The sequence below is a fragment of the Balaenoptera borealis genome (genome assembly GCF_965194805.1).
Source record: "Balaenoptera borealis genome assembly, contig: HAP1_SCAFFOLD_2219, whole genome shotgun sequence".
Taxonomy (NCBI): Eukaryota; Metazoa; Chordata; class Mammalia; order Artiodactyla; family Balaenopteridae; genus Balaenoptera; species Balaenoptera borealis.
This window is the reverse complement of record NW_028122064.1, coordinates 1-50703: the sequence shown is the minus strand read 5'-3', so window position 1 is coordinate 50703 and position 50703 is coordinate 1. Positions and strand designations below refer to the sequence as shown.

Sequence of the window (50703 nt, the reverse complement as noted above, 5' to 3'; positions counted from 1 at the left end):
CTTAGATTAATTTCTCAAAAAAAATTTTCAGAAAAATAAGGCTAAAAATGTTATCAATTAATGGCCTAAGGGAACAATGGAGCCAAGTTACAGAGTAGAACAGAGGTTGAAGTGTCAGCACAGCAGAGCTACAGAGACAATTTTAAGCAGGTGATAAGCCTACATGTTCTACAGGTAAGGGGTAAACAGAGCTCCTCAGAGGGCCAGACTGATTCACAAATACCTTAATGCTCTACTTTCTTCTTTCCCAGAAAATACGTGACACGCATATAAAATTAATATACATGCAAAATTATTGTTGATTCTAGTACCACTTAGAGTCTTATGTATTGCAATTCAGTTTGTAACTAAAAAGAAAGAAAAAATGAAATTGGGAGAGAGCAGGGGGAGGGAGGGAGGGAAGAAGGAGAAGGAAGAGAGAAAGGAGGGAGAGAGGGAGGAAGGAAAAAAGGAAAAAGAGAAGAAAATTGAGATTAAGATTCGAGTTGTCTTCTAATTTGAGTCTCCCTCCCAGGAGACTTCACCATTGGCTTTGGTTCAACGATGATTTTACATTGTAAATTCCTATAAAATGTATTTTGTCAATTTAAAAAAATGTATAATACTGTTATTTTAGCTTGCAGGATTCTAGTGGGTTGGGTTATAGTAATAGATTTAAAGAACTATAGATGGGACATAATGAGAACTGGAATTAAGCCATGGAAAGTAAAAACCCAAAAGGCAGCTCTGTGAAATAGGACTCCGCTGAACAGGTTTGCGAAATAACTGGGTGACACAACCCTTGCTGGGAAGAATTATTTAATTCTTAGCTTCTTACAATTCTGATAGGACTATAGAAGCTCTTTCAGGATCAAATGTAGACACTAAATATTAAAAGAAAAAAGTAAGAGTCTAAGTACACTTAGATATAACTGTCAGTTAGGTATACCACAATCTACCAGATTGTGAAGTTTCCTATTAAAGGAAATCCAAAAATCTGGAAACCAGATTCCAATATCCATCAAGGAGCACAGAAGGGGTTAATGAAGCAGAATAAAGCTGTCTGACCCAGGAAAAAACTAATTATGCGTACTAAAATTGCTATCCACTGGTCCTTTGGAATTGAAGCAGTAGAAATCTAAAGGTTTGACATCAGGCTTGAGCCTCTCAGAATTTAAATTCTTAACCAAAATCTGTATATTTTTCTTAAAGAGTAAGATTCTTACTTTATGTAGTGGGTCAAAATCTTTGGATACATTATTTATAAAAACTTATTTTAAAAATTCTAAAAAAATAAAAATAATTGTCAGTAGGTATAGGTTTGAGATATAATAAAGCACTAACGTTCCATCAGATATCATGAGAGAGTCAAGCTCACCTCAGCTTTGTACCCAAATCAGTGCCTAATGGAAGCCCCAGCAAAGTGAAATCCACAGATTTCAGAGAACTCAAAGGGCAGATTAGTAACCTGTAGTCCAAGCTCTCCATTATACTGATGAGAAAGTAAAGCCCAAATAAATGTTGAGTGACTTACCCAACCAGGTTAGTGGCAGAGTGGGACAAGAAGACAGATGTGAAAGTCTGTGGAATTAGGTCATCTCTTTCATAGCTACTTGAACGTGACCTGTGTTCTTATATAGAGAACCCAAGAATGAATTTTTTTTACTGGGGGAAATGTCCTATAGGACCTCTTCTCACCGAATGCTTTGGACTATCCTCATCTCCTACTCATCGTAATAAATAAATCAGACTATTATGTTTTCAGCTTTACGGATCTGGAAAGAAGCCTTGGAGATTAGCTTGCCTCCAGGTCCTCCAAGGGAGTGGTGACTGTTATGCAGAAATTGTCCTTCGCCTGAAATTTTATCATTTTACAAATACCTGTTCAATCCTAACATCCAGCCAGCCTTTTGCCTGATATCTCTCTGCTTACAATTGACCTTTCAAACAGACATTACATAGTTGCATGCTACTCTCGGCATAAAGTCAAAATGAAATACCAGACGCAGAGACCTAATCTTAGTCTCTGGTGTATCCCCAGAGCCTAGCACAGGGCCTTGCACACGGCAGCTCTCCAATATGTGTTTGCACGGCTGCATCCAAGAGGAGGGAGACTGAAAGGAAAGGATAGTTTTACAGGTTTCTGAGAACAGGCAAGATGGAGAAAATTTGCTTGCCCTGCTCCCTTTTCCTGCCATTATACCCCTTCTCACTGAGACAGCCCTAGCCTACATATTGACTCGATAAACAGCTTTCTAATGACTCTCCCAAGGGGCGTCTGCATTGCAAAGAATAGTTCGTGAATTTAAAAGAATTTCCAGCTAAAGAAAAAGACCTGCGGGCTGAGACAGAGGCCTTTATTCTAAAACAAAGTCCATCCTGTCTTTGGAATTATATAGTGACCCTCATCCACACTGTACACTTACCCAGCCATGTACTTTCCAGTTAGTCTCACAGATATCTCATCCTGCCCTAAACGTACCCCCCAAAACAGTGTCTCTTCCCACCCTTCTCCATCCCAGTAAATGGCTCCATCACCCAAGCCAAAATACGTGGTTCTGCACATTCTCCCTTATCCAGTCCATCAACAAGTCATATCGATTCTGCTTCCAGAATGCATCCCACCTCCCTCCGCTTCCCCCTGCCGCCACCCTAATCCTCCCCGCCGACATTCCACCCGTGGAATACTGCACGGGCCTCTTGACGTGTCTCCACGTCTGCGCTTCCCCCACAGACCCAGCCTTCTGCACAGCATTCTTAGCAATCTTCTAAAAATGGAAATCGGATCATGTTATTCCATTCCCCAGTTTCAAACCCTCCGAAGCTCACAGCTACGTTTTCAAGATTCATTCAAGTGGTTGCATATAATTGTAGCTCATTCATTTTCATTTCTATATAATATTCCATATGCCTCTATCATAAGTTGTCCATTCTTTTTTTTTTTTTTTTAATAGAATGTCAAAGTTGGATGTAACATTTTTTTTTAAGGTCAACTCTCTCATTTTATAATTTTTATTTATTTATTTATTTATTTAGGGCTGTGTTGGGTCTTCGTCTCTGTGCGAGGGCTTTCTCTAGTTGCGGCAAGCGGGGGCCACTCTTCATCGCGGTGCGCGGGCCTCTCACTATCGCGGCCTCTCTTGTTGCGGAGCACAGGCTCCAGACGCGCAGGCTCAGTAATTGTGGCTCACGGGCCCAGCTGCTCCGCGGCATGTGGGATCTTCCCAGACCAGGGCTCGAACCCGTGTCCCCTGCATTGGCAGGCAGACTCTCAACCACTGCGCCACCAGGGAAGCCCCCAAGTTGTCCATTCTAATGTTGATGGAAATGTGGGTTGTTTCCAGTGTGGAGTTGCTGCAAACCTTATGTATGTTTCCTGGTACACATACATATGTGTACATTTCCACAGGGTATAGACCTAGGATGGTAGTTTTTGGGTTGTAGGTTATGCAAAGACAACAGAATTCATCCAAACCAGGTAGGGCTAAAGTAGGATTATAAAATTAGATAGGGAGGCTATTTTTTTAAAAAAACAGGAAAATAGTATCATAAAGAAAGCGATTACCATGAGGAGGGAGGAGGAGGTGTGATGGGGATAGGAATGTGAGAGGCGGCTTCTGAGGTGCTGATGTCCTAGTTCTTAACCTCTGTGGTATTTATTTTACACCAATCTGTTAAAATATATGTTTACATGTTACGTACTCATCTGTGGGGTTGCTGTATTTAGTGATAAAAGTAGCCCCCCCTCTAAATAATACACATACAACCCCCAAAAGAGTACAGAGACAAAGCTAAAATAAAAACTTCCCAAGGCTTTATGATGCACTTAGAGTAAAACTCAGGGCTCTTCCGTGGTCAGTGAGTCCTTTGTGATATGGCCCCTGGTCACCTCTTTTCCATTCTGTCAATCACACTTTTTGATTTCTTCCTAATACTCATCTCAATATATTAGTCATTAATTTCAGAGGGCTGCAAACTTTTTCTGTAAAGGGCCAACGGTTAATATTTTCAAATTTTCAGGCCACGTGGTCTGTGTCCCAGCTACTCAACTCTGCCTTTGTAGCCAGAAGCAGCCAGAGACAATATCTAACTAAACAAATGGGCATGACTTGGGGGCAATACAACTTTACAAAAATAGGCAGGAGACTGGATTTTGCCCAGACTGTAGTTTGCCACATTTTGATTAATTTTATTTTCTTTCAAAGTAGGCTTTTAGCTCCCTGGGAGCAGAGCTGTGTTTATCACTGTCATAGCACTTAGGACATAGACATAGACGTCCTCATGTGGGGGTGGGGAGCGCATCCACACATTTACCTGGGTCTCTATCCCCCTCCCCCCAGGATTCCATATAGATGAACCCTCTCAACATTACAAACAAGGGGCTTACCATTTATTGAGCCCTTTCTGTGTGCTAGGCATTAAGCTCCATACATTTCATGCATTATGTCCTTTAACTCTCACAGTGACCCTCTAAGTTAGAGCCATTGGTATTCCCATTTTACAGATGTGGAAAATCAGTTCCAGCAAGGTTAACGACCTTGGTCAAGGTCACGCAAGTCAGTGCAGGGGCTGATACTCAAATCCCTGTCTCTAACCTCTAACCTCCATGGTGCCTGGTAATTTAGATAAGAGCCGCACAGCGATCGGATTATTGTAAGTTTTAAATGAGTTAATGTGTAAAGTTTAGCCCAGACATCTCAGTGAACGTTAGTTACAAGGCACCTTATCTTGCTTAATTTTCTCAAAGTAGTTGAGAGCATTTTTGGTACTATCATTACTCCTAGTTTACATTTAGTCCTAATTCAAAGTCCTAATTTAAAGTTTTATTAATCCTCATTTTTACTAAGGAATCCAAGGCTGAAAGAGTTTAAGATATTTGTTCAGGTTCTCAAGCCAAGGAAACTGGAATTTGAATTTAGTTTTTTTGACTTTCAATGAGATGATGTAAGAGAACACATGAAAGTGACAAGGAAATTCACAAGAAGGGGAGGTGAGTGACAGCCTCAAGAAGGCTGAATTTTACGGAATAGACAGAATGTGGACAAGCAGAAGTTTGGGGGGGTGGGGAGAAGGGTGGGGACTGGAAAGAAGTGTTCCAAGTTCAAGGTCAAAGCATCAGAGACAGGAAGCAGAAGACCCCACGGAAGAGCTCGGCATGAGACGGGGGAGCCGGGCACTGGCCTTGGAGAGGACCCTCTGGCAGGGCACGGGGTGGAAGGGAAAACTCCAGGCACACTGACAATAAGAGGAAGAGGAGTGCCAGAGGATATGGAGAGAGAGTGGTGAACAATGGAGAGAGAAACCAGAAGAGTGAGTTCCAGAGGACGCCCTGGGAGAAGCTTGCCTGGGAAGGTCCAGTCAGATGAGCACAGGCCATTTGGGAATCCCTGCTGACCTCAGCAACTACCACGTCCAGGACCTCGTGGATTCAGACCCAGAATAAGTAGGTCTCATGTAGTGTATGTTTTTCCCTCAAGAAGCTGTGACAGATGAGCAGCTGGAGCAGCCTGTGGCACGAATGGGAACAGGAACTGTTGAAGAGCTGTCAGGGAATCAGCATGTTTATTGACCAAGGTCAATAGGTGGTTTCTTCATTTGCCCAAAACAGGTTGTAATTTTGTTCTTTTAATAAATTTATTTATTTATTTATTTTTGGCTGCATTGGGTCTTCGTTGCTGCGCGTGGGCTTTTCTCTAGTTGCGGCGTGCGGGCTTCTCATTGCGGTGGCTTCTCTTGTTGTGGAGCACGGGCTCTGAGACACGTGGGCTTCAGTAGTTGTGACACACGGGCTCAGTAGTTGTGGTGCACGGGCTTCGTTGCTCCGCGGCATGTGGGATCTTCCCAGACCAGGGCTCGAACCCGTGTCCCCTGTGTCGGCAGGCGGATTCTCAACCACTGTGCCACCATGGAAGCCCAACAAGTTGTAATTTTGAATAAGATTTCCCCCCCACCCCCAATTCTTTTAGTCCCTGCCCATCTACCCAGAACGTCTGACCTGCTTCATGGGGAAGTGGGATCTCACCTGGCCACCTGTACCCCCGCCCCCGACACTGGCATTCTTACTACAGAGAAAGAAGAGAGTGGAGGGTGACACCACGGAACATCAGCACCGAAAATGATTGGCCGGGGGAAGGCAGGATGGTGGGCAGAGGGTCTGGAACAGGAGGGGTTAGAGAACCAGGGGAAGATGTTAACACGTGGGAAGGGGTGGTCCGAGCACCTGGGCCAGAATCACACTGAGGATGAGAACTGACAGCAGGCCTGACCTGTCTTTACCTTGTATGTGCACACCCTGTGGGTGGAGGTAGGAGACAGAAGACAAACCAGTAACAGGTGCTTGTTGCCCTGCATGGTGAAAAGCAGTTTGGGTGGGGCTTCCCTGGTGGTGCAGTGGTTAAGAATCCACCTGCCAGTGCAGGGGACGCGGGTTCGAGCCCTGGTGTGGGAAGATCCCACATGCCACGGAGCAACTAAGCCCATGCGCCACAACTACTGAGCCTGCACTCTAGAGCCCGCCAGCCACAACTACTGAAGCCCACGTGCCTAGAGCCCGTGCTCTGTGACAAGAGAAGCCACCGCAATGAGAAGCCTGTGCACCACAATGAAGAGTAGCCCCCGCTCGCCGCAACTAGAGAAAGCCCGCGCACAGCAACAAAGACCCAATGCAGCCCCCCAAAATAAATAAAAATTTTAAAAAAAAAAAGCACTTTGGGTGTAAGAGAAGGAAGAGGCCAGATCCTTGCGTACAACATGCACATGATGCTGGCACTGCTTTATACCTGGGGGGCAGTGAGCGTCTTCCTGTTTTGCACACACGGTCCTTATACACCCAAGTAATGAAGGGCCAAGACCAGTGAGCTCTGGATGTGGGGTTGAGTCTAGACAAATAGCTAAGAAAGACTGAACAGAAGGAACCAAAGGGCATGACACGGCCACTTTGAATTTAGCAACCTAATTTCTCTGTACATAAGAACCATTTTAGTGCCTGATTTCACAGGGCTAGTTTGTGGCTAGTAATTTATTCATTTTCTAGTCTTCTTTAAAAGGGACATAGGTTTTAGGTAATGAGAACAGTGCAAGTAACCTTTCCACCTGCATTCTGTCTCTCTTCTTCGGTGTCTGTTTCACCAAGTCAGTATAACATCTAATCTTACTTAGGTGACTGAGGGTAATTTCTGGATTAGGGTTAAGGAGTACTGATAAAAATAGGAAAAAATTACAGTGTCTGTCCCAACATTGTCTTTTTCTAGCTCTTCACAGGAAAGACACAGAATTCTTTTTCCTTTCTGGGATGGGTTTGTTTATTAACCCAACCAAGATCACAGGGGATGTTTTTCATTGCTACATCTGGAAAGGTTCCAACACTGAGTCATGCGTGCTTACTTTAGAAACTATATCTAACCTGGATTAAGGAATAGTAAACTGCTATACAGTTTTTAAAAAGAGATACATCTAGCCACAAAGAACAGAATAATGTTTAAGAGGAAAGAGTCAAATTGACTTTGTACTCTTAAAAAAAAATCATCCTGAGCAGAAAAGAGTGATTTGTTCCATGGGATAACGGCTACTTGTTCTTGTTGTTGCTTAAGAGATGTGCAAACTTTGCCATTTAAGCCTGATTCCTTTTTGACCACCTATAAAGCCAGGATCTTACCGCCACCTGGAGTTAGGGAAATAAAGAAAGAAGACAGTGGGTGGCCCTCGGGTGAGAGATACACGAATCCCTTAAAATGACACGCACTTCTTTTTTTTTTTTTTTTGGTGCGTTTTGGGTCTTCATTGCTGCGCATGAGCTCTCTCTAGTTGCAGCGAGCGGGGGCTACTCTTTGTTGAGGTGTGCGGGCTTCTCATTGCGGTGGCCTCTCTTGTTGCAGAGCCCAGGCTCCAGTAGTTGTGCCCGTGGGCTCAGTAGTTGTGGCGTGCAGGCTCAGTAGTTGTGGTGCACGGGCTTCGTTGCTCCGCGGCATGTGGGATCTTCCCGGACCGGGGCTCGAACCCGTGTCCCCTGCTTCGGCAGGTGGATTCTTAACCACTGCACCACCAGGGAAGCCCGACACGCACTTCTTAAGACCACCTATGTCACCCATTGCTCATCTAACCATTGTTTCAACTTACCCCATTGCTCTCACATCTTTTGAGAAGGAAAGCAAGACAACAGTATATTCCAGAACTTACTTTCTGTTTTGAAAGGACAACCACTGCTGCCAGGAGATGCTGGAAAACAAAGGGTTGAAGCGAAGGACCCAGCATCTGCTCCTTCCTGACGGAGGAGGCAGCTGGGGAGGGGAGGGGGCAGGAGAGAGAGCTCACTGCATTCTCTACCTTGGGCTTGGGCAGCCTCGCCCTGAGCCTCCTTCCATCCCGGAAGATAATGGAGTCCCAAGCATCCACTGGTCCTCCAGCCTGACCCAGAAGTGCCTGTGCCACACACAGGGACCTCGGGAAGTAGGTGGCACAGCCCCTCCACTGTCGACACAACATCTCCTTCCTTTTATCAGCCTCTCAGAATGTGCACCGGAGTCCTTGCCAACTGCAAAACGAAAAGTGAAATGCGTGAGCATCTGGAATCTAAGTAACTTTCCCCTTATTTATTGTGTGACTCTAGGTTAGAATTAGACTTTTAGAGCTAAAGTTTGGGACTTCCCTGGAGGTCCAGTGGTTAAGACTCCGTGCTTCCACTGCAGGGGGCACGGGTTCGATCCCTGGTCCAGGAACTAAGATCCCACAAGCCACGCGGTGCAACCAAAAAAAAAAAAAAAAGAAAAAAGAACTAAAGTTTGAGTGGATGAGCGTCCTCATACTACCATATGCCTCTTCCCTCCTACTCTTGCTTCCGTGCTCTTCTGACTATGCAAATATCGGAAGATTGAGGGAAAAGACATGAGCAAATAGAGTCATTTGGATTCTTCATGATGAAAACTTACTGTCTAAACATTAGGGGAGCTAGACATCTTATTATAAAGTTTTGAATTTATGGAAAAGATTTTCTCTTCAAAATTATCTGGATTTTTATGTTCCTTATTTGAACCTTCCAAAAAATAAAATAGGCTGAGTCTCATTTGCCTTTATTTGTCTCTAAAAGGGTTAATAATACCATGGAGTTGCTGAGATGATGAAAAGAAATAATATACACATAAAGCACTTAGAGCAGTGACCAGCGTACAGTAGATGCTCAAAAAATGGCAGTCCTTCTTTTTTCGTAATCAGATGGATACGACTATCTATGTATCCTGTTTCCTGCTCTAGGATTAGAATTAGGCCAGGACAGCACCAGAGGAAGGGAGAGAGCTTTGAGAGTTTCAGTCTTCAGTTTAAACAAAAACAGAAACAATGTGGGTCAACAAAGTCATTGCATTGTCACCCATTAATGGGTTTATGTTGCTTGTCACTCGGATGGCAATTGTTAGTCTATAATCCAATTTCAAGGGCCCTAAAAATCTAAGCCAACCAGCCCATTTCCTACAAGTCAGTTGCCTGTAACTTTAGTAAAGCCGGCTGCTCGCTGGTCTCCAGCATTCCCGTTCTGTCCCTCCTGGCTGCATCCTGTGGCCTGGGATGGCCAACTTCCCGTTTCCACCCCTCTATCCCTGCCTGTACTCACACACTCTCCATTCAGCATCTGCCAGATCTGCAGTCCCACGTGCTGCCCTCTTCCTTTGTGCTCTTGTAATACTTTGTAACTTCTCACACACACTTTCTGTCCTGGTGGCAAGGTGGGGAAGCGCCTGGCAACCCGACGGCGTGGGTTCTAATCCAGGCTCCTCCGCTAACGAGGTGTGTGAGTTTTGAAAAATAACTCTGAATCTGTTTCTTCATCTGTAAACTGGGAATAACAGTACCTGCTTCACAGGGTTGCAGATTAAGTGAGACGTGCTTGTAAAGTGCTCAGTTAGCAAGCACAGCGTGTAGCACGTACAAAGCACGATCTCAGTAGGAACCAGCAGGAGTCGGAGTGCAGTATTTGTATCATGGTTTGTGTCCTGGTGTCAGCTTCTTTACTAGAGGCTAAATGCCTCAAAGGCAGCAGTTGGCTTTGCTCCTAACATAGGTCCTAGCCCAGCGCTCCACTGTCTAACCACTCAAAGTGGTTAGACAGTGGAGCAAGTCACCTGGGGGCTTGTTATCCATGCAGAATCTCAGGGCTACCCTAGACCTATGGAATCAGCATCTGCATTTTCACAAGGTCCCCAGCTGATAAAATACATCCCTTGAAATTTGAGGAACACTGCGCTCATTCCTTGAATTCACTTGCTGAGCTGATATTTTAATTATGCTCCTGATAGCCGCTAGGAAAACAGACACTGAATTCTATAGAATCAGTGCTGCCATTAGATCACTGTCATTTGTAAGGATCCTTTAGACCAGTGGTTCTCAAAGTGTGGTCCCTGGACCAGCAGCATCGGATTCACTTGGGAACTTGTCAGAAATGCGAGTTTTCAGGTGATTCTAATGCATCCTCCAGGTTGAGAACCACGGCTTTAGAACCCTGGGAAGCTACCAGAAGTACCACATTAATATTGTGCACTCCCTTCTTCCTGCCTTGTTTCGTGTCATTTCTTCTCTTCCATGTCTTAAAGAGGCAAGTAAGGTCAAATATCGTACGTATCGTTTCCTCTTTGCCGGATACTTGCTGGTGCACATACACATCTTAATGTCTACCTGGCAGACTGACATTTGTCAAAATACCTTTTAGGGTGTATGGAACACACAGATGACTTATCTGCAGTCCCTGTATTTTGTTTTGTTTTGTTAATTTTATTCATTTTTTGAATAGGTGATAGACGCACATGGTATAAAATTCCCAAGGTACAAGAGTTTACGGTGAAAAGTAAGTCTCCCTCCTTCTTGCTCCAGTAATAGAGTTCCTTTCTCCAACAGCAATCACTGACCTTTCATCTCACACATTTATTGAGCACCTAATATGTGCCAGGCATTGTTCTGGGCACTGGATATGGAACGCAAAGACAAAACCTCCTGCCTTCATGGAGCTGATATTTTGCTTACTGATTTCTTGTTGTATTTGTTCAATAGCATAGAGTTTGGCAGTAGTTAAAAGTAGGGCTCTGTAGTCAAACCAACTAATTTTGAATCCAATTTTCCCCACGTTCTAAGTAATCTTAGCTATTTATTCTACCACTGTGAACTGGGTTTTCTTTATCTTGAAGTGGAGATAACAATTCTATTCTATAAGGTTGTTGTGAGAATTACGTGAGATAATACTTATAAAGCACCAAACAGTGCCTAGAACATAGTAAATGCTCAATAAATATAGTTGTTGATTATAATGATGTGATCTCATTCTACTATTCTATAACGTAGACTAGAAATGGCTAAAGGATTTATTTTCCCAGTAGCTTACATTTCCTCTCTTTGCTATGTGATGATCAAAAAAACCACTTTTTTCAGAACAAGCACAGTAAATTTGTCTTCTCAATTCTGATCATTAACTGCTCCTCAGTAAGACTATTCACTGAGTTCTATGAAGTAATCAACTCCTAATCAATCACTAGAGCATAGAGACTGTGTTCCTCTTTATTCTTTTTAATCTAGCTTTTTTTGAAATCCCATGTAATTTGGACATTTTCTACTATCATTTCATTTGGAGGTGTTTTGTAGCATTATTTTCAGCTTCCTAATGTTACAAAGTACATTCCTTGGGGAGATTCTGCATTTCGCATCAGAGGGATTAAACACTTCTGAGAAAGTTTCTGACAATATACTTTGATATAGTTACCTTAAGGAATATTCTTTGTGATGCTAGTCTCCAGCCAGATGGGAAAGCAACTTTCAACCACTGGAAAAGCAACAGAAGTATTCCTCGGTAGTGGTCTTAAGATGGAAAAGAATAGAAGAAAATTACATGCAAAAAAAAAAAAAAAGAAAGAAAGAGAAGAAAAGAAATCCTAGGGCATGAAAACGCTTAAATAATAAGCCAAGAACTGTTTCATTTATTCACCATGAAAAATCATTAGCGGGCATAATGAAGGATTGCAAGGAAGTTGGGTTAGGTATATTTCCCCATGTACTGATTCGGGACCAGTGAGTTGAATTCTGAAAGGGAATGAGGCACAGCTACGTGACCAACCACAGTCCTGATAACCATTTACTATATTCTCTTTGTCTCCTTTGTCCCTGATTCTATTTGGTATTATTTCCTGGTAGACAGAGTGCATGAATCTTTGGAGGGTTGACTGTAGTCCAGGAAACCTGTTCTCTGAACCTCCTCATCATAGGACTGGGAGGCAGGGGTAGCTGCGAAATTGACGTGAAATGCCTCTGGACAGCTTTTATTATTTGGGGAATGGTGAGATCAAGGTAGATTTGGGGTGTTTGGGTTTTTCTTTGAACATTTTCCAGCCTCTGGTATTTTATTGTCAGAAATGGATTAGCAGTAAGAACATCAGTGCTCATAATTTTGAAAGGCGTAAAGTCCCTTCCATATAGGTGAGGCCTCCTCTGGTGGCGCTTACCCATGTGCTTCTCCCAGACTTTGTCTACGCTAATCGTAGAACGCGCTGCAGAGCTCACTCTAATTGATTAGGGGTGCATTAGGCACTCTGTCTGTGACCGTTTTGCCTTACCTTTGGACCTTGTCATTTTTCATTCCCCTCTGTTCCCACTACTTATTACCTCTGAGCTCAGTGGTTTAATTTATTATCATCGTCTCCTGTGGTTGTGTGAGTTAACAGGGCTCAGCTGGGTTCTAGACAGCCTTCAGGAGTTTGCAGTCAGATGGTAGCTAAGGTGGGAGTCACATGGCCAGACGTTCAGTGTGACGTCATCGTTCGAGGGTCTGTCACCTCGGCTGGGATGGCTGGAACAGCTGAGAGCTGACTGGCATCTCTCTCCACATGGCTACCTTGACTTTCTTTACACCTTTACATGAGGTGGCCTCATGGTAGTCAAATTTCTTGCCTTGGGATTGACTTCCCCTTTGGAACGAGTACTCCAAAGAGACTCAGGCAGAAACTGCAAGGTATCCTTGAACTCAAAGTCCAAAGTCATGTAAAATCACTTCCCCTGTATTTTAGTGTTCAAACATTGAGCCAGTTCAGATTTAAACAAGGGCAGTACACAGGCATGGATACAAGGAGAGTTGGTTCATTGGATGGGGTAGAGAGGGCATTTTTAAACTCTAGCTACCACACCTTCTTTGCCAGAAAATAGTCAGATTTATCTTCAACACAACAGTTATGCCACTGCACCAAACGCTTCTAGGAAACACAAACCCACACGAGTGTTTAGTAAGTGAAAATTTGTGGGTTCTGGTAATACATATATTTTAACTAAATATATCTGATATTGTATGAGTGTTGTTCATTCATAGAAATATTACTTTTGTTATATTACAAATATAATTATTTGTACCTGTTGGTCAGAAGCTGTTACTAATCAAAATATTTTGGGATTATAGAATGCATTAGAGGCAGTTAACAAGATACGCAATATAGTTCATCTCATTCCTTTCTAATCTTTGGTATATTAGTGTGTCATACTATACAATAATTATAGAATATTTTGTTGATTGAAATGAGAGTTCGTTGTATTAATATTGTTCCTCCATTCATTCAATCAACAGGTATTTGTTGAGTATCTGTGATGAACCTGGCCCTGTGTTAGGCCATGCAAAGCAGGGAGGCTTGGTGCTATGGTTGGATTTTGCCCCAAGCAGTATCAATAGTAGCATTTTAAATGCTAACTGTATGAGTTCATGCATTCAGATGTTTGAACACTAAAGAAAGCTGTGTTACTGAATACTACTAACAGTTAGTGCTGACCCTTTCTTTGTGCATTATTTCATTTAATCCCCCCAAGAGGTCTTAGGATAGAGGCAGAGTTGTTATCCCAGTTTGGTAGAGGTTGAAACTATGACTCAAAGTAAACAGTATCCCAGAGTTCACCTAATCAATAAGTGATGAAGCTTGAAGTTGAATCCAGGCACCACCTACTATGCAAAATTGCATTCAAATAAGACCATTGCCTTTACCTCTAAATTCCGTGCCTTGTAAGAAATGTTTTCATCATTCTAAAATGGTAAATGCATAATTACTTAATTACTATTACTTAATAGTCATAAGACTACTTTAATCTTTGGCCAAGTGTATTGACAGCTCCCATCCCCATCCCAGCTCTGGGCTTCTTTTGGTTTCATAGAGACCATTTCTGAAGTCTAAGAAGGATATGTAGAAAAAGAATAGAAACTTAATTTTATTGAAATTTTACTGTATACCAGTCATCAAGCTTGGCATGCCAAATGAATACGAAGTTGCTGTGGCATGTAGATGGGGGAAAAAAAGCAAAACCCCCAACTTCTTTAATAAAAGCAATCATGAATTCCAAAAATATTGATGGGGCACTTACAATATGGCAGGTCCAGGAAAATCTGGGTTCTTGTTTTGGGGTTCTCATCTCACTCTTCCATGGGAGGGACCAAGCAGGTGTTTTTCCTGCCAATACACTCTGATAAGGGAAGCCCACATGAGGGACACCGAACTTAGGATGGTGAGTGGAGGATGGGAGGAGTTCTAGAAAGAGTCCAAGATTGGAGAAACTACTCAGGAGAAGAAGAGGGGTAAAGATTCCATCAAGGGAGTACACCCTATGTAGTGGTTCAAAGTCTAAAGAGTTTCAGGAATTCTAGGGACTGAAAGAATTATATGTAACTGAAGGGCAGGATGGGTGTGTAGGAGTGGCCGGAGAGATGCTGGCCAAGAAGTCATGAGGAAGGAACCTTTCTTTGCAGGTCTTGTTAGGAAGCTTGAATGAGCAAGCACCATTGAATCAGGCTTTGCTAAGTAGTTTGGATTTTTTTTTTTTTTTGGCCATACCATGTGGCATGCGGGATCTTAGTTCCCTGACCAGGGATCAAACCCGTGCCCCCTGCAGTGGAAGCATGGAATCTTAACCACTGGACACCCAGGAAGTCCCAGTAGTTTGGATTTTAAGTGCGCTTGTGGAAAACAGATTAACGTTCAGCCATTTTCTCCGTGTTACCCATGATTTCCCCTTCCATTCTTTATGGAGTTGGAAATGATTCTTTTTATTATGTTTATATTATTATTGGGGGGAATATTTTTCCATATGTACCAGGCATTATAAATGGCTTCCCTTCTCTTTCTGGGTGTTTTCAGTGTTGATTATAGCCGGGCGGATCAAATTAAAGCACCAGGTGTCGTATCGTCTGAATATTAGACGAGTCATTATTTATGCATTGATCCAGGAACCACAAATCTGTACCCCACCTCCTCAGTTCTACAGATGCACATTCCTGTATATTTAGATAACAGTCGAAGAGATAGATGCAATATATGCAAAAATGCTGCAGACCACTTCCTTCAAGATAATGTCAAAACCCTTGACCCTTTCTAGCCTGACGCTCCAGCCCTTCTGAGAAAAAGCAATTGAAATTGCCTCTCCCGTGTACCCAGATGGAGGACGCAGAAGTCCGGCTAGCTTTTTCCCTCCACTGCCAACAAAAACAGGGTGGAACAGCTGGGAAGGGAGGCCAGGAGCCCCAGAGAGAGGGAAGCGGTGGAACAGCGCGGTGACAGAAGCGCCTCCTTGGCCGCCTGCAGCCCCTCGAAGCCAAGACCTCCCCAGCCAACCCAGGCCCCTCCGCCTCTCCCCCTCTCCAGGGACCCCCTCCAGGAGGGAGGACCAGTTAGTGACTTTGATCGTATCAAAGAGTTGAAAGAGCTTGTGCTGAAGTTAAAACAGAATATGCACTCCATTTTCCCGGCTTGTCTCACTTCTCCTTTCCTGCGGCTCTGGATCAAAAGCAGCGGTGATATGCTTGCTCTCCAGTGCTTCTCGGAGAGTTCTGAGGATCACGGCCGCTTCCCTCTGCCCCACAGTTTCCCAACCTCAACCCGAGGACAGGTCCGCCCTCCCTTCCTCCCTCCCTCCCTCCCTCCCTTTTTTTTCCCCTCCTTCCACCTGACAGGGACCATAAATAACCCAGGCTCCTGGTGTTCCCAGCTGAGAACAAAGTTAAAGTTTGCCCGGAGCTCTCTGCCACTCCCTGCCTGGGCCACTTCTTTGTTTTCTTCTCCTGTTTTTCCTCTCTACCTGGGTTGGCCGTTTGTTCCTCCAGGTTGGAGAAGAGTCGCCTCCTAATTAAATGCAGCGGCTCGCTCGCCGGCTCTCCCTAGATTTCAGGCTGCCTCGGCTACCCGGTTAGGCACCGGGCATCGGTATCAAATTACCGAAAGCCTACACTGGAGCAGTCCTCATATTTACATACAAATAACTCAGGGGCTTGCATTTATGTCACCATTCGGTCCTGCTAGAGGCTTGCCAGAGGAGTTTTTAATCCAATCAGAAGGAGTTTTAAAAGGATGTCTGCGGAGTGATCAAAAAGGATCTTGATCTCAATGAAATGTAGCCAGATTTGGGGTCTGGTTTTTTGTTTTTTGTTTTATTTCATCTGAAATATTGAAAATCTTTGAACACTGATGGGCAGGAAAAGAGGTGTAATTCTTCAGTTGCTGGCGAGGAGATGAAGATGCTGAGAGGAACTTGGAGGAGGTGGTGAAGACAGTGGATCCAACCCAGGGATTGGTTTTGTTTGGGCTGATTTGGAGGTAGAGTCTAAATCACTGCTTCAGGGATTCCTGGAAACATCAGGAAAACATTTGATCAGCCCAGTCTGGTGGAAATGGCTTTGCCACAGAGTAAGATCTTTCTTTAAGTCGTATTTGTTGTGTGCTGTTTTTGTTTTCTATGTAGTGAATGTGCAAATAGCCCAGCTGTAAATAGTTACTTAAAATAATCTCTTGGTACCGGGTAGCCGGGTAGCTATGGAAAGTTGATCTGTTTGGTTTTTACACTTGCGAAAACGGTAGTTGATATTGGATTTTTAGACTTGATTGGTAGCTTAAAAGCTGAACTCTTGTGGTTTCCCAAGTTTAAATGAATGGAAATTATAAACAGGGCTGAATGAAGGACGGGAAAATAGAGCTGGAGTGGGTGAAATCGCTTACCTTTGAGAAAACGTAGCATGTACTCCTCTGAAATCCTGCTTGGCCAGCCAAGCTTGTACCCAGTAGAACAAGAGTCATAAAAAGGAGATAGGGTTTGCCTGTTTGTGAAAGGAACTTTTCCACAGCCCGTGCTGCATTTTGAGAAGGATGGGAAATGTCCCAGAGGGCAAAAGGCATCTGGAAAACCTGCCCTGTCACCCCTGGAATGTGGTTTATTCCCGTGTGAGGTCATGTTATACGTGCGTAGCTAGTAAAAGTATTTTATGCAATTAACTCTTTGTATAGATGGTTCAAGAGCAATTTATATCATCCTTCTTTACAACTGCTGAAGCCCCCATTTGATCTCTATTGAAGGTAGAGCTGCTTTCCAAGCAGGGTTCAAGCGCTGGGGCAGCTAGACTGAGTTGTTAATTTGATAGATTTCGAAACAGTTCAAAATGGATGTGTTTCAAGGTTCCCCAGTTGAGCAGTTGTAGTTCAGATTAAATAACTTGCTAGTTTTTTACATATCCCCAAATTGAAATCCTGGGTGTGAGAAGAACATTTAAAATAAAGTCGTTTCCCTTCCCACATATAATTTGCAGAACAGTAATGAAGAGGTGCCTCTTATTTTGCAATCCAGGTCCATTCAGACAAGCTGCCCTCATCGTGGTTGGGCCAGGAAAACTCTAGCTGACAGAAGAGATCAACCTTTCTAGTCAGCTGGGGCTTGAGGCAGGGAGGAAGGAGATACGGAAGTGGTTTAAAATTGGTACCTAATGCCAGGACCTCTTTCTGCTGCTTAAATTCACTATTTTTTTTTAAACATCTTTATTGGAGTATAATTGCTTTACAATGGTGTGTTAGTTTCTGCTTTATAACAAAGTGAATCAGCTATACATATACATATATCCCCATATCTCCTCCCTCTTGCGTCTCCCTCCCACCCTCCCTATCCCACGCCTCTAGGTGGTCACAATAAATTCACTATTGAAATGACGAACTAACCTCTACCTATACTTTTTCCTTCTAATGGCAGTTTCAAATATTATCCGGGGGGGGATGAGGGGAAGTGAACATGAGAAAAATGGGTGATGGGCCAATGACCGGAGGAGCAGTTTTCTCCCCAACAGACACATTTTCAAAAGGGAAGCTTCTGATTTGGGCTTGCTTTGTGCATCCACAGGTGAAGATGCAATGACAGGCGACACGGACAAGTATCTTGGGCCACAAGACCTTAAGGAATTGGGCGATGATTCTCTGCCCGCAGAGGGTTACATGGGCTTTAGTCTGGGGGCCCGTTCTGCCAGGTATTTTATCATTGCTCTTTTCTCACAGTTAATTTAAAACAACCATGATGTGTCATAAACCGAAATCATTTTCATTTTTCACATTATCCCCAAGTTTGCTCTTTGGATAAGGATGTGAATTTGGTGAAATGTACACATGCTCTGCTGTCTTCTTTTGTGGTTTTCAGTCCTTAATTTTACGCAATTGAATGTGTTAATCGTTTGTTCTTTTTTTCCCCACCTGGCAGTAGTGCTTCAAGCATAATAGCAAAAGAGCTCACTGGCAAAACAGGGAGAACCAATCTAGGTCACATGTTTTAAAATTAAGTTTTGTTCCACAGTGAAAGAAAGATCCTCTTTTCCAATAAGTAAGAAATATTGTGTTGATTGTTCACTATTCTCTCTTTGTGACTGAAAGAACAATTTATGATTGAGACTTAAAAAAGAGCATTCTTGGGGAAAAATTATGTATTGTTTATTGGAATTGTCTATCAACTGAGTATCTCTTTGAAAAGTATGCCATTAGTTTGTTTAGAAGGGACATGTTAAGAGTGAAACAGTGACTTAGCCAAAAGTCACAGGTAGAATGGTAGCAAATTCAGCTCTGAAAACTGAAGCTACAGCTTTTGTATGTGGAAAACTTTGGCTCCAGCCTGACACTGGTTGAAAGAAACAGAACCTTGTCCAGAATTTGGGGACTTCTTTTCCCTGGTTGGATTAACAGCATGTTTGCTGACAGTCAAGTTATTTTAAGCTAATAATTAAACCTTCTAAGCTAGCGCCCTGGGGACATTTTCCTATAGTTTAAGGATCTGTTGTTAAAAGTTTCATTGTCTAATAGTAAATGGTACTTCCCTCAAAGTAAACCTGGGAGTTTATTCTCAGTGTCCGGTGATGTGGCCAGTTTAGACACTGAATTGATTTTTCTTTGAGTTAATCTTTTTTGGTTTCATAGAATTTGGAGCCTCATGTAACTTATTAGAATTTTGGCTTTATATATATATTTATAAAAGGGCTTAAAATCTTATTGTAACAGGTGTCATTAATAAGAAGGGAAAAATAAGTTTTTAAAAACATGTCTTATTTCAGGTAATCACAGATAACAAGTTACAACTGAAAATATTGCAGAATCTTAAGGGACCTCAAGGGAAAAGTCTATTTAGAGATTTACGAGCTTTTGTAATCCAATAACTAGCTGATTCTCTTCCTCGGATAATATATAAAAGCTACATTTCATGACTCAATCATTTGTATATGGGGAATTGTAGCAGCTGACCTCCAGTGAGAGTTGAAACCAGTATATTGTCTCTTATATATTTTTCACAAGACATTTCTGAGGCTTTCATACTTCTAGTTTGGATTGCACCATTATTATTTGTTGCTATTATATGTAACTCATTTTTTTACATTGGCAACTGATGTTATGCTCAGAGGCAAATTAAAAAAATCTATAAAGCCGATATGTTTTTTAAAGTACTGTTAGACTATTACCAAGTATAATATTCTGAGTGTAACATTTAATAAGGAATACATTAAATGTGTAACTCATTCAACCATAACATTTTTTTTTCTTTTTTCCCTGTCTGATTTTTTTGCTTTCTACTTCTTCTGTTTTTTCTAAAAATACTTAAAAATAGTCCCAAGATCAGGTAAGAAGATACGGCACCTTGACAGTGTTTCTCTGCCCTTCCTTGACTCATTTTCTCATCTTTATTTTCTTCAGCATTGTGCTGTGCTGTGCTGTGTTGCCATGTGCTTTTTCTTTTTTATTTCTCTGCTCAGCTTTAGAAAATCAGTTTTGTGATTTGAGAAAATAAGCAAGTAACTAAACATATGACAAGTAATGTTACTTATGCAAAGTTGACTGAATACGTGAGGAATTTATTTCCCTTAACAAAGTTGCACAGTGCATGAAATAACTGGAGAAATTGCACTGGGTTTGAAGGAAAAGTCTTGATTGGAAGGGCTGTTTGTTTGCTGGGTGCTGTTCTGAGTTGTGCTAGGTACTTTAGTATAACTTCAGAAATCTGAGGCATGTGTTTTTCTAATATTTCCTCTGTTTAACGCTTAGGGTATACTGATGGCTGCAAATAATATCGTTGACCTCAGTGAAAAACAATTTAATGCCTTCCAGACCCCCATGCAAATAATCTCTCATTTTAGTAGCTGAAAGTATCAATACTTCAATATATTAAGGATTCAGAGTGCAGCTTGATGCCTTTAATCGGCTCCATCTGCCTAATGTAAATTGGTCAGGAGTAGGAATTATGTCAAATGACATTATGTAAAATGAGGACATCTTTAGACTTTTCCATTGGTAGCTCCCAATTCTAGGCTCTGTTCTTTCACTGGCACTCCTACATAAGTTAAAAGAAAGAAAGGATGTTTTAAAAAAACAACACATCTTAGATATGTTTAAAAAGTAAAGTTAAAATGAATGTGTCATCATTAAAAAAAAAACTTGTGTTTGTGCACATGTACAATAAAACTGTTCTCACGTACCACCAATATTACCATATGCCGTGGGAACCAAAATTTAAAGAAATGAATATCTGATGCAGTGTGGAACTTCCTGTGCCTCTCAAATCACATCACTGGGGCAAAATGGGGTCTTGCTGTAAGTACGTAGAAGTTGCACTATCTAATGGTCTAGCTGCCAGGCACATAGGATTATTTAAATTAAAATGAATTAAAATTAAATAAAGTTAAATGCAGTTCTTCCGTCACACTAGCCGCACTTCAGGTGCTCAGTGTATTGGACAGTGCAGACTGAGTACGTGTCCATCATTCTGGTGGAAAAGAAAGTTCTGTTGGATAGCATTGAGTTAGAAAGTAGAAAGAGAATTCCTGCTTTTCGGAAGCTTATATTGCATCTGAGAGAAGGGATGGGGCTAGAAACAGGAGTAACAAAAGTTTGTAACAAAAACAGGAAAAGAAAAGAGTGATGGGTCATATATGATTGGGCACTGGAGGCCCAACGGTGCAAGAGGTCAGAGTCACATGGCTTACTGGGTAAGCTCTATGCAGGGATAATGCTCTTTTTTTTTTTTTGCTTCTATATCCATTTTCTGATATTGTATCCCTCTCATAATAGTCACTTAGTAAATATTTGCTGAATACACCAAATAATGACTCTGTAGAATGATGGTTATTTTGGAGAAAGTAAGGCTCTCATCCTAGAAGCATGTACCTAGCCATTTGTGTAGATACTTAGAATTATGCCTGTCATTTGGGGGCCTCTGTATCTTGATATAAAAATCCCCACTTTTGGATACTCTTTGGTATATCTAAAATATATCCATATATGCCTTTAATATAGGCAGTGGGGGAAGAAATCATTTTGTGCAAGCACAGAATCATTCCTTAGTTACCTCTCCTTTGCTCTTTCCCCTGTCAAGCACAGACAAAGGCACGGCCAGGCCGAAGTCTGCCAGATTCTGCTGGTAAAGATTCGAGCAGCCACATTTAAATTCAGACAGTTTATTACCTCCTAGGCGGGGCTAACTTCCCGTGGCCCTTGTCCTCCACACCAGAAAGGATGATACCAAAACCAAAGGGGCTGTATGTCTACCACGCTAGCTGTGGGCTGCCCCATTGCTAAGGAGCCAATTCCAGAACGCTCTCTTCCAAGGAGGGCAGGGCAGGAAGCCTCAGACCTCTTTCAGAATGGGAGGCAGTGAAAAGCTACCTCACGGCAGCCTACCTGGTAGGGAGGCAAGTGGAAGATGGCCTCGGAGCAGCTTCTCACAAGCCTCCATCCTCTTTGTTCCTGAAGGATCACGAGGGGTCCGCCAAGGCTCAGATGAGCTGCCATTCCAGCCTGCCTGTGTGCCCTTTGTGGATATATGCAGGGTTACCAGGGTCCCTGACTCTATTGGTCTCTTTTTTTTAAAATTGAGATATAATTGACATATAACATTATGTTAGTTTCAGCTATATAACATAATGATTCAATATACGTATATATTGCAAAACTATCATCACAATAAGTCCAGTTAACATTCATCACCATGCATACACATGCATTTTTTTTTTTATTATGATGAGAACTTTTAAGATTTACCCTCGGGAATTCCCTGGCAGTCCAGTGGTTGAGACTCCGCACTTCCACTGCAGGGGGCACGGGTTCGATCCCTGGTCGGGGAACTAAGATCCCACATGCTGCGTGGCACGGCCAAAAAAAAAAAATCTCTCTTAGCAACTTTCAAACATACAAAACAGTATTATAAACGATGGTCAGCATGCTGTACATTAAATCCTCAGGACTTATAACTGGAAGTCATATAAAATAAAATGTGATTTGAGAAAATGAAAATAAGCAAGTAACTAAATGTGAAGCATTCACATTTTATAACTGGAAGTTTATACGTTTTGACCACCATCACCCATTTTGCCCATCCTCCAAGCATTCTTGGTATTTAGTTTAGAGGTCAAGGTGGTGAGTGGCACTTCAGGACGTCAGGAGTCCTGCATTCTGGGAAGTTCAAAGGCTGTGTAGAGGATTTGAGAGGGGCTAGAAAGGAGAAGAGAAGAAGCAAAGAAAAAAAGCGTACAGTAAGGAAAGACAAGATAACCATACATGGAATTTGAATTTTTCCAGGCCAGAAAGATGGCAAAGAAGATAATGTAAGGTGTATTCATAACCCTCCTTCCTTCTTCATGTTTTCCATGAGAAGCAACTATAAACCAGAGCTCTCGATAGGTTAAATCCACATCTAGTTCCCAAAGCCTTATTAACGTATACATTTACAGCACCGTAATTCCATTCAGTAGTGCGAGATAGACAAATAGGGACCAGAAAGGGAGGAGACTCTAAAAGAAGGTCTTAACCGAGAAAAATCTCTCTAGTTATCAAATTATCTGGAGTCATGTTGGTTTGACTGTCATAGTAAAATATCTAAGTTTTCACACATTTCACCTTCTCAAAGATGGAACACCAACTCGCCTAATTTTAAACAAAACCTGATCATGAGGTGGTCTAAGCTTAAGAAATTTCCTAAAGTATAAGGGATTTTATTTTTGGTGATGTCTTTTCAAGAACGACTTTTCTTGATGTTTTTGGCCATCTTGCCTGTTCTTAAAGTTGCATGCATTAACGTTCTTTTATCCATCTCATCGTCACCTCCCACTCTTGAATGGTTAACTGTAACAACAACAGCCTCCGCTCCTTCAGTTCGGATAGGTCTTACACCTTGAACAGAAGCTCCTTCGCGCGGGACAGCATGACGATCGAAGAACTCCTGGTGCCATCCAAAGAGCAGGTATGCGTTCTCTGTCAAATCTTCTTCCGTCGTTAAACTTTCATTTGTACGATGGAATCACGTTCTTTGTTGCATGACAAAAACTCTGTTTCTGCATGTTTGGTTTTGCATTTGTAAGTCTTCCTGTACTGCCAGTGAAAGAAAAAATCAATTGTACCATAAATCGAAATATCCCTCTCTTCTGCATATCAATCTCATCCCACAAAGAGGAACTTAGAAAAGTTCTAGGAAAGGCATGGATACCTTTCTCATTTCTTGGCCAAATCTTGCAGTTTTTAAAAAAGAGAGTTAAGAAAAAAAAAAAAAAAAGAGAGTTAAGGGAATTCCCTGGCGGTCCAGTGGTTAGGACTCCGCACTCTTACTGCTGAGGACCTAGGTTCAATCCCTGGCCAGGGAACTAAGATCCCACAAGCCGTGCAGCGAGGCCAAAAATAAATAAATAAAATAAATAAATGCATAAATAAGTAAATAAAAGAGAGGTAATAATAATTGGTAGCTAAAGTTGCTGACATTATCCACATGAAGGTTAGGTTTTGCTCAACAAAGTATGTATGCATGTTGGAATTTGCTGAAATTGTTTTTAGCAAGTTAAAGATTAGATTGGTCATGTTTTTGGTCCCTTAGCTTCAAAGCTGCCTGGGATGGGCCTTCTCAAGGCGTGCCAGTATTTTGCTTTCTACTAGAACCTCTGCTAGGTTCATTTGGTGTTTATGCAATTTCTTCTTTCCGTTAACTGTGGTTGAATAGATACTGGTTTATTACGGGAGGTCTCAGTAACAGAGTCCTGCTGCTTAGGGGCTCAGGATGGGTCATTATTCTAGATACACACAATACCTGATGTTAAATGTGTACAGTCAGGAGCTGGTGATGGATGAAACTGGACCATAAAACTAATTTTGAAGGTGGCCTGTAATATTTAAACAATGTAAATGGTGAAATTATGCTGGACTTATTGACTCACTACATAATGAAGGTAAATTGGGGCAGATGAATAAGTGACGGACACTTACCATCACCAAGTTAGAGGTTAAGCTGCGGGTCGTCACACCTTGAGGGTTCCCATCTGTCTGGAGATGCTGACTTCCAGACACACAGATGTACGTTGTACTTCACAAGGACCCACAATACATATTTTAATGCTTTATACTCTCTGGAACATTCTTAGCAAGCAGGTCTTACAGAGCTGACTGCAGTGACTCTTCAGTGTTTGGTCAAAAAAACACCCTTTGTAGAATGATTATAGGTACATGCCTTTAAATGGGCGTTAGCATCAGGGAAAGCACTTATCTCAAATAATGAAGCTAAGTTCTTGGGTGTAAAGTGTTGCCCAGGTATTGGTTGAGATTTTCTGAAGAACTCTCTGCTTGGTTGGCTGTGGTCATTATCCTAGTTGGGTGATCGTGATCTCTTTATGTTCCCAATTGAAATGAGATGTTAGTGGATATATTGCTAACACTTACAAGTGTAGAAATACGTGAAATTCTCTGTGCTCTAAGGGAACCCCACAAAACTTACAAAATTGCAAGTGAAAGGAGATTCCTTGAACATTTTGCTATTATGTGATGGAGTAGCAAATTGTCAGCTGACCCTAATTATGGTTTATATTTCTGAATATATACTTGTTTGGGGGGCAAGGGCCTGAAATGGAGGCCGCCACCACCATTATCACCGTGACCTCACCTCCACTGCCACCATCACCTGCACCGCCATCTCCACCACTTTTACCACCATAGTTACACAGCCTCTCAATTTCTGCACATCAACCTTAAAGTAAAATATAAATGCTTGCAATGCTACAAGGCTACAAACAGGCTTCTGAGTGTTCTCACACCGTTACCTGTTAGCTACTGCTGAGACCTACTTACACAGGTAGAATGGCGGGGCAACATTTACTCAGAATGAAGGATTCGTGAAAAGAAATGAAGGCTAGAGAGAACGTTTGAGGTAAAGCTGATGTTCTTTTGTATAGTTTGTTCCTGCTCCAATTTCAAAAATACCTCTGTGGACACCGCAAACCCTCTGTAGGCCAGTCAGAAGAAAGGAGAGCTTAGGACACCTTGAAAGCTTTACAGATAAATCTTAAGTTGATAACTACAGAAGCAGGAAGCTGCGTTCTTTAATGGCCACAGAGAATCCGTGGTCTGACAGGCATTTCTCGTGGAACGAGCACGTTTAATGAGCACATCACATGACTCCATGATAAATTCACCAGAGACTTGGAAAAAAAGATATGAATATCATAAAGACATTTTAGGGACAGTTGGGGGCATTTGAAAATGTACAAGCTATACTGTTAGGAAATTACTGTTCATTTTCCGAATAGTGATAATAGTATTGAAGCTCTACAGGGAGTATCCCTCTTCCAGGGGTAGGCATGCTGACGTTTTCAGGAGTGAAGTAATCTTTGTCAGCTATTTATTTTCAGATGGTTCAGCCAAAAGTATATGCATGGAGTGAGAGAAAAAAATCAAATACGGCCAAATGTTAATTGTTGAATCTAGGTTGAGTGTATATGAATATTCCTCATACAGCTTTTTCAACTTTTTTATTTTGTATAAAATTAAATTAAATTAAAATAAAAAAAACTTGGAGGAAAGGGGAAAACAAATTCTGAAAGAGGTGTATTAACTTATTTCATCCCATGTCTCATTTATCATAGAAGAGAGAGAAAAGGCTAATTCCTCAAAAGAGAGGCTTTAAGAGGGAAGAGTCTAGTTACACGGGGCGTGACTCATGAGAAGCATTTACTTCAGAAGTGCGTTTAAACACTTTATGTTAGAATTAAGTGACAAAAAATTATTAGTTGATGTCTATCATGTCTCAAAATCTGCATGGATAAATTTCAAAACGGAGTTTGTCCGCAGTATTGATTTTGTCTGAAAGCATGCAAGAAATCTGAAATATTTAGAATTCCTAAATTTAGCAATGATATATGACTTACTGTCCAATTTAAAACTGCCTTGTCATTGCCCAGTTAAAGTTGCTTTGACAAGAAAAGGTGAAAAATGAATAAAAATTAACTTATCATGAGTTTTTTTTTTTTTTTTTAACAAGAGTAGAGTTCACCCATACAAAGCATAGTTGCCTCTTTATTATTCTGCTGCTGATTAATCCGTTTGCACATTAACCACAGTTAAAGTACAGTTGAGATCCAGGGTGGTTAGGCCTGCCACCCCCATGTTCCTAAGAACCTGTGCTGGTTTGAAGGCCGGTGTGGAGGCCAGAGGTGTGGAGGCCAGAGCCGGGGAGTAAGGCTGAGAGAAGGAAGCCCATCCCCATTCCTTGCTGGGCCTTAGTCATGATTAGTTTGTAAACTACTTAATTCCCCCATGGATATCAAGAGTTGACTTGTTTGTACTGGGATATTGGATTATCCATGAACTCTGTTTTCCTTTACCTTCCCTTTACCTTGTAATCCAGAATCACCTGTAGATATGCTTCTGAAAATGTGTATGTAAATGAATCATGTCTTGCATTTGTCAGAAGGTTTTATTCTTTAAGGCAGTAACACTCGGCCCCGATTTCTCCCCAGAATCACCTGGAGAACCTTTAAGGACATGACTGTTCAGTTCCTCCTTCCGGGGCCCTGGGGGGCCTTGTCTTGCGATTTTTAAATGCGCCCAGAGTTGAAAGCCTCTGATTCCTAATCAGAGTTCTTAGTTGAGGGCACACACTGGAATCACCAAGTGGCTCTTCGGAGATTAAGATGTGTACCGAATTGGAGTCTCCCTGGCTGGGTTCTTGGGCATGTGTGTTTTTCAGAGTTCCACAGATGATACCGGGATGCACCTCTAGTTAGGAAGCACTGCCCGAAAGCAACTATGGCCGGGATCTTTTCGTATATTGGTCAGTCAACATCTAATGTATTTGTTTTATAACCTGAGATTTGTGTGTGTCAGGATGTCTTAGAGTAACATCCGTTGCTCTAAGAAACATTCCTTTCCCAATAGGAGGTAATAAGGAACAGGGTTTACTTGCAACTGAAGCCTGGTTGTCGAGGATGAGTATAATAGATAGGTTCTTTCATTTCTTCTGACACAACTATTGAAAGCAACTGGCTGGCATGGCTCTTGTAATTGCCGTGTTATGAATCCAGGTCAGCCGGTCCCCATGACATAAATGGAATACTGTTCATTAGATGCCATGGCATCAGGAGATAAGGTGGTGATGCTTGCGGTGATGGTGTTGGAAACAGCTCCTACTATGTGCCAGGCAGTATTCTAAGTGTTTTAGAATTAGTACCGAATAGTTTAGAATGAACTCATTTACATTGCACAAAAACCCCTATGAGATCATTTCTCTGCTCCATTAAAAAGATGAAGAAACTGAGGTACAGACAGCTGAAGTAACTCACCCCAGGGGACGCAGCTGGCAAGTGGCAGAATCACTGGCCATATGGCTCTAGGTTGCCTCCTTTTTTACAAAAATTTTATTGAAGTATAGTTGCTTTACAATGTTGTGTTAATGTCTTCTGTACAGCAGCGTGACTCAGTTGTACATGTATGTTTTCACACCACTCCACTCTCTATCTGCATCATTCAGTGTGAGAAGGGAGCCAGCGGAGAACTTCACACGCTGCCCTCCAGGATCTCAGACTTGTTAGTATTCTTAACATGGGGCGGTGCCATCCTCTGTATCCCTTTTTTTAGCATGAAAGATTATATTTAGACACATGTTCTTCATTATGCTTGTTTCTAATTCTAAGTTCTTATTGAATGTACTTTAAAAGGAACTGACAACAGTTACAGCTTATATTCAGCAGCAAGTTATGAAAATTATGGAGAAAATTATTATACTAAAAATTATGGCGTAGAAGCCATCTTTAAAGCAATGGAAATAGTTGACCTTTACATAGATATGAGGTAGAAGGTGTAATAGTGCTCTAAAAATACTGTGCAGGCTACCCAGTTGATTACACTTCCCTTGAATGACCCCACAAGTCACTGGGATGTGTACTGTGGGCAGAAACATTTAATTCAGTATGATTTCTGGCAGTTATTCAAAGATGGGAGAAGAGCAGAAATCACTTAGGGACATGGGTTTTCACCTGCAGACACCCATCCCACTTTCTTTAGGTGGCAGTGACAGGATCTGATGCTCAAACCCCTATACCCACTCTTTTCTCAGTCAGTGTAGTTTAGAAGGGGCTGAATCCCTCCCTCTTCTCTTCCCCAGGGATGGGCCTCAAATCTGGCCATTCAGAGGATTCCTTGTCCTGGGTTATAGTGATTACATTGAGATGAAATATAAAATCTCAGCCAGTCTAATGAGATTTTGTCTAGCCTTCAGGGTTGCTAAGCTGTAAAGGTGATGTAAACCCAAAGCTCCTCGGGATGTAGCATGAAGATGAAGAATTCCTACCATCTTTTGAGCCGCGGCTGGATGCAGCCATGCCTGAAGTTGCACCACCCGGACTTTCCCACTATATAAACCAGTACATTAATCTCAACCTGCCCCCACCCCTGGGGTGTCTTAAGCCAGTTTAATTTGGGCTTCTGTCCTCACTAATATGCTTGCTCTTGGTGGTGGTCAAACCTGGCCTGAACAACCACCTATCAAGGGCAACGTAGAAAGTCTTCTAGAATCTCAAAGTACAGTTCAACCTTGAGATTCTGTTAGTTTATGCTTTCTCTCTAGGAATAAGTCTTATTTTAACTAAATAAAAAGAAAATGAGGGAACTCCCTGGCAGTCCAGTGGTTAGAACTCCACGCTTCCACTGCTGGGCTCCCGGGTTTGATCCCTGGTCAGGGAACTAAGATCCCGCAAGCTGTGTGTCACAGCTCAAAAAAAAAAAAAAGAATAAAGAAAAATAATATTAAAAAAAAAAAAAGAGCTGGGATTTAATTGCTAGCAACCTGGGTGTTTCCCAGCAAAAATGTCTAGAAAGGCATTCTTTACCAGTTGATCACTAAGGAATGAGGATCTTCCATTGCCTTTCAGTTCTGTTGACATACATGCCATGTGTCTACAAAAAGAGAGAAACAGGGCAGCGGAGGGGCCCTGCCCCTCTCTCGTTAGGTTGCTTTCATCTTGCAGACTTCCCTTTGCAGGACAGATTCGCCCACGTGGTTTGTGCCTAAGGGGACTAGTCGTGGGGCTTCCAAGGGGGACCAGTTTGGAAGGTGTAACTAAACTAGTGTGTAAACAGTTGCACTGGCTGTTGGGTAACAGTGGAGATCATTCTGGAGCCAGTAGTGGAGGCCTCTTGATAGCCTCCGTGTACCTGGAAGCGGCTGTTACATCGTCCACCCCCTAACTCTTCGCATTTATCTCCCAGTCTAGGATTCCAGATCCTTTGGGTTGGACTTGGTCTTCTGGCAGGCTAAGGATGATCTCATGTATATTTAGTTACATATTGTGCTGTGTACTAATACTTGGTATATTAGCAAGGAATGTGCAAATTGGAGAGTTCTTTGGGAGAAATTCATGTTTATTTTTTCAAGACCCGCCCTTTCGCATGATCTCAGTAATAGAAAAGGAGAAGAATGAACAACCCAAAAGGCTGGTTACGCTAATAGTCCTTCCTCCCGTCCCTGCCCACCCCGTTCCACCCCTGCCCGCCCCCTTCCCCCTCCATCGGCAGATTAACTTTCCTATTTCTTTCCTTGAAGCTAATTTCTAAAGGGCTCTCAGGAATGTGCATGGTGGCAGAAGGTCACCAGCCTGGGATTAAAGATTTTCTAGAGATAGTCCCTTGGAAGATAAGCACCTTTGACTAGTGACATTTAATATCCTGCTTTTTCCTCTTCAAGGTGCTTTGCCAGCATTACTTAGGTGATCCACTCAACACCTCTCACAGATTGGTCAGCAAGATTACAGATTTTTTTTTTTTTTTTAAGGCAGAGAGGTTTGTCTTGTAACTTAAGGTAGTACAGTTCGTGTAGACGTCTTGAGCCGGATGTTGATGTGTTAATGCTCTCAGCTTCTATGCTGACCTTGAGTCACCTTCTCTTGTTGAAGTTAGTAGCTAAATTATCTTGAAACCAATCCGATTTGGAAATCTCCAGAACGCAACTTCATTTTGGTTTGTATTCTGGTCTCAAATAAGTCTTGGGGGTAATAAGAGTTGATTTCAAGAAAAGAAATACTTTAGGGAAAAAAAAGACCTGCTTTAGTAAGCTCTTAATTTGTATTTTATTTTGCTGCTTGAATGAGGTTTTCTTTTATGGAATTTAAGGTATACATGATGTTTTGAAACATGTCTTCATTGTGAAATTATGTCCACAGTCAAGCTAATTAACACATCAGTCACCTCTCATAATTACCATTTTTGGGGGTGTAGTGAGAACGCTTGAGATCTACTCTTTTAGCAAATTTCAAGTATATAATCCATTTTTATTCATTGCAGTCACCATGCCGTGCATCAGGTTTCCAGAATTTCTTCATCTTATAACTGAAAGTTTGTCCCCTTTGATCCACATCTCCTCTTTTCCTCCACCCCCCAGCCTATGGTAACCACCATTCTCTTCTCTGTTACTATGAATTAGACCTTTGTTTTCTTTTAAGATGGAATCCATTTCTTAAAAGAATATTTCCAGATAGTCGTGGTGGATGTCCAGACAGACCTACTGTCTGTTTCAGCAGCAGTTTGCCATTTCACTCAGTTATCTGCCATAGATCATAATAATTATAATACTCAGGGCAGCACGTGCCATACGTTTTATCAAACGCATCATCTCACTCTGTGCTTTCAGCCACCTTATGGACTAGGTATTATCAGTACCACTTCACAGACAAAGAGCCTGGGGCTGAGTGTTTTACTTGTCCATTGTCACATTAGGTGACATTCGGTGGTACAGCTGAGAATAAAACTTAGGTCTGATGGCTGCTTGAACCCATTCTGCTGCTGCCCTAGGCCACAGTGCCACTCTCATAAGCAAAGTATGGCAGGCCTGAGTGAAGCATATTCAGCTGGAAGAGTCAGTGTTTAGACAAGTATTTTGTCACGGCCAAAAGGCCACTATTATTTGTTAATCCCGCAGGCTACCCCCTGTAGTCTGATAAAACATATGCCATCCTAAAAAGCTATATATGGGGCCGCAGTGTTATATAAATTTAAGAAATAAATTCAATTATAAAACATCTGGGAGTATCAAGATTATTATTATTATCTGTGATTCTGTTTGCATAGCAATTTAGCATTTTCATATCACTTTGATATTACTTGGGTCATTCCATTCTTATGGTGAGTTGGGGCAGTTAACATTATCCACCCATTACTCACATGCAGAAATGAGGGTTTTTTCAGTGAGGTTTTTTGACTTGCCAGTCGCTGGGCTATGAAGTGATGCAGCCCACCTCAAACCCAATCATCTGTTCTCTGTCTAGGGGATCTGACACGCACATGGGTCCCCCTGCCCTGGCCCTGTCCGATGTGTGGCCACAGGCTCAAGTTATCCTTGACAGGGATAACTACGAAAGCCACCGAGTGCTGGGTATCGACTTTGAGAAGCCTTTGCTCTCCTGGGCTCCCAGTCTGGTTACATCATCCAGCTGTTTCCCAACTAGATCGTGTTTACAGTTTTTCAGATGAGATGCACTTCATTCTCCGTGTGACCTGTTGCTGTGAGTTTTACCTGGGGCCGGTAGCATTAGCAATATCAAGACCACCAGTTCATCTGCAGGACCACCTTCTGCCAGGGGTAGCCAAGTGGACAGACAAGGACCTTAACTGGTGTCGTCCAGCACTGGAGGTTGACAGTCAGCAGCCTGGAGAATTAGCTGATACTGGAATTAACTGGATTTCTTTTTCTTTTCCTTGCAAGTACTTTCTTGCCTTCTACCTCTTTTCTTCTGTGCCTGGACATTTATTTCCAGTCCTGGGCATTTGGGTGTGTCCTCACTGGTGAGGCCAGTGTGTACTTGCTCTCCTCTTTTCTCTGATGAACAGGGCTAGCGAGAAGCTATTTTGGGAAAGTATGAACCTCTTGGAGACAGTGATATCATCATTAGTCAGGCTTTGGACTCTATTGAGTAATGTGCATTTTGATTTTAATAGTATCCTTGATATCACTACCAAGATGAAAAATGATGTGCTTATTCATAATCATTTTTGACTTGGGAGTAAAAGGTCTTCTTAAGTCAGTGTGAACCTTTCCTTAACATAGTGTTCTACTAAAGCCACGCAGCACTGGGTATTGACTTCGTGTTGTCAAATTTTTCAAGTCTCTCTCTGAACTTCAGTTTCCTCGTTTGTAAAATGGTATAATATTATCTCCCAAGGCTACTCCGCCCTGAAGAGTCAAAGAACAAAGTAATGTAAAAGGCCTAGGATAGTCCCTGACATTGAGTTGACAGAGTAGGTTGCAGTATTGCTGTTAACATAGAAATTTAAATGTTTTTGAGTCAATAAATAAGACTTAGGCGTTTAGAAGGTACGTTCTTCTAACTGAGCGGGCTGTGTTGATTTCATATAGGCATCCTGTATATGTAACTGTAAAGGACCAGAGCTGGCCCTGGAATATATTTGTTTTTGCTGTGCTTTCTCCACAAATTATCAGGTTTTAACAAATGAGCTCACATAAATAAAAGTTCTTTGAAGAGTAGAAGCAACTGAAAAAAAAAAAAAAGAAAAACAGAAGCGATTACACATATGTCCGTTGAAAATCCTTTGAAAAGTAGAAACGACCACAGCATGCCAACCCTGGCCTTGGTGCCAGATTTCTGGTGTACATTCTCACTTAATCTTCCTATCAACCAATCATCAATTTGAAAATGAGGAAACTGAGACTGAGAAAAGTTAAGAGACATTCTAAGGATCATAAAAGCAGTAAGTAATGTTGGGGCATCTCCAAGGGGGCTTTTAATAAATAAAGAAAAAGAACAGTCAAAGGCAAAATACCTCCTTTATTCCTGATGGAGGCCAGGTTGAGGGCTGGCTGAGTGTCTGAGCCAAGTGGGCCTGGTAACTGAACCCCTGAAGTGAGCAGACCCCCCACCCAGTGGCCAGCATCAGCGACCCAGGGCAGGCAGCCCCCCCTCACGGAGGTCTGTTTAGGGGAGCAGAGGGGGGATGTCTGCCCTCTGTGACCAAGCTCAGGCCCATGAGAGTGAAAACTGGATCTGAGCGGAGCCTTCCCAGCTACCTTTCCCAAATCTACCACTTAGATAAAGAAATCACATTTCCTGAATATAAAGGGACAGGGCGAGGCCCACAGTGACACAATTGAGTTGCCTTTCTAAAATGGAAAACTTAGGAGTGGGAAAGAAGTGCTCTCTATTCACAAATGGCAAAGGCAGTTTTCAAATCCAAGTCTGTGACTCAGCTCTAAAGCCAAGCTTTTCCGTTAAGCCCTGGGAGCACCCCTACTTGCTGTGGGAAGTTTAAGAGCCGTCTCGAGTTCATCTTTTTTAACCATCATCACACGTAGTGACCTGTTTATCATTTTAAATGTCTATTGGTTCAGTAACCAAACGGAAGAAGAGCTTTTCCTGGTACCATGGTACCATGCACAATGACGTGTCAGAACATCTTGAAATTCATATTGTTGACTAAAATAAGTAAGCAGTTCAAACGGCACGTTTCTGTTTTAAGTAAACATTCGTCTGTAGAAAAAAGTGTTCAGAGACAGGTAGCTTGCAAATGAAGCTATCACTTCATCTCTATAAAAATCATAGGCTCAGATGAAGTGCCTTATTTTTGTGTTTCAGTGGTTGCATTGTAGGAAGAGCATTTTATTTGTCTGTATTTAGGTTATTAAAATTGCTAGGCCTGCCCATAAGCCTCTGCAAAACTCTATGGAAAGAAAGAAAAACTGGGACAAATATCGGGACATATGGCTCATTGTTTTGAACAAGTCTTTTAACTGATTATACATTTGCTCATTTGTGTTACGACAAAGTTCCTGTGAGTGACTTAGGAGGTGTGAGAGTCGGGGAGTTAGGAAGGAGTCAAAGGGATCCCCATGGGCTGGCACACCCCAGCCTCGATAAATATTACATGACGGCGGTCATACCTTTTTGTGGGATACAATTCATTGTTTCAATAATTAATGTCGCCAGTGCATGTTTCTAAGAGTACCAAAGGTAAATAATTTACTGTAATTACCAAAGAGGAGTGATATTATTTATTTCTTAGAACTTGAAGAAAACACGGGTCTTTTGGAAAATAACCTTAGGGCTGCCCCAAATGGAGGAATTGTAGTTTGCTAAAAAATAAAGTAAGCAGCACCACCTACTTTATATTAAATATTTTGCCCCACTCTGAAGGTGGGTTGGTTGGGGTGTTTAAAAGTCAGTAAAATTGGTAAATGAGGCCAGACAAAAACCAACACCTAATCTTTGGTTAACCCATTAAGAATTTGGGAACTTTCTGAAGTGATGTGTTCATCTTCACGGGTTAGGACCCTAGTTCTGTAAACGCTTATTAACACCATTGATCGCATACCCATCCACCAGATGTGTCCTCTCTCACTGAATGCACAGACGGCTGCTCCTCATTCATTTTTGCATTTTCCTAGGATCTAGGTAGGACAGTGACTTATACACACAAGCGCTCTGCAAATTATTGTTCAATTTGATTTCAGGGCTATTTTTTTAATCTTTGTAATTCACAGTAATTTTTAAAATTTAAGTTTTCGTATTATGAACCTTACACACACAAATAAAAAGTCATCACCTATTTATTTATAACTTAGACGGAACCCTGTGGAGATTTTCCCCTCAGCTGGCCTAGATTTATACAACCTGTGAGCTATAGCTCAATCTAAAACTGTGACTAAGCTGATAGCAAGCAGGAAAGATCTTTTTGGAGTAACATCTTCAAGGAAAGGTCCAAGCAGCGTGGAAATGACTGTGTTAAAGTCGCTCCGACTGGATTAAGGGTCTCCTGGCCAGCGAGCATCTTCCCTTTGTCTCAGCGGGCCCCCAGCTGGCAGACGGGCTCACAATTTACTTTCAAATATCTTGGCCTGGCCATAGGATCTGGTGTTTAAAAGGAAAGAGGCACATGAAGATTTCCCCTGTCTGCAACACTCTGGGCAAAGAATATTCTTTGCCGGGTGATCTTTGGCTGTTGCAACACGTGAGAATTAACCATTCAAATAAAGGTCCTTCTCCATTTGGGAAAAAAAAAAAAAAAGTCATGTTCTTTTACAAGACATACTCAATAGGCTTACAAAAAGAATCCCCATATACACCTTCAGCCCCCAACTTCTCCTCTCCAGAGACAGCTGCTCGGGGTACCTTTTGATGACTGAGTACGAAGCTTACGGGATGCCCTCTGCATGGCTGAGGGCTTAGCATCTGTGATTTCCACTTAAGTAATAAGTCTGGGATATTTCACTGGAAAATCCCAGAGAAGACTCCCCATTTTCTGCCTCAAGGCTCTGTCCCTAACTGTCTGTCTGGGAGACCAGTAAAGGTAGAAGGCTGGGTCTGAACATTCATTACATAAACTTTCAATTAATCTCCATTTTCATTATGGTGCCTCTGACCTTCTAATCTTCTGCCTCTGGTCTCTATGCCTCTAGATTTCTGCCAAGGTTGATGGGGGGTGAGTTATTTGGCAACTGATAAATCAGTGAGGGGATTATGGAGATCGGATCACTTTTTAGAGAGACTTTCGACCAATCCTTGTTTTTCTGCTGATGTCTTCTCTTATTCTCTTTGCCTGTGTGTGTGTGTGTGTGTGTGTGTGTGAGTGTGAATTCTTGACTGTCATTTTACTGGGGTTTCAGTAGAAAGCAGATCTTTAGAAGGACGAAAATTGAGATTGATTTCGTTTTTGGTGTGTGAGCCAATATCTTTCATCAGATTTGGAACATCTTAGCCATTCTCTCTTCAAACATAGCCCCTACCTTATTCTCCTCTTCTACTTCCGAGAGTCCAATTACACACACGTTAAAACCTTTCACTGTGTTCTACGTCTCATACTATTTTCTGTATTTTCCATTCTTTAAAAAAGTCTACCCTTGACATATACTCACCACTATATTTAAAATGGATAACCAGCAAGGACCTACTGTAGAGCACAGAGAACTCTGCTCAGTATTCTGTAGCAACCTAAATGGGAAAAGAATTTGAAAAAGAATGGATATATGTATACGTATAACTGAATCACTTTGCCGTACACCTGAAACTATCACAACATTGTTAATCAACTATAGTCCAATATAAAATAAAATTTTTTTTAAATATACCCTTCATTTTGTATATTTTTCCATTAACACTTCCCATATATTAACCCTGTTTCCTATTGTGTTTAAGAACTGACATTATACTTAGAACTGAACAAAGGCCCATTTGATTTTCTTACGTATATTCCAGTCCTCTGTTGAATCATCCACCTTTTAATTTCTTTTCTCTATCTTTTTTCCTATTTTCTTAAACATACTAATCATAGTTATTATGATAACTATAATCAAAGTTCTTATTAACTTCCTTCAAAATGTAGGATGACTTGGGAGTCTATTTATAGTATCTGGGTTTGTTGTTTTTTTTTTTTTTTCTGTTTCTGTTCGTGTGCTCTGGCCATGCTTGGCAGTTTTTCATTGCATGCTGGACATGATGTATAAAAACAAGTTTGTAGACACGACACACCCAGTGATGATAATATTCCTTCAAAGAGGATTCACCATCCCTCTGCTAGGCAAAGAGTGGTGGCTGATTCTTCTCATCCAATCAAGATTTTGCTGAAATGAGGCTGGTTCGCAGCCCTGGTAAATCTCAGGCTACCTCTGGTCTGTCCCTGGCCCTTCAGGGTCCTTATTTGAAATTCTGGTATGATCTTTGGGTCCCCTCCCCTTCCAAGTCTCACACTCTAAATCTTTTTCTCATGAAACTGCCCAAAAGCTCTGTTATGCCTTTCAGAGATTTTCTAGTTAATTTTTTAGCTTCCTGTTCTGCACAGCTCCAGAATTTATTTATTTATTTTAAAATTTATTTTATTTATTTATTTATTTATTTTTCACCAATTTTGTTATTTCTCAACTTGTTTATAACATTTTAGTTGCCGTTCATAGTTGGTTTTTTCCCCTTTTTTTTTTTTTAATCAGTCATCAGTTTTATACACATCAGTGTATACATGTCAATCCCAATCGCCCAATTCAGCACACCACCATCCCCACCCCACCGTGGTTTTCCCCCCTTGGTGTCCATACATTTGTTCTCTACATCTGTGTCTCAACTTCTGCCCTGCAAACCGCTTCATCTGTACCATTTTTCAAGGTTCCACATACATGCGTTAATATATGATATTTGTTTTTCTCTTTCTGACTTACTTCACTCTGTATGACAGTCTCTAGATCCATCCATGTCTCAACAAATGACTCAATTTCGTTCCTTTTATGGCTGAGTAATATTCCATTGTATATATGTACCACAACTTCTTTATCCATTTGTCTGTTGATGGGCATTTAGGTTGCTTCCATGACCTGGCTATTGTAAATAGTGCTGCAGTGAACATTGGGGTGCATGTGTCTTTCTGAATTACGGTTTTCTCTGGGTATATGCCCAGTAGTGGGATTGCTGGATCATATGGTAATTCTATTTTTAGTTTTTTAAGGAACCTCCATATTGTTCTCCATAGTGGCTGTATCAATTTACATTCCCACCAACAGTGCAAGAGGGTTCCCTTTTCTCCACACTCTCTCCAGCATTTGTTGTTTGTAGATTTTCTGATGATGCCCATTCTAACTGGTGTGAGGTGATACCTCATTGTAGTTTTGATTTGCATTTCTCTAATAATTAGTGATGTTCAGCAGCTTTTCATGTGCTTCTTGGCCATCTGTATTTCTTCTTTGGAGAAATGTCTATTTAGGTCTTCTGCTCATTTTTGGATTGGGTTGTTTGTTTCTTTAATATTGAGCTGCATGAGCTGTTTATGTATTTTGGAGATTAATCCTTTGTCCGTTGATTCGTTTGCAAATATTTTCTCCCATTCTGAGGGTTGTCTTTTCGTCTTGTTTATGGTTTCCTTTGCTGTGCAAAAGCTTTGAAGTTTCATTAGGTCCCATTTGTTTATTTTTGTTTTTATTTCCATTACTCTGGGAGGTGGATCAAAAAAGATCTTGCTGTGATTTATGTCAAAGAGTGTTCTTTCTATGTTTTCCTCTAAGAGTTTTATAGTGTCCCGTCTTACATTTAGGTCTCTAATCCATTTTGAATTTATTTTTGTGTATGGTGTTAGGGAGTGTTCTAATTTCATTCTTTTACATGTAGCTGTCCAGTTTTCCCAGCACCACTTATTGAAGAGACTGTCTTTTCTCCATTGTATATCTTTGCCTCCTTTGTCATAGATTAGTTGACCATAGGTGCATGCGTTTATCTCTGGGCTTTCTATCTTGTTCCATTGATCTATGTTTCTGTTTTTGTGCCAGTACCATATTGTCTTGATTACTGTAGCTTTGTAGTATAGTCTGAAGTCAGGGAGTCTGATTCCTCCAGCTCTGTTTTTTTCCCTCAAGACTGCTTTGGCTATTCGGGGTCTTTTGTGTCTCCATACAAATTTTAAGATGATTTGTTCTAGTTCCATAAAAAATGCCATCGGTAATTTGATAGGGATTGCATTGAATCTGTAGATTGCTTTGGGTAGTATAGTCATTTTCACAATATTGATTCTTCCAACGCAAGAACATGGTATATCTCTCCATCTGTTGGTATCATCTTTAATTTCTTTCATCAGTGTCTTATAGTTTTCTGCATATAGGTCTTTTGTCTCCCTAGGTAGGTTTATTCCTAGGTATTTTATTCTTTTTGTTGCAATGGTAAAAGGGAGTGTTTCCATAATTTCTCTTTCAGATTTTTCATCATTGGTGTATAGGAATGCAAGAGATTTCTGTGCATTAATTTTGTATCCTGCAACTTTACCAAATTCATTGATTAGCTCTAGTAGTTTTCTGGTGGCATTTTTAGGATTCTCTATGTATAGTATCATGTCATCTGCAAACAGTGACAGTTTTACTTCTTCTTTTCCAATTTGTATTCCTTTTATTTCTTTTTCTTCTCTGATTGCCGAGGCTAGGACTTCCAAGACTATGCTGAATAATAGTGGTGAGAGTGGACATCCTTGTCTCGTTCCTGATCTTAGAGGAAATGCTTTCAGTTTTTCACCGTTGAGAATGATGTTTGCTGTGGGTTTGTCATATATGGCCTTTATTATGTTGAGGTAGGTTCCCTCTATGCCCACTTTCTGGAGAGTTTTTATCATAAATGGGTGTTGAATTTTGTCAAAAGCTTTTTCTGCATCCATTGAGTTGATCATATGGTTTTTCTTCTTCAATTTGTTAATATGGTGTATCATATTGATTGATTTGCGTATATTGAAGAATCCTTGCATCCCTGGGATAAATCCCACTTGACTGTGGTGTATGATCCTTTTAATGTGTTGTTGGATTCTGTTTGCTAGTATTTTGTTGAGGATTTTTACATCTATATTCATCAGTGATATTGGTCTGTACTTTTCTTTTTTTGTAGTATCTTTGTCTGGTTTTGGTATCAGGGTGATGGTGGCCTCATAGAATGAGTATGGGAGTGTTCCTTCCTCTGCAATTTTTTGGAAGAGTTTGAGAAGGATGGGTGTTAGCTTTTCTCTAAATGTTTGGTAGAATTCACCTGTGAAGCCATCTGGTCCTGGACTTTTGTTTGTTGGAAGATTTTTAATCACAGTTTCAATTTCATTCCTTGTGATTGGTCTGTTCATATTTTCTATTTCTTCCTGGTTCAGTCTTGGAAGGTTATACCTTTCTAAGAATTTGTCCATTTCTTCCAGGTTGTCCATTTGATTGGCATAGAGTTGCTTGTAGTAGTCTCTTAGAACGCTTTGTATTTCTGCGGTGTCTGTTGTAACTTCTCCTTTTTCATTTCTAATTTTATTGATTTGAGTCCTCTCCCTCTTTTTCTTGATGAGTCTGGCTAATGGCTTATCAATTTTGTTTATCTTCTCAAAGAACCAGCTTTTAGTTTTATTGATCTTTGCTATTGTTTTCTTTGTTTCTGTTTCATTTATTTCCGCTCTGATCTTTATGATTTCTTTCCTTCTGCTAACTTTGGGTTTTGTTTGTTCTTCTTTCTCTAGTTCCTTTAGGTGTAAGGTTAGATTATTTACTTGAGATTTTTCTTGTTTCTTGATGTAGGCTTGTGTAGCTATAAACTTCCCTCTTAGAACTGCTTTTGCTGCATCCCATACGTTTTGGATCATCGTATTTTCATTGTCATTTGTCTCTAGGTATTTTTTGATTTCCTCTTTGACTTCTTCAGTGACCTCTTGGTTATTTAGTAACGTATTGTTCAGCCTCCATGTGTTTGTGCTTTTCACGTGTTTTTCCCTGTAATTCATTTCTAATCTCATAGCATTGTGGTCAGAAAAGATGCTTGATATGATTTCAATTTTCTTAAATTTACTGAGGCTTGATTTGTGACCCAAGATGTGATCTATCCTGGAGAATGTTCCGTGCACACTTGAGAAGAAAGTGTAATCTGCTGTTTTTGGATGGAATGTCCTATAAATATCCATTAAATCTATCTGGTCTATTGTGTCTTTTAAAGCTTCTGTTTCCTTATTTATTTTCATTTTGGATGATGTGTCCATTGGTGTAAGTGAGGTGTTCAAGTCCCCCACTATTATTGTGTTACTGTCAATTTCCTCTTTTATAGCTGTTAGCAGTTGCCTTATGTATTGAGGTGCTCCTGTGTTTGGTGCATATATATGTATAATTGTTATACCTTCTCCTTGGATTGATCCCTTGATCATTATGTAGTGTCCTTCCTTGTCTCTTATAACATTCTTTATTTTAAAGTCCATTTTATCTGATATGAGTATAGCCACTCCAGATTTCTTGTCTATCTTTCTGTGAATGTGGTTTTACTTCCACAGGCTGCAGGATTGTAGTTTTTCTTGCTTCTGCTGTCTGCCCTCTGGTGGTTGAGGCTATCTAAGAGGCTTGATGGGAGGCTCTGGTGGTGGGTAGAGCTGACTGTTGCTGTGTGTTGATGTTATTAATGGGTGCTTTACCAGTGCTCATTGATTGATCAAACTGAAGACACCTGCTAGTGTTGGAGGGTCTCCTGCAGAGGCGGGAGCTGGCTGTGGCTCACTGCGGGAAGAAGGACACTGGCAGCAGAAGTTCTGGGAAGTATTCCTTGGCGTGAGCCCTCCCAGAGTCCGCCATTTGCCCCACCAAAGAGCCTGTAGCCTTTTATTTATTTATTTATTTTAATTTTTGCCTGTGTTGGGTCTTTGTTGCTGCACTCAGCTTTTCTCTAGTTACAGCGAGCAGGGGCTACTCTTCGTTTCGGTGCCTGGGCTTCTCATTGTGGTGGCTTCTCTTGTTGTGGAGCGTGGGCTCTAGACGCGCGGGCTTCAGTAGTTGTGGCTCGTGGGCTCAGTAGTTGTGGCTCACGGGCTTAGTTGCTCCATGGCATGTGGGATCTTCCCAGACCAGGGCTTGAACCCGTGTCCCCTGCACTGACAGGCAGATTCTTAACCACTGGGCCACCACGGAAGCCCCAGCCCCAGAATTTAGCAAATGTTCTGAACAGAAATCTGTAGCATGCTTGAGGCCACCCAAATCTCCACCAAAACTCCCTTGGTTTTTCTGTTCCCCAGCAGGTAGCCCCTGTAGGCACAAAACCCAAATTCTGTCTGCACTGGTAATTGACAAATGCCCCCAAGATAAAAATGGCAACAAAAAGCTCACCTCTTCCAGGTAACCACCTCTCCAAATATAGCTCCTCAGTTTTGCACCTCAGTTGTTCTCTGCTGCCCGCAGAGATGATTTCTACACTTACCTGTTGTGCTTAGCACAGCACTAGGCTGCTGCTGGCTTCTCTACCCAACTTGGAAACAGAAGTCATCAAGCTTGAATTTTTTTATTTTTATTTTGAGATTCGGAAAAGAAATTTACAATTGTCAGATTAATTTAGAGATTGTTGAAGTACTTAAAATCATGGTTAGCATTACTTCTGTGATATTCCTTGTGCCATGCCAGTTACTCAAGATGGTTTCTTAAAAGACTGAAATAATACAGCGTATCAATAAACTTCATTTCTAATTCTTGAAACTTCAATGTATACCTGTGGAGGAATGTACAGTCAGGCCCATGGATGCAGAGGGCCAATGACATTAGTTATTTTATATAAGGTACTTGAGCATCTCCGGATTTTGGTATCCACAGGGATGGGTGGGTGGGGGGTGTCCTGGAACTGATCACCCGAGGATACTAAGGGACAACTGTAAAAAATATATATATATATGCTTATTTTGAATTTTAGACTATCTGGACTGTGGAGACATACAGGTATATTTTGTACGTACAGAGAAACCACTGTCTTGGATGGGTTGTTGACACAATATATCGTTTTATATTTCAGCATCTAACATTCACAAGAGAATTTGATTCAGATTCTCTTAGACATTACAGCTGGGCTGCAGACACCTTGGACAATGTCAATCTTGTCTCAAGTCCTGTTCATTCTGGGTAAGTAACCAAAAAGTCACTTTTCCTATTAAATTAACATTGCACTTACTATTTGCAGTTATAAATTCATATTGACAAGCTTCACATGTATGAGATATTGATCTTCTAAAGGACTTCATTAGTGACTATATGTGGCATATATTTGTAAATCATTAGTAAATATTTTTTCTAAACAAATCTGCATATCTATTTTTATTGGTAAAAGCACCATGTTAGAAAGGAAATTAATAAAAGTATTGGTGCATAACAATTTCCTGGCTATTCTGGCACTACTTTTAGATCTCTAATTTTCCTTTTCAATAAAAAAAATTTTAATATAGTCATTTCTCTTAATTTTACTTTATTCAAATGAAGTTTTTTTCTGAGTATCTGATTTTCCTGAAATAAAATTATAATGAAGTTGTATTAAATTAAAATTGTTTTTAAATAAATGAATTTTTAAAAAGAAAAGAAAAAGTGAATGTACCAACGTGTGTACCCTGGAAGTGCTATAGTAAAAACCACATCAAACAGGCTCCTTGTTGCTGCCCTGTTAGTCAGCAAAATTTGAGGCAGGCAGCTAAAAGGTGACCTGCTTCAACTGCTGAAATGATAATTATTGTATTTTTAGATATTGGATTCTTAGCCTATTATAGGTAATTAAACTTGGGATAATTGATTCACATACAAATGGAATCGAAATAATTCATTAAGATGATGAAAATTTCAAAGTATTTTCACCTCTGAAATTGACATTTAGGACATAAATTAGTGGTGATCCAGGACAAGTGCAGATTCAATTTATTTAATTCTGAATTAAATAAATTAACAATATTAACATTTGTGAAGTGCCTTATATATTTTATGAAGTATTTTTTGCTGCTTTCAATTACAATAAATTGTAATGGCTAACCTACCTAGTGCTTTTCATGTATCTGGCATTGTGCTAAATCTTTTACACGTATTATCTTATTTAATATTTATTTGAACCTTAAAATGACACTGAGATAGGCTTTACTCATTATCCCCATTTTACAGAGGACAAGTCCTAGACTCCGAGTAATGTTGCAGGTTAAAGTATTCTTACACAATTGTGGCTTGTAACACCACAATTGTGAAAAACAAGTCACTGCAATGTCATTTAAATGGAAATAATTCACATGAAAGTGCTTTATAAACTATAAACTACATGGTGGTCTTTGAATCATTAATATTGCATTTCTTTAATTCAGTTAGGAAAAGCTTTAATTATAGTAATATTACATTTTAAACTGCTTTAAATAGTTACACAATTTATAGTAGATGTATTTGGGTCTAAAATTGCAAAAGCAAAAAACAGAGCAAAAAAAAAAAGTTGAGAAGGAAAATATAAAACACCCAGAATACATTCATTAAGTGGGCAAACATACTGAAGAGTTTTTTTAACCAAACTTGGTAAATTGCCACCATGTGACAAAAATCTAGAACCAGCACTTTGTATTCTACATAGGAAAGAAAAGCACTAGGGTTTAATTTAGTAAATTGAGAAGTTGAGGGATCACAGGATAATAAAATCAGAAATGAGCTTTCCCCTGCACTGAGGCAGTGTAGTATTTGAATATGCAACTAACCTCTCCTTCCCCTTGAATTCACTGAAGACAGTAGACTTTTGCAGGAAAGGAAAAGTAATGGCAGCTAGTTGGGCTTATTTGAAAAGGAAAATATACATTTGGTATACACTTGGAAATAGTTCACTAATGCCAGGTCTATGGTGTAGCTTATATATAGCCATTTAAGGCAAATCTTTTTCCAAGTTGTCCCACAAATGCCAAATGCCTTGGTTTCATTTTCTGATGGTTTTTATTTTTCCTTTGCTTATCATTGACATTTTCTGTTGCTTGCTTCTAATTATCTTACATTAATTTTTCCCATTTGCTTTCTAAATTATTTTGCAGCTATTCTTCTCCACTTCCTCAGTATGATTCAAGGTGATAACTGTGTCTTTTATGTGAACCATCCCTTTTTGTATTTTTAATTTATGTGAATTTTTCCCACAGTTAGATTGTGTCAATGTCTGTAGTGTATCAGCATTTGTCATCCTGCTGTTCCTAAAGCTAGAAACATTCGTGTGTTAGTTTTAGGATCATTTGTAGAATTCCTGCTTTAGTTTAAATATTAATAAGATACAATGAATATGATTAAATATCACCTTTTCATTTGTTTCTGTAAGTTATATTGCATGAAATTTTATTTTGCATACAATATGTAAGGGATGAGTTAAGAAAACAAATCATTATATTTCATAATGCTATTGAATAATAGGACTCAATATCAGGCTTAAACACCTACTCCCATCTTTCCTCAGTCTTTTGGGTCTGTAAAATTGAAAACCATAGAACAATAAATAATCCGTAATGAGCACCAACTATGCACTAGTTGCTACACAGAACACAGACAAAGAGATTCTTCCAATTTTATAAAATCTTCTAAGCCATGGTTTTTCCATTTGGTTCTGATATTCTTTGTAGCTGGGGTATTTTTATATTGGCACTGGTAACCTTCTTACACTACCTTCACTTTATATATATATATACTTTATATATATAAAATATTTATATATGTATATATTTTTTCCATATTTTTTTTCAGTGTTAGTAACCAAGTCTGACCTAGGCAGTTTCTGAGCACACTTAACAAAATGGGTTTTTTCATTGGTTTATTCAATAAACATTTACTGTGTGCTTATTATGTATGGGAACTGTGCTCAGCTCTGTAGGTCAAGCAGTGAACAAGACAAACCTGATCTGAATTATTATCTGTATTAGTGAGACTCAGCTGTTTGTTGCCAGGGCAAAACACAGCCCTCTCAGTGTAAACACTCCAGTGTTTATCTGTATCAATACTAATACAACTGCATTTTCAAACCCAGAGTTTATCTGGAATCATTTTTAATTCATTCTGTTACTCTTAGTCCCAAGCACAAGTTGATTTTTAACTACTGGAAGCTGGGAAAGATCAGATTTTTGTGTTGGGCTTCCTTATAATATGCCACATTGTCTTTATTACTGAATAAAAGTAGTTGTTAAGTATGTAGATGTCTAAAAAAGTATAGGCTCCCCAGACCAGTTTCAAGTGACCCTTTTATCATTCAACACTGGAGACAATTCATCTGGACACTTGTACAAGTGAACAAGTATCTTTGTCTTTGACTAGGGAGGAGTGATTTTTGTTTTGTTTTGTTTTGTTTTTGAGAGACTCAGTCTCTTGCCCTCATACTTCGAATATCCTAGTGGTTCCGGTCTCTCAAAGTACGTATAATGATATCAAAAACATATGAAACCATTAATTAATCCAGAGGAAAACAGCTAAATCCAAAATGAGCAAAAGGGTGTGAAGTTGATTCCACCTCACTGATGACCAGAGTTGGTTCTGAAAATCTGATAGGCTGAAAAGTGACCCCCATGCTCTTGCCTCTCTCCATGGGGATGGTGGGTCCATCTGCTTTGTTGAAGAGGTTACTCTTCCAAGGTCAAGAGGCATCACTCTTTAGGAAAGGGTCTCCAGCTAGGACTGCCAAGCAAGGTCTGAAATCTATTTGTAGGATGTTAGAACTGTTTTTTAGAAGAGTAAATAGTAGAGGATTTTGATGGATGGGATTATCCTCCTTCCCCCCTGCCCAAATACTGTAGGTATTCAAACAATTTTCTAAATATCAACATTTGGTGCTCTCCCACTAATAAGCGTATTTTCACATGTGAAAATTAGAATGCAAAAAATACGTGTTTCTGTTCCCCAGTCTCTGACTTGCACTCTTCCGTATGTTGGGCTCATTGGTTTACATACATCAGAGTGCTTTACAACCCGGTGACAGTGGTGGGAGGAGTCACGGAGGTCTTTTTTTCACGAACACATGATAGGAATCAAGATATTACCCAAATAAGTTTGGGGTTAGCAGATGCAAACTATTATACATGGGATGGATGAACAATAAGGTCCTACCTACTGTATAACACAGGGAACTATATTTAATATCCTGTAATAAACCATAATGGAAAAGAATATGAAAAAGAATATATATATGTATAACTGAATCACTTTGCTATACAGCAGAAATTTACACAACATTGTAAATCAACTATACTTCAATAAAATTTTTTTAAAAAGATATTACCCAAATATGACACAGTTAATTCTTTACATCTTCATAGCTACATGCAGACAAATAATCTTTCCTCCCTAGCTTTAATATAACAGCCAATGACAGAATTGTATAACTTAGAGATATTTTCTAAAAAGTCTGTTCAATCATTTTTGTATTGCTGTACAGATACTCAAATGTAGGTTATTTTAAACAGTTTTTAAGCCAAATTGATATTGAAAAGATTAAACCCCTTTCCATCAAAATTGCCTTAGTAAAAGTTTAGTCACCTTCTTCTTTTATTCTTATTTTCTGCTTTGTGAAAATAGTAAAAATTAGAGTGTTGGTATGATTAAAGATACATTCATTTTATGAGTTGTACATGTTTAAGACATACTGTGGAGTTTCATCTTACTTGTTGAGGGGGAGAGATTCCATAGTTGGCACATGGCTAAGACCATTGATAGGTAAAATGACCCTTGAATGTAAACTTAAACCACCCACAGGGACCGCATACAGTGGGTTTGTTTTTAAATGCAAGACAGTCGTTTAATAGCCAGTTTTTATCCCAACTTTGAAACAGGCACTCTTCCTTCATTTTGAGCATCTGACAGAGTGGTTGGCTTCTGTTCGGAGGCCATGCACCATCAAAAAATAAAGTGTCGTGTTTTACTTTTTGCTCAGTTCACAAGTCAAATGCATGTTTGATGTGACTCCACTGTATTTACTTCCAATGTATTCTTAAAGAGAGGGAATGATAGCTACCTTGTCTGTCACTTTAACATTCAGTTTCCAAACTCGCTGTGAAAACGGCTTCTGTCTCTCCTTGATTTGGCCTCTGATCTTCCCCCCTGCAGGTTTCTGGTTAGCTTTATGGTGGATGCAAGAGGCGGCTCCATGAGGGGAAGCCGGCACCACGGGATGAGAATCATCATTCCTCCTCGCAAGTGCACTGCCCCCACCCGTATCACCTGCCGTTTGGTAAAGAGACATAAACTGGCCAACCCACCCCCCATGGTGGAAGGAGAGGGATTAGCCAGTAGGCTGGTAGAAATGGGTCCTGCAGGGGCACAATTTTTAGGGTAAGTCATTTTGTCAGTTTTCATCTTGGCCCTCATACCACATCTTTGATTTTCTTTACCCTTGTCAACTCAAGTAGTTAAATCTGTTGAGTTGGACCATTTCAGTCGAGTACAGCATTCACGTAGTATCAGAGGTCACAAAGCTGTGTAATCCTCTGAAAAGCTGGTAGGCTGGTACTTCCTTAACTCAGTTTGCTGGCCAAAGGTTTTACTAACCGAGAAGCACGTTCTCTGCTCAGTGAGTGCACGGAACCCCAGCGGCCCCCGCGGAAGTCAAGGCACCACTCTTATATATCACACGTTGAATAAATGGCTATTTTGGGTACATGTCTTTTTAATGATAATTTTGGGGGGAACAATCCACTGCGATATGGTATTTTACAAAAGGAAAAAATGAATTTATTTTCTGAGGTGGCACTTGGGTGCAAATCAGGCAGGCTCTGTCGTGACGGACAGTTTGTTCACAGTTTCCCCTTCTCGTTTCTCTTCCTGCTGCACGGATGTTATTCAGTAAACTGCACCTTCCTACCAATCCTCCCCCTGTAAATGAGGGCGAGAGCTTGGTTAGCCGAATCCTGCAGCTTGGGCCTCAAGGAACAAAATTTATTGGGTAGGATCTTTATAGACAAGATACAGAATGTCTACAATTCTTTTTCCATTTTCAATTTTTTTCTGTCACACCCATGGTCTTATTCTTGTCTTAATTTTATTTTCGGTTTTTAATGCTTTCAGTTGATGTGTGTCACTGAAAGAAGAAAAAAAAATCATAGTGGCTTGACTTAATGCAGCACCGCTACCTATCTTGTGCTTTTCAAGCATGTGGAATTCACTGCAAGCATTCTGCTTTCATAACTTTGTGCTTCTGTAAACCTTTCTTTAATTTGAAATGTTTCAACTGATGATGATAGTTTTTAAGACAGACTGATAGTCTAATTTTAACCCAGTGTAAAAGAAGATATTTGCAGGCTTTGAATCAACATTTGCTGTAAATGATATATATGTGTATATATATATATACCTGTATATATATATATGTGTGTGGAGTTACATTTTTTAAAAAGTGCTTATGGGCTGTGAGATGGACAAGTCATCAATAAGTAAACTGATTTTGAAAAAATGTTGGGAATACAAGATATTTAAAGAAAATCAAATAGGCAGCAGGTAGCATATTCTACTAAAGTTATTATTTTGTTCTGTTTAAGCTGAAATGTGTTGGTATTTGTCTGTCTGCTTATCTGTCTGATTGGTGTGTTTGCATTGGCAGTCTGCATGAAGAAACCTGTTATGAAAAGTTATGCTTGGCTTTCACCTTGGTCCCAGACCCTTGTTCATTTCTCCTCTCCAATACTGTTGAATGTCATACACAAAGCCACATTCCTGAAATATTTAGAGTGACAGTATCTGATGCATTAACCTGCAAAGATTGTATCTAGTTTTCAAAAAAAGAAAAATTTAATGTCTAATCACCAGGTGTGGTTAAAAACTAAGGTAAACATCTTAATAACTCTTGAAATTACTAACACTATTAGGAATAGTTGATTTTGTTTTTACCCACTGAAAAATAAAGGGATTATAAAAAAATTTTCAAACCCTTAATTTGAATTAATTATAATTATTTTGCCCAAAGTAAAATTTTCATATTTATCATCCCATTTTAAGTGAATGCTTTTGTAATAAATTAAATATTAATATGTTTTTATTTATGTCGTTTGGTCATTACAACTACTGTCCCTTTTTATGCTATTACCTATTTAAGCCTGTATCTTCTGTTACCACATGTACATAAACACATAGGCTAAGAGGTGAGGTTACATACAAACTCTGTAGGAGAATAATGATACTGTCTACTTAAATGTCATAAAATAAAGCTGCACAATCCAACTACATAAACTGTGTGTGATTGTGGTCTGCTTACTTCCATTCATCTTTTTTAGCATTTATCCTACTTCAAAATTTAACAAAATTATTCCTGTGCTTGATTGACTATCTTCAATTTGCAGCCATTTTTTCACCTTCTTTTGCAAAAGGACACTGTCAAAAATTAATAGATCATTATATGACAATTTCAAACCAATAGTGCTTTTTCGGAAAGTTTAGTTCCTATGCAGTCCTACGAGAGCTAGGAAATTACGCTGCCCATTTCACAACGTAAAAATCAAAGAAACTGTCTTGACTATACAGGCCATGAAAGTTATGAAAACTGACCGTTGGAAGGAGTGGATTGTTATATTGATTGTTTTCTTGCTAAGGGAAAAAAAATCAGTAATCTTTCAAAATAGGCAATTTACAGAATTTCTTTTTTAAAGAAATGACTGTGTCCTTTTAAATCATGAGCGTTTTGTATAATACAATATACTATTGTGTTTTAAAAAATGGACCAACTTTCTTTCTTATGGTCTATTTTAATAACTTTCAATTCCTCGATTACTTACATGTGCTGAATATTTTCCCCCTATTAAATCAAATGCCTAACATATGATAGGCCCCCAAGAATTGTTTGTGAATGAATGAATGATGGCATGTTTTCAGGCTTCTAATATATTATTTAATTAGCAAATGATTCTGCAGCTTTGAAATCATTCCCAACCTTAGTGGCACCTCTGATTTTCAAATGAATAC

At 40.3% G+C, this 50703-nt stretch overlaps 1 protein-coding gene and 1 long non-coding RNA gene across 4 annotated transcripts; one reads left to right on the top strand and one right to left on the bottom strand.

Annotated features, from left to right (window-relative positions):
* Positions 1–10069: 10069 nt before the first annotated feature.
* Positions 10070–48148, top strand: LOC309622351 (ankyrin-3-like). 3 transcript variants are annotated; one of them, XM_082409449.1, is made up of 5 exons: positions 10070–10807; positions 18127–18250; positions 23388–23490; positions 42800–42906; positions 47860–48138. In XM_082409449.1, exons 2-5 carry the CDS (start codon positions 18138–18140, stop codon positions 48086–48088), a joined length of 552 nt encoding a protein of 183 aa, XP_082265575.1. In that variant the 5' UTR covers positions 10070–10807; positions 18127–18137; the 3' UTR covers positions 48089–48138. The 3 variants fall into 3 exon arrangements, with proteins under 3 accessions (XP_082265575.1, XP_082265574.1, XP_082265573.1); XM_082409448.1 differs by lacking the exon at positions 10070–10807 and adding an exon at positions 16518–16652 and having other exon boundaries at positions 23403–23490; positions 47860–48148; XM_082409447.1 differs by lacking the exon at positions 10070–10807 and adding an exon at positions 16518–16652 and having other exon boundaries at positions 47860–48129.
* On the bottom strand, positions 11560–18107 carry LOC309622352. Its single transcript, XR_014240747.1, has 2 exons — positions 16962–18107; positions 11560–16592 (listed from the first exon to the last, which is right to left on the bottom strand). It is a non-coding gene; the product is annotated as an uncharacterized lncRNA (long non-coding RNA).
* Positions 48149–50703: the final 2555 nt, after the last annotated feature.

Coding starts and splice junctions, on each gene's coding strand:
- LOC309622351 (XM_082409447.1), top strand. Junction 18,251..23,387: donor CTGGGGGCCCGTTCTGCCAG/GTATTTTATCAT, acceptor TAACAACAACAG/CCTCCGCTCCTTCAGTTCGG. Junction 23,491..42,799: donor TGGTGCCATCCAAAGAGCAG/GTATGCGTTCTC, acceptor TTTATATTTCAG/CATCTAACATTCACAAGAGA.